Source organism: Heterocephalus glaber, unplaced genomic scaffold (genome assembly GCF_053883595.1).
Source record: "Heterocephalus glaber isolate CG9 unplaced genomic scaffold, H.glaber_assembly_v1.0 deba00001755, whole genome shotgun sequence".
Taxonomy (NCBI): Eukaryota; Metazoa; Chordata; class Mammalia; order Rodentia; family Bathyergidae; genus Heterocephalus; species Heterocephalus glaber.
The window spans coordinates 6,895,403-6,967,491 of NW_028258453.1; the positions used below are offsets into that span (position 1 = coordinate 6,895,403).

At 38.9% G+C, this 72,089-nt stretch overlaps 1 protein-coding gene and 1 pseudogene across 1 annotated transcript; one reads left to right on the plus strand and one right to left on the minus strand.

Annotated features, from left to right (window-relative positions):
* The first annotated feature begins 1,905 nt into the window (after positions 1-1,905).
* On the plus strand, positions 1,906-23,980 carry LOC101714561 (uncharacterized). The gene is given in 5 exon segments (XM_087201117.1): positions 1,906-2,052; positions 19,857-19,983; positions 20,181-20,241; positions 21,829-23,548; positions 23,550-23,980. Coding segments are annotated over 5 exon segments (2,160 nt in total). The 5' UTR covers positions 1,906-2,049; the 3' UTR covers positions 23,799-23,980.
* A 42,220-nt stretch (positions 23,981-66,200) lies between these two features.
* LOC147821272 (large ribosomal subunit protein uL11 pseudogene) lies at positions 66,201-66,745 on the minus strand (annotated as a pseudogene).
* Between the last annotated feature and the right edge of the window lie 5,344 nt (positions 66,746-72,089).

Here is a 72,089-nt window from a genome sequence, read left to right on the forward strand (position 1 = left end):
GGTACCAGGGGAAAAAGTATTTATACTCAGGAATGTTAGACTGATTTCCCACACATATATTCATGTTATTGTGGTTATTCTTCATGTGTTTTTCTAAGTCAATACGTATAAGGCAAATTGGTAGGTAATAATGGAGGCTTCCATCCGCTTGCAAAATACTGTGTAACAGGAGTCAAGTTGTCTGTGGCATCGTGTTTGTTTTAGCATGACTTCATTGCCATATGCCTGTTAGCACTGAGTTAGTTCTGCCTGGATAGAGGAGACTGGGTTAAAGAGGAAATGAGTGGTTTTGATAGGAAAAGAGTTGCTGGAATCAGACTGAAATACGGAAACATAAAAATAAAATTGTAAATATCAGTCATTGAAAAGATGCATTTATATAATTATTTGGAGAATTAATTGAAGCATTTGCAAGATTATTTAGGACAGGCTCCTAACTGAATTGTATTAGGTATTTATTTATATATTTACTTACTTGTTTAATTAGTTACAAGTACAATATACCTGGCATACAAACTTAAAGAAAAATAGGCCTATATTTGTCTCATTGTTTCAGACTACAGTCTGGGTTTGACTATTTCCAATGCAAAAGTATCTTGACAAATAGAAATGAAGGGAAAAAGATACTTTTTGGGGGGGGGGGGTACCGGGGATTGAACTCGGGTCTTTGCGCTTGCGTAGCAGATGGCGAAACCACTGAGCTAAATCCCCAGTCCAAGATACATTTTAAGACATAAGGAGTCAGACAGTGTGGAAGGAGCCAGAGAGGAAGGATCCAGGGATCAGATTAGGTCCCTTAGGTCAACTCACCTTAGGTCAGACACACCTCAAGCCAAGTAAGTTGTTAAGCGTATCACATGGCTCCAGGTAATTCCTTCTAGGAATATTAAAGTCCTGAAGAGGCAGAGATTCAATACGTGAGGAAGGAACTTCAGGGCACGATGAGCTTAGAATCTGAAGTCCTAAGATTCCCTGCCTCATCACCAGGATAGGGTTGAGTGGATGAGAAGTGGGGCTCCAGTTCCCCAATCGTGCTGACCCTCACTCGTGGCAATATGTGTCCTTTCAGAATTCAGTTTGTTAGGGCTGGGGATTTAGCTCAGTGGTTTTGCCACCTGCCTCAAAACCGCAAGCACCCGAGTTCAATCCCTGGAACCAGAAAAATAATTCAGTTTGTTCTATGAGCCTGAATAAGCTTTTCTGGGAGATTGGAAATGTTTGTGTTTCATCTTTGCTCTCTTGCAGATTATTGCTATCGATTAATTCAAATGTCTTCATTTCTGCAATAATAATGCTCCTTTTGGGGGCATGTATTCATTTTCTTGGCTAAAAATGGGGAGAGATAGCGTGAAAATCTTTAAAATAAAGCCTGCTGCCTCACTCCCAAATATATTTCTCAAATGACCTGCCCTCACTCTATTCCATTGTGTCAAGGCCTGGGCTGGACTCAGGAGATTTTCTGACATCCTGGGGTTGATTCTTACCTAGAACATTGACCATAGACCTTCTTTTTCTTTTTCTTTTTCTTTCTTTTTGTACTGGGAATTGAACTCAGGACCTTGCGTTTGCCAAGCCAACTCCCACAACTGAGCTAAATCCGCAGCCCTTGAGCTGGACGTTCTTAATATATCTGTGGTCCATTTTCAGGAAGAGTCTTCTGAATCCTTTAAGAAAACAGGAAAAGCACTGAAAAGACCGGGACAGAGCACTTAAAAGCAAGGGGCCCCCATGCGAAGTGAAGTCAACATTGTAGAAGCCTGCCTGTCCTGAAGTCTCTGCACTGTAATCTTTATTTTGGGACCCACTGGCAGGTAGGGGTTTGTTTCTTTTTCTTGACCCGGAGGGAAGGCAATAGAACAGGAGCCAATCAGTGATGAAGGGGCGGGCTGTGTGAACTGTCCAATCAGGTAGGCCAAGGTAGGAGGGTTCTTCCGGTGTCGTGGCAATAAAGTGTGTGTTCTGAGCACAAAGCTTGCAAGTCCGCCTTCTGTGGATTTTACTGGCAGTGACCTGCGTAGAAAAGACCCTGGGAGACCCTCAAGCCACACAATGGTAATGCTGTGGGATGGGAGCCCTGAAATGGGGTGGAATCAGGGTGCGATCCTGTTAGAAGTGGTCAGAACCCCCTATGGTGGCTAGAGCCTCTGTTCTTAGCTTCAGACACTGAGGTCGTCCTCGACTGGCGGAGAGTCACTCTCTGTCCTTTTTGGCCTTTGCTGGGACAAGACTACTTCTAGATCCCCAGAGCCCTGTCCTCACTGTGACATGGCCAGCTCACAATGCCTTCTTGGCAACTCCCTGCTGCCCACTTCCACCAGCCTGGAGAGAGAAAGGGGCTTGGGGAGACCCTGACTCAGATGTGCATTGGAGCTGGGTGCAGCTGTTGTGAGCTAGGTCCCTGGTCTCGTTCCTGCCAGCAGCAGATGTGGAGGATCTGAAGTTTTGAAAAGCTGTGATGCAGGGTCTCATAGGCTCAACTCCTCTCTTCAGACTTCTGCTTTTTTATATAATTTATAAATTTCCAGTATGTCCTCACATTTCCAAATTCATGGTAGGTGTGGACAAAGGTTTGGAGAATTTATAGAACTATGTTGATGTGCCTCAGGGAGTGGTGGAGCACTTGCCAAACACCTAGTGATGTCCTGGGTTCCATACAGGGCAATGCAAAAGAAATTTATAATCTTAATTATTTAGGTGACACCCCTACTCACAATTAAACTCTTTAAGTGAGAACTGCCACAGATTTTAAAATTCTGAGAAAAATGGTGGGGAATGTTAAGGTATTAGCAAGGACAGGGGAAAGAATACCTGCTTAAGGACAACCTCCCAAAGGGGCTGCCTGTTAAACCCACACTGAGAAAAGCCTTGAATTGGGCCATTTGCATGGACATGTATATGTGATATGTGTATGAGTGGAAAGGCACAGGGGTGTAATCTCTGAATTCATCGCTATAGAGCTTGGCCTGATGGTAGTCACTGTTTAAACACCGAAATGCTGCCTGAGGCAGATGTTAAAAGGAGCACTAGAGTAGAGGGGAATCCCCAAATAGACACTGCAAGCGCTTCAAGGGTTAGGCATAAAGGATTTTCTGCTTAGGGTAGGTCAAAGGAGAGTGGTTAGGAGGGAAGAGATTGGAATGATGAAGCCTGCGAATAGTAGCACCTACAACATAGATCTTCTCTGAAAGTCAGATTGATAATCTCAAAGGAATAATTGTGTGCTTGCCCAGTCTATGTGTGGGCAAAGAGTCACAGGCTTGAAGAAAGGAGGGGAACTTAGTAATAGATAAATTTGCCTAATATTACCACTGATCATTTCACCTAAACATTTATGAGGCACTATTGGAAATTATGACACTGTCTGGTGTTGGTGCATCTTTAAAATTAGGCTGGGCTCCATCCCTGCAGCAGAAAGAAATGTGGATTCTCCAGCATACAGAAGATTTCAAGGTGTGCTTGCTGTCTTTATTGTACAGAAACTGAACACTGGGTTTTGCCCAGAGCTATGTACCCCAACATTTTAAATTTTTAAACAATTTTTGAAATCAGGTCTTAGTGTGTTGCACAGGGTGGTATGATCTTTTGATAGTGTTTGTACCTCAGTGACTGTTGGGATACATGCATGTGCCATTATGCTGGCTTGGGGTTCTTTCTTTATCATGCATGATTTAGCAGGATTTCAGTGCTTGGGTATAGTAAAAATTAGTGAAGCGTGGTGGTTTACATCTTTATTCACTGACTTTAGAGACTGAAGAATATTACAACACCAAGCCCAGCCTGAACAATAGATCAAGACCCTCTTTCAATATGAATTATAAATTTTAGGAGTTATGTCCCCTGAATGGTAACTTGTTTAACATGCCTTAGGCTCTGTGTTAAAAGTCCTGTTCTGAAAGACAACAGAAAAACTACTCAGTGGAAATCTGCCTTTGAGTTTTTAATTTTATTCTTTTTGCACCCTGATGATACATGGTCCAGTATTGCTCAGGATGGTGGACAGCAGTAACGAATCACTGCTCTGTTAGCAACAGGACGCCAATGGTGAACAAGCATGACGTACAATGCACTCCACTCAAAGTGCAAGAGATATTTAGTATTATTATGAATTTTGTACTGTGTTACATATATTTCCCCAAACTCTGGTCAAGCCAGTGTGTTGAGCAGGTTTAAATGATCCAAGGCTAGGCAGTAATGCTTCCTTGATTAGGCATATTCTATAACATTTTCAAAACTTTGTCTTTTCAACATCCTTTCTTTGATTATTTTTCCTTTCTGTTTTTTGTTTTTTGGTACTGGGGATCAAACTCTGGTCCTTGTGCTTATGTGGCAGGTGGCAGAACCACTGAGCTAAACCCCCAGCCCTATTTTTCCTTTCTAATTTAAGTATTGTGTCTGTTTCAACTCTTCAAAAAGTCCTGTGTATGACATGATACTCATCAGATTGTTTCCCTTTTTGAGAGCTGTGTTAATCAGGTTCCCTAATCAAGGAAACAGTATGAATAGTAGTTGAAAAAGGGAACAATACTTTGGATTTTGAAGGTTTTTTCTTTGTTTGATGTAGTTTGGTGGTTGTTATCATTATTACTACTAGTACTACTACTACTATTTTTTTTTTATTATAATCATACTGTCATAATCTGATCATACTGTCCAGCTTGTGTCACCATAACAAAAGGATAGGACAGAAACTTTTCAGACAGAGGCCTGAACAGTTGGAATATAAGACATCAAGTATGTGCAAAGCTGAGGAGAAAACATTTCTACTCCTAGTTCTAATTTATGCTGATTTTGGAAACCCTTTTAACTGTTTTAACCTTGGGTAAACATCTACCTCTGTATGGCAGTTTGCCCATACATTTAATCCTACTTCTCTTTCTCTGACATTGATGAGCTGAAGGCATGTCTGTCCAGAAGTGCTACTTCCAAAGCTCTGTCCCCTTTGCAATGATTTATATCTCTCTGGGAAAAGAGATAACCATGGGCCTTTGTTATTTGGTCCATAAGTTACAATTGCTGAATCCCTCTAAGTTCTCTTGGCTTCTTCCCCCCACACCCTGAGAACAGACCTTCCAGTGGGTATCCTGGAGCCCTGGATACCCTGGGAATGGCCATGACACAGCTGAGATAAAGCACAGAGCTTCAGTTCAAAGAACCTTTTCGTCTGTCTCTATCTCCCTGTGGGTGTCATCAGGCAGCATGAAGTAGTGGAGCCTGTTCTGGCTTTTCACACTGGTGACATCTGAAATGTGGGTGCAGGTGGTGAGGACAAGGAGAGAGTGTGCAAAGACAGAGTACTTTGTGAAGATCCACTGAGCTTGGATGTGGGGTGCAGAGCTAGATTTGGCAGGTTGAGGGGTCTTTGGCCATCTCGTACCTTGTCATTCAGGACCTTAACTTTCAGGCCATGGTGATTGTGCACATCCAAAAATGTGTCTCAAGTTTTTTCCTGGAATTATGACCTAGAGCATAAGAAAGATTTAGTAGCACCTTGGGGAGGGAGGTCAAGGTAGTTGAACAATGTCACATAACAAACGGGATTGCTCTTAATAGAAGGAAATCTTGACCATAAACATCACTAGTGCTGTGCTTGACAAACCTGTTGCAGGTGTGTTTTTGTTCAACATTGTGTCCCTGCTCATCACTGCTAAGAGTATACCTCATGGCTTCATGTACATTTTTATACTGATGACTATTTTAGCTCTCCCACTTAGCTACATCCCAACCTCCTGTACATACATTTTTAGTGCCCAAGTGCTGTGTTAGAGAGTTCATACTGTCTTTTAATGAATTCACTCAATATTATTTTCCAGATTCATTTGAACTGCTGTATGGAGATGTAATTCCTGACAGGATCCCTATTGTTTGTCTGCATAACATTTTATTTGCCTTTCCACAGTTATGGGAGAGCAGGCTTGTCTTAATTCTGTCAGTGATGTAAATGCAACAAGGAACATTCTCTTACTTGCTGTCCCAGAATCAGATTTGAGAAAATCCCATGGATGCTCAGCAACCTCTTTGTTGGTGCACAGAGTGTGTATCATTTAGGCTTTTATTACCGCTGTCCACACTACAGCATTCTAGTTTCTGGTTTCATAACCACGAGCACTGGACTTTTCCTAATTTGACAAGTTTCATGGATACATAGTGAAATTTTATTGCTTCTTTTCATTTTTTCTGTCTTTTTTCCCTCTTTTTAAGCATTCTTTTTCCATTTCCTCTATGAGATCTTTAAATTATCTGCTTATGTCATGTTCTCATATTTCTGATGAGCATTCTTCTTGTCATTGTTTTCCCAGGTATTTCATTATGACTTACAGAGAACCAACATGCTTTCTTGTGATTTTTTTTCCATGTATATTTTTATTGCATTGAGAATTTTCATTGCTGAACAGAAATTCTTAGTATTATCTTTTGTGTCTCTTCAAAGTTGCCTTGAAATTTTGTTTTGTTTTGTTTTTGGTACCAGGGATTGAACTCACGACCTTGTGCTTGCAAGGCAGGCACAGTGCCACTGAGCTAAATCCCTGGCCCCATCACTTTGAAATTTGTGGCTTTGGAATTTTATTTCTAAGGATTTTCTCATTCCTAGGTCAGGAAGTCATTTTCTTCTACTTTCTTCCATATTTTAGGGTCATATTTTATATGTTTTCTTGAATCTTTGGAGAATGTACCTTTGAAAGTTTGTGATACAAAGATAAGCTTCACTTAGCATATAAAATGAGCAATTTAGGGCCAGGGAATTAGCTCAGTGGTTCTGCCACCTGCCTTGCAAGTGCAAGGACCCAAGTTCAATCCCCAGTACCAAAAATAAAATAAAATAAAATAAAATAAAATAAAATGAGCAATTTACTTCCAGAAAGAACTGATAAATTATATCTTAGTTTTGATTTGTTCTGCCAGCCTTATCAAATCTCAGTTTAGTTAAAGCAGATGTATTTGTTGATATTTTTTGTAATGTTAATGTGTACACAATTTGTCTGAATTAAAAAGTGTGATTATAGCATTTGGCAAATTATTTGAGAGAACATCTCTGCTTTATTTTGTTTGGGCTCTCCAAAATATGAGTGTCCTTTGATTTTTAGAAGACTCTCATAGATGTTTTTCAAGTTTATATTGTTTTATTGTTATATACATACAGTTGTATTAAGCATATGATTTAATGAATCCATAGCATATTACATCATCAAATCTACCTCTATACATTTTCTTCCCAATATTCATATCAGCTTCTTCAATTATATTTGTATGTATTAAGTTTTTGGAAGTTTTTCAGACTTTTAAAGATTTGTTAAATGTAATTTACAGTAATGTTTAAAGTTGGTTATATAAATGTTTAGTGTTATGTGAGACCATTTCTGCATGTCAATAATGTCCTTGCATTATAGTGACATGGGAGGAGGCATTTTTTTTTTTTTCAACAAATCTACATGTGATTATAGAGTGAGTGGGGAAATAGATTGGGACATGTAGTTGACAGCTTTCAAGGCAGAGGTTAGAATCATTTGCAAACATTGCTTTTCCTTTTTATTTTGGTACCAGGGATGGAACTCAGGACCTGCACTTGCAAGGCAGGAGCAGTGCCACTGAGCTAAATCCTCAGCCCGAATTTGCAAAAATTTGAAAGATGCTCAAATTTTTAATTACATGTTTGTTTGAAACTGTGGATTCTTCCCTACAAAGTTATCATATTCACACAGTATAGGGACATTCTTTCACTTTTGAAAGAAGGAATTTTTTTCTATTTTTACTGATAATCAGCTAAAAACACCTTTGCATTAAGGTTAGGGTTAGGCACGGTGACTCATGCCTGAAATGCCAGTACTTGGAATGCAGATACAGCAGGATAAGTACCAGCTGGGCTACCTGTGCTACCTAAAGGGTTCTACACCAGCCTGAACTACAAAAATGAAAGAAAGAAAGAAAGAAAGAAAGAAAGAAAGAAAGAAAGAAAGAAAGAAGAAAAACCTCATGAATTATGAATTCTAAATGGCTATTACCAAGCTGCTAACACCTAATAATAATAGTGTATAAATACATCACCTTGGGTCTAACATTATTGAATTTCATAAGAATTTCTGACCAAAAGGCTTACTAGGATACTGTCTTTTTATTCATCAAATATATATTCATTTAAAAAGCAGTCAGTAAATGTCTTTGCTGGAATATCATATAGTCACAATTCTAAGTACTTGCACATAAAAACTGAACCACGCAGCTTGCTCAGTGGTTCCGCCACGTTAAGCTAGGGAAAATGGAAAAAGAAAAAAAGAATGAGCTGATAAACTCAAGCTTCATTCTAGTTGCAAATGAGTACTGAACTTCGATGGAAACAAGGATTTGTATGTGTAGATTGGAATGATATTTAAGTAATCATAACCTTTCCCCAGCGGGAAAGGAAGAGAGAGATACTGACCTTTCTTTATTATAATCTGTATAATATTTATATTTGGCAGATACAATATTTATATTATTTATTTATATTTTGTCATAATATATATAAAGATTTTAATTATCCTAAATGAATTTAATAGTTAGCTACTTTTTCTCTATTTTGTAAATATTCTAAATATATCTTATATAAATTGATATTAAGTGCATTAGTTGAAATAATTTGTAGGATGTATTTTTGAAGCTTGTTAAAATTTGCACCTTTCAGTCATCTACTTATTTTTCTTTGTTTTTTGGCCAGCCACTTGTTTATTAGTGATTGAAATATTTCAACATATACCTCTCTGATATCATGCTTCATACTACATGCATTCCCGAGAAATTTTGATTATATTTACAATTTTATACAGGTTGTTTAGCAATACAAACTCATGTTCAGTTGCCCATTTTGTCACTTTTGTTGTGGTGATCTTGCTTTAGATATTTTAGAAACTATGTTTGCAAATGTGTAGCACCATTCTCAGCTCCTTACATTTCCTATACTATGGGAAGTTTCATGTATGGAGTGAATAATAATAATATAGATATAAAGTAAATGTATATTGCTGCATTCTAAGTTAACAAGTAAAGATGAACTCTGAGGGAATATATTTGTTTGGGGGGATTAGTGGGAACTCAGGACATTGTGCTTGCAATGCAGGCACAGTGCCTCTGAGCTAAATCTCCAGCCCCTACATTTTATAAATATATTCAAACATATGATTTCTAGAATCTGTGCACTGTGTTATTTATCATACCTCTTCATCCATTCCTGTCTACAGTGACTCCAAATGCATGCACTTTCCTGTACTCAGTTAAACCCAACAGGCTCCAAAACTGTAGCTTAAGGTCATAATATACTCTATCAGCATAGTGAATGTGAAGACCTTTATTTCTAAATAGATGTTGTAAAAGCTGTACAATATCTAGCAAGTTGTTCAGTACAGTTAAGAATTGTTAAGTACAATTCCGTACAATTAAGTTTCCATTTGAGCTGTACTAAGGTCAAAATTTTCACCATTGTGTCTTCATTCTGTTTTGGATCCCACCAGGCAAAATAGCCATACTTGTTCAGAACTATTGCACCTGATTTCAATTTATACTTTGTGACTTCTTAGCTTTCCTATAGCAACTCCTGCCAGTGCTTATTGTGCTTGAATTTGTAACTATGAAAAACTTTTCTACAGGGAATGCTTAGAGAAAGAAAGACTCATTTAAGATTTTGTCATCATTAATTGTGATATGTCCCTTAATGGGTAGGAAGCACAATAAGTTAGTAAAGCTTTGGGTTTGTCTGTGGATGATTGGCTTGTAGGCTACAAACTACACAGGGAAAACCCACCCTGCATGGAGTTGCCACCAACCAATAAGCTTTTACCCAAGATGAAATAAAAAGGGAAGAAAGCAAGTCTCTCTTCTTTTCTAGGGAGGAGCTCTGGTTTCTGCCATTGCCCTTGGATGTTGGTCTGTAGTTCCTTGAGTCTTCCCGCACCAACTCTTCCACATTCCAGTGGAAATTCTTGAGTAGGGAAAGACCCTGAGATGACAGGTTATTGGATCTGAGGTAATCTCTGAGGTCATGTCCCTTTTCTTTACTCAGACACACCCCGACAGATATGTGACTTCCTAATATCCTAGGAATCTTTCACACTCATTGATGTGACAGTAAGTCTAACCATCACATGACTCCACCTATGGTTCCTTCCAGTGCATCTCTCCAACTTCATCTAGCTACCTGTAAGGTGGACACAGAATGGGTTTTCTGAAAATGCTTTGGACCTTTACAATTTCTTCATGCAAAGTGTTATCTGGTTTCAGTTCTTTGGAATTTTGAGTAAGTTACTAATTGAGGTTAGTATTCCCATGTTGAATTATGCTGAAAAGATTATTTCTGATTTCTTTCCTTCAAGTTACTGCCCATAGGATTGTAGAAAAATTCATGTTTCAACCGCTTCCCTCCCTTATTCCCCTGTCACTCAGCTTGGGATATGGCTAGATGATTTTTAAAAAGTTTTAAATGTGATTAAAACTATTATTGTTGATTTTTTTCAAGTGATAATGAGTTAGAATTTTTGATAAAATAACAAAAATGCTGATGTGCATAAGATGGAAATACACATTTTTCATAGGATATTTTCATCTAATAATTTATAGATATGTTGGTTTATTGATTTGCCAATGTGTAGAAGAGCTTTATATATATTTGTTCATCTAATACATTTGGTTATATTTGTATAGTTTTATCTTGTGCTTATACCTAGTGTTGAACTACTTTCATATTTGAGCTTTTAGCTTTTGTAAAATTGTGTCGCCGTGAGGGCTATGTATGATGTAAAGTGTATAATTTCCAATCAATTTGTCTAGACCTGATACATAATTACATGACATATTACTATATATTAAGCTAGAGATGTAATCTGTGGTTCAACCCCTTAGTAATCCCATTAGGTTCTTCTTGGTACTTTAATGTTTCAAGCATATACCCTGATGTTATATGCAAGCATAAACATTTTTATGTGTTCCGTATTAATCTCTGCTTACTACTTTTTAATCTTCTTGAATGATTTTAATTTTCATGTTACTGTTTTTTCTGTAAATTTCTTTCTCTTTTTCTGTTTGTTTTTTTGGTAGCAGAGATCGAACTCTCAGTTCCTTGTGCTTGCAAGGCAGGTGGCGGAACCACTGAGCTAAATCCCCAGCCCCATTTCTGTAAATTTCTGATGTTACAGTCTTTGTTCTTTTCCAATATGTATATCTATTCTTTTTCATTTCTTTTGAAGCCCCCATTTGTGGTTCCCTGAAATGATAATTAATATGTTATGCATTCACTTTCATGCTTCTACATCGTCAATTTTTAATGAAGCCTTGCATTTGAAGCATGTGTCTTTTAAAAGTTTATGATTTAATCTCTTAATTTTCTTTTGGTACCAGGAATCGAACTCAGATCCTTGCACTTGCCAGGCAAGTGCTGTATCACTGCACTACATCCCTGGCCCTTAATCTCTAATTCTTAGGATTTTCAATATGTTTCTGCCCTTGGTGTCAGATTTTATTTGAATGGATGTGAAAGCCTGCATGTAATATTTCCAATACTTTGAACATATTATTTTTCCTTTTTTTTTTGGCTTTTATTGCTACGTTTAAAGTACATAATGATTACATTCATTATAGGGTGTTGGTACATGAGCATACAATATTTCAATTATTTTTCCCCGAGAAATCGAATTCTCTATTGTTGTTCTGAACATGATCTATTTGGGTGAATATTTCTTGTAATTTTGAGAAGAGTTTGTACTGTGTAACTGTCCCATTACAGATTTCTCTTCATCCATCAGCTATCAGTTACTGATGGAGTTGTTTTGACATCTTCAGGCATAGTTTGGAATCAGTGATATTTCTCTACATGTTCATGTTTTGCCTAATGTAATTTGATGTTGTCTTCAGTAGACTGTGTATCAATGACTGTTCTTAGTAGAGAACTGCCTCACCTGATAGTATTGTTAATTTTGAGGCATAAATTGAATAATGTCAGATTAATATAGATTCTGCAGAGTTTGTTGAATCATTGATAGAATTGTGTATCATTTTGCATAGCTTTCTATAAAATCTACCCTCACTGACGTTATTGTCAGGAGCATTTCTACATAAATTTTGGGGAAAAATCATTTCAAAATTAAAGCATGGCTGTAGTTGTCTAAGGCCAAACGGTGCCTTGCCAGAGAGTGGGATATGGCATGTGGAAACATAACTCCCTTTTGCCTCTAGTCACGGCTAGGATTCAATGGTCTGTAAAGCTGTGGCTCTCAATGGCAAGAAGACACCCGCTGGAGACATCCTGGTTTCTTGAGAACCAAGTGGAACACAAAAGAGAAAGGTTTCACCTGAGGAGGATGGAGTTGCTCCTCAGCTCAGCTCATCCCACCTACTGAGCTGGGAATGCTCTCCTTTCTGCTCTCACCAGCAGGTGATTTGTACCCACAAAAGGTCAGACATAAGATCACCTCCACCCTCCAAGTCACCCCATACCTCTCCAATTACTGTGTGTACCCAATAAATAGTGGCTAACTCAGAGAGTCTTTGTCTTGGCCAACTCTGAGGGACTGACCTTCAGGCCCCACATATGTGTTAAAATTACACAAGTCTCTATTGTTTTTTCTCTTTAGCCCATGCCCTTGCCCTTCCTAGGTAGTCTGAGGATTGATTGCCCTCCCATATGTCAACATAAAAACCACTCCTGTTCAGGTGGGCACAGCATTGGGACCATAACCCAGATGTGTAGTCATTGATTAGCTTTGATATCTGTTCTCTCTTTCTCTTACAGTCTAACCTGATGTCTCCTGATGGGCAATATAGCTTGACCACTGCTTCCTGGGGGTCTGGGGTCTCCTGTTTGCCACTGTGCTGCTTTGCTTATTGCTGACCAGTGTGTGAATGCTGTCTCATCTTTTCATACATGAATGCAGATATAACTTAATGTGTGCTTTCTTAATGGTAACTTAGTGTTTGAATATTTTTCAATAAATTTTGCTTTCAAAATTGTTTGAGGTTTAAACTAATAACAATATGAATATCCTGAAAATATTCAGAAAGTTTCTTCACTGGGCCTTGGATGGGAGCATCCAAGTGATTTGTACGCGATCTGACTCAATCTCTTGCCCCGTGGATGACCACTGTCCCACTCTGGGGATGTTTTCTAAGTGTCCCATGTGTGAGTTTCTATGAACAATGTTCTTTTAATTTCCTCCCTTGGAATTTTCAACACCTGACTTACAGTGTGGGACTGTGTGATTCAAAAGTTAATTACTCCCCTAGATTCTGTTGTAAATTTGATGGTTGGAGTGTGTTTGCCTCGGGACAATGGACAATCAGTAATAGGGCGAGGTTACTCAGCCATCTGTTTGCCCTAAATCCAAATGTCCCGGGGCCCAGTATCTATAGGACAATCTGTAAACAGGGTGGTCGCAACTGTCAGTCAGGATGTCTGCTGAACATCAGCATGTGACAATGAGCCACTAACCTTTGTTCTTTTTTTTTTTTCTGTGAATCCACATGTTAACCCCCCCCCCTTAACCCCCTATAAAACAACCTCGGACTCTGAGCCAGGTGCCTCTCTGAGCTATTTTGCTTCGGGAGTGCCGTCTGGCCAGACTAATAAAGGTCTGTTTCCCAACATGGCCGGTGTGTTCCTTCCCGGGTGTGCTCCACTCCAGCTCCTTGGAGCGTTTGGTAAGGCCTTTGGTCTTACATTCTGGAGGCACCGCTGGGATCCCCGGGTGTGCTCCACTTCAGCTCCTCGGAGCGTTTGGTAAGGCCTTTGGTCTTACATTCTGGAGGCACCGCTGGGATCCCCGGGTGTGCTCCACTTCAGCTCCTCGGAGCGTTTGGTAAGGCCCTCGATCTTACATTTTGGAGGCCCCAGCGAGATGCCCGGGTAAGGAACCCCGGTTCAGCCGAGACTCTATGGCGGGATCCTGCAGGAGACTCAGGCACAGACCTCAGAAAACCTCCGGAGGTAAGTTTTTGGCCGGTTGCAACCCTTTGTTGTCAGGAGTGAGGTGGCTGACGGGCCGGTAAGCCTCCCCTGACCCCGAGGTTCCTGACGAGGAATAAGGGAAGGTTTAATTTCAGTTTTGTTGTGGCGCCTATTCGTCTTGTCATTCGTGCGTTAGTGTCCTGTCTGTTGTGTGTTTAATTTTGTATTTCTTTCCAGACCATCAGGACCGAGATGGGAGGATCCTGCTCCAAAAATACCCCATTGGATTGTTTTCTCACTAATTTTAAATTGGCTTTTTCCCCCCCCGAACAGGAGAACGAATATAGGGTTAAATTTTCTAGCCAAAAACTTCGCTCCCTGTGTCAATTGGAATGGCCAGCCTTCGGAGTTGGATGGCCAGCTGAGGGCTCTTTTGACCTAGGTCTCTGCAGGGCGGTATGGAAAAGGGTCACTGGGCACCCTAGCCATCCTGATCAGTTTCCATATATAAATATCTGGGTTCGGGCTTGTCAAGAGCCTCCGGCATGTTTGCAGCGTTGTTCCCTGCAAACAAACTCTCACATTCTGGTTATGGCCCCAAGGGAACCCCAAGAGGCCGAAACCCGGGCTCCCAAGCCGGTGCTCTCACAAGATCCTGACCCCTTAGATCTTGTTATAAGACCTCCACCCTATGTGGAGCCATCCTCTCCTCTGATATAGCCGGGCCCAGAGCTCGAAACTCTCTCTCCCCTCCTCTTCCCGAAAAAGGAAAATCTCCAGAAATTGGCTTACAGATAAATGTTATTAAATTAAAGCCATGCCCTCCTTCCCAGGTTGCTAACTTGTCAAAGTGCCACCGAGATTTATTTTATAAAAGTAATATATATTGTCACCTACATGCAATAATCAAATTGCAATAAACAGTTGTAAAATAAAAAGATATATATATTCTTATTCTTTGTTTGTCAAAATAGAGACTGTGGGTATTCTCTTTGGTGAATAAAGAAGTGGCCACCCAGAAAATAATTATCTGGTCTTAATTCACTAAAGGGACCCCCTAGTAATTTTTATAATCTTATGGGAGACACACCACAACAAATATTGTCTCAACGTGTTATTATAAATTGATTACATTGGTTATCATTGAAGTTTAAATTCTAAATATGTTATAAATTGATTACATTGGTTATCATTGAAGTTTAAATTCTAAATATGTTATAAATTGATTACATTGGTTATCATTGATGTTTAAGCGCTAAATGTGTGATTGTAAAATGTTTACATTGGTTACGTTCTGAATATGTTATTGTAATATGTCCACATTGGTCATCTTCAAAAGCTTAATTTCTGTGTCATAAAAAAGAGTGTTATTAGAAAGATGGTTTTGGTACCAAACCACAGTGAAGAACATAAGGTTTTATGTAACTGTGATATTTATTACTGCTCTTTTTCTGGTGTACAAAATGTATTCATGCCATCTAATTGTATGGGTCTTCTAACATTGTTTATGGTAAAAAAAACCTTTTGATTCAGGTATTTGCCCTTCTCTTATGCTCCAGCCACCTATGAAAATAGGCACACTTGTATGCTGATATATTTTCCTTAGATGACATCCTATAAAAAGCTACTCAGGGATTCAACCACAAGAACAACTATCATTGGCAATAATAACAGTTTATATTTTTATTCCAAAATGCTTATATCCTGGTAAAATTATAATAGTTGAGTTCACTACTCCTCTTACAATGCTAATGTTATTGATCTTCTCTTCTGGGTGTTCAACAACCAAAGTTTAGAGACCAAAACTAAAGAGGTATCTGGGCTAAGAAGGCAGCCAATATTTTGGCCCTGGCCCTCCAAGGTCAACTACAACAATAAGATCCAGGACATAAGGGAACCATCTCCAAGTTCCTACATTTTTGGTGAGTCACCCAACCTCCTGAGCAGGGAGGTTGCTGAACACCAAAACAGTAAAAGATCCAACAGAAAGTGTGCCAAAGGAATGTCACCTGGAGAAAAAAAAAATCTCCCATGCTTTCGCGGGAAGCAACATGGTCAAGCAAGGCCGTGACATATCCTGATGGCTGACACTGACAGAGGAGCTAAGAGGCTCTATACATGGTTCCAAGACAGTGCCTACAGAGATTCAATTGACCTTGTTAGAGAGCAAGAGGTTGATTTATTTAATATAGGTCTCACCGTAACTTGGTCTTAAACACCCAGTGGAAAAGTATAACTAAAGACAATAGTTATTTGAGTTCAAAAAAGTTTTAAGTTTTTAAGCCCAATGTTTAAAACAAATTGTTAGATTTTTAATCCTTTTACAGCCCCAATGGAGAGAAATTATGCTTATTATAGACAGCTAAGCCGGGAGATTTGGTTTTTATTCACAAGTTTGGTTCCAAGACCCTGAAACCTCATTGGAAGGGACCGGGTCCTATTGTCCTGTCAACTCCCTTGGCGGTAAAGGTGGCTGGACATTCTGCCTGGATACATCGCAACCATCTAAAACCAGGACCCCCCGCGGACATCAAAAGGGACAAATGGAAGATTATCAGCCAACCGGGTGACCAAAAGCTAAGATTGGAGCGGGTTGGATATGCTTCACCTTCATGATAATATTTTCTAACACATTGACAGTATTGCCCTCAGGAGAGTTAGATCACACAAAAAATATATAGATTCAATTGGCAAACTGGCTTAATCTATCTGAATTCTGTTTAAATGTTGATGTAAATTTCCATTATGTATTAGGAAGTTGTCTTATCCCGGTATGCACCCCTTTAGAGTCAATACGGCCTTATGCTCTGTTTAAAGATATTCCAAAAAAAAAAAAAAAAAAAGAACCTTACTTATATAGATAGTTATAATTGGGGACCTGTCACATGTCGTAAGCCTAAAAATGCTGTAAAATTGTATACACCTAAAGTGATCATGTCAAATAAGACTGAATGTGCTGCATATGAAAATTGTACAACTAAATGTTTAAGGATCAAACAGTTAAAAGAAATGTCCTGCCGTGTAAAACAAAAAAATTGTATATAACAACTGCCATATTTCCTTGCAAATGGGATGGTTCTATACCTGTAAAAGAGATAAAACAATTAGAAGATCTGGCTCAAAAAGTACATAATAAAGATGGCGGGGACTTATTCAAATGGTTGGCTTTGTGGTTACCCAATCTACAATGGTTGAAACAGCTATTTGTTGCCATTATAATCATATGTATTAGCTTATTATTATCATGCTGTTGTATACAATGGATGCCTACATTTATGCGTAAGATTACTTAAATTACAAAAAAATCAGTGGGGAATGTGGGACTGTGTGATTCAAAAGTTAATTACTCCCCTAGATTCTGTTGTAAATTTGATGGTTGGAGTGTGTTTGCCTCGGGACAATGGACAATCAGTAATAGGGCGAGGTTACTCAGCCATCTGTTTGCCCTAAATCCAAATGTCCCGGGGCCCAGTATCTATAGGACAATCTGTAAACAGGGTGGTCGCAACTGTCAGTCAGGATGTCTGCTGAACATCAGCATGTGACAATGAGCCACTAACCTTTGTTCTTTTTTTTTTCTGTGAATCCACATGTTAACCCCCCCCCCTTAACCCCCTATAAAACAACCTCGGACTCTGAGCCAGGTGCCTCTCTGAGCTATTTTGCTTCGGGAGTGCCGTCTGGCCAGACTAATAAAGGTCTGTTTCCCAACATGGCCGGTGTGTTCCTTCCCGGGTGTGCTCCACTCCAGCTCCTTGGAGCGTTTGGTAAGGTCTTTGGTCTTACATTCTGGAGGCACCGCTGGGATCCCCGGGTGTGCTCCACTTCAGCTCCTCGGAGCGTTTGGTAAGGCCCTTGGTCTTACAACAGAAATTGCAAGAGAACTGTTTTTAGAGGGGTTTTGTCCTCTCATTATTGTTCACAAGTGCTGATAGGTGAGTCAAGAGCCAAGTGCTTTCTCACCATTCCATTGGTCTTGTGATTCACAGTTTTTCAAGTTTACTTCAAAAGAATCACATCCATCTCTAGGAGTAGTGGCATAGTGTATTCTCTGGACATTGGAAACAAGTCATTTATCTAGATGTTTTGGTCAACTAAAGTAAAGGAAATGAGTGTAGAGTGTATTGATTGGTTCTCCATTCCTGCATAAATCTACATCCTTATTGTATTCTTCCACACTTCCATTTATTTTCTTCAGTGATTTTTATCAAAAAAGTATGGTCTTTGGTATTTAGTCAGTGTTTTCTCTTGAGTTAGATATGTTGTGTTTTTTCCGATTTGTGTTCATTGGTCTTTAATCCCTATAAATAACTTCATACTGTGTGCACAGCAAATAGTTTCTTTTCTTGTTTATGAGTTTGTCCTTCTAATTCTGATGGTTACTTGATTGTCTTCTGAGGAAAAACTTTTTTCCCATTTAAAAAGTTATTTTACTATGAATTCTCAAGTCATTCAAGGTTATCTTTCCCCTTTCATTTTGTAACTTAATTATTGCACATAGAGTAGAAGACTATACCGTCTAGGTTTCTAAATCCACACTTGTTTTTTCTGGAACATAAATAAAAGAAGTTGTGATTTTTTCAGAGATGTATAACACCTGCTCTATCAAGAATCAATATTGCACATATATGTGGACCTACTGAAGTCTGTCTTCCATTCCTGAGATCCATTTGTCATTTTCTCAACTAATGGTAGAAGGTCATGAAAGGTGGAGTTTCAATGTCATTCATGTATGTTATGGAAACTGTCCACCTTCTTGTTAGAATTTTATTATTGGTGTACAGATATAATTATTTTTAACAAATTAAAAGTGTCATTTGCAGTTGATACTTTTTAAAAAAGAAATATTCCTTTTTTTGTGGGGAATTTGAGTCAGGTCTGTCTTTGTATTTCAGACTTGTCAAACTTACTGTGTAGCTGAGGCTGGCCTTGAACTCAAGCCCATCCTCCTGCACCAGCCTCCCCAGTTCTTAGATCATAGACATGTACCACCACCAATTTCACCTGGTTGAAATTTTCCTCTTATGCCTAAGTATGTTGTGATGTATTGTTTATGAATGCAGACTATATTTTACTCATCTTCCTCCCCTCATACTTCCCTAGAATTTCTTCTATCTGAGGGCAAGGAGACCAGTTGGTGACACTGAGCTGTAAGATACTTTGCTCTCCTTTTTTTGTTTTCATTGTTGATAGACTTGTACCAATAAAACTATTTTTTCATAAACATTTTAATTATTATTCATATGCCATATCTGATGTTCAATTTTTCTTTTTTTTGGTATTGGGGATCAAACTCAGGACCTTGTGCTTGCAAGGCAGGTGGTGGAACCACTGAGCTAAATCCCCGGCCCTGTTCAATTTTTTTATGAAACCAAATTCAAGTTTCAAAATACTACAGTATAATCAAAGAAAGAAGGGCTCAATTCCATACAACGATTTGAAAAGAGATGTTACCAATATCTATCATAGCCATTCATTAGATATTCACCTGCCCCAGTGTTTTGTGGGTGGTGACGTACACTTTCTCTGTGAGCTCCGCTTCAAGAGACAGTGCGCAGATACCCTTGTAGTGACCTACAAAAAGAACCTGTACTTCTTTTCTGCTGTTCCATTTGCTTTGCTGTTTGAAAAAAGTACATATGCTTCCAATTGATGACAAAACATGGAATTAATATTTGATATTAATATTTGAAGGATTCACCCTCCAGCTTATTTTGTTTTGTTTTGTTTTATTTGAGACAGTCTCACTATTTAGTTCAGGCTGGACTTGAACTCACTGTGCAGCCCACACTGGTCTTGAACTCAGAGCAATGCTGCTACCTCTGCCTCCTGAGTGCAGGGGATACACATATGCACCATCACAACTAGGTCTCAATTCAACATTTTATGAGAGGACTTTAAAGTATCCCACACTGAGTCTCAACCTTCCTTTGAGAAATATCTGTACGATGTTTAGGAGACAGTGACCTTTGAGGATGTGGCTGTGAACTTCACCATGGAGGAGTGGACTTTGCTGAATCCATCCCAAAAGAAGCTCTACAGAGATGTGATGAGGGAAACCTTTAGGAACATGACTGCTATAGGTAAGGATGACATTTCTTTCTTATCTATATGATCAGAGAATATTGCTTCTTGCTTATCAGTGCTATCTCATTAGAGAGAAACAAAATATTTTGAAGAATATCTCAGGCCTGGTTACATTATATCATGAATCTAATTAGAATCTTAAATTTTATATAATAATATAATACATAGTTGTATTTCTATGTCTACAACTCAGGAAGAGCATGTGATGACCAGGAAGTCGACGAAGATTGCAGAAATTACTGGAGAAATCTAAGGTAATTTGCATTCACAAGGAACAATGTCCCTCCATACTCAGTGTATGAGCAGAAACATGTCAGTCAAGAAAAGGAGGCCAGCAGTGGTTGTGGTGCCTGCCTCATAAGCACAAGGTCCCGAGTTCGATCTCCGGCACCAAAATTAATAAATAAATAAATAAATAAGTAATAAATAAAATTATTGGGCTGAGGATTTAGCTCAGTGGTTTCATCACCTGCTGTGCAAGCTCATGGACCTGAGTTTGATCCCCGGTTCCAAAAAAAAAGAAAATGAGGCCAAGTTCAATATAATGTCACAAATATTCTCCAAATATATATACACCTTAAGTATGTATAATGTGACAATTTAACCCTAAAAATGTATGAAATTGCATTTAGGTATTATATAGGATTTATTTGTAAAAAAAAAATTGAATTTTGACAGGAACCCATCTTTGAGATATCTATTCATGTATACATGCAAATTTAAGACATTCAGTACCCAAAAATTGCTAACCTTGAAGCAATATTCAAAGTACAAATGAATGCTAGTGTTGCAGTAGGTATTTTGCTGATGTTCTGCAGAGAAATGAGTCCATTCATGATTTTTTTAAAATTAGAAGGCACCCTCCAGAATTGCTGGTGGAATGTTAAATACAGCCCCTGTAATAATCAGTGCACAGATGTCTCAGAAGCTGAAATAGAACTTCCTTTTTTTCCAATGGGATCATGAATCTCCTGGGTATACTCTCAAAAGAGTTAAAAATCATCATATTGTACTGATATATGCATACCCATACTCAAAACAGGCCATTTTATACCAGCTAAGCCCTGGAATCAGTTTGATGTCCATCACTGGATCGATGCACACATGAGAAATATGGTTGATAGGCTCAGTATGATGGTGCACTCTTGTCAGCCCAGCACTCTGGGAAGCAGATTCTGCAGGCCGACAAGTTGAAGCTCAGCCTAAACCACTTAATCACCAAGGAGTATCTCTCAAAATAAGAAATAAAAAAGCTGGAGATTTTTTTACTAAGACCTGTGTTTAATTCCCAGCTCTGAAAAGAAAAAGAAAGTATAATAACAAATGTATAATTAGCCAAAAAAGATGAATAATATCATGTCATTTGTCAAAAGAAATAGGTGGATCTTCATCCCATTATGTTGAGTGAAATAACTCAGGCATAAAATGTGAAATATCACATGGTTTCTCTTCTATAAGAAACCCTAAAATATAAATTAGTGAGTAAAATAAAGGAGAGGTGATAGGAAAAGGAAAAACTGGTAGTTTGGAGATGGGAGATGGGAAAGACAAAAAGGGTAAGGAGAGAAGGGGAAAGTGATGGGGAAAAGGTATTGAAATGATCAGTAATGTGATATTCCTATGAGCAAGTTGCCCATTATCCAGCTAAACTTTCTTGTTTGGGAAATATGCCAAGTTAAAAATTCCTACATGAATACCACTCTTGTGGGAATGGGTATTTTGAAGATTTCTTTCAAGACATCCTGTTAATTCACTGTCTAAATTTGTTATCAGGCATGAAAATGAACTTCTGGTACATCATTAATATGGAGACCCATTGTATTGTGACTTTTTCTTTACAGCAATGAAGAAGTAGAGAAATGCTATCAATACAAAGGTTGGAATCAATATGAAAAAATATTCCTTTGGACTCCAGTTGCTAATGTGCATAGGAAAGAAGCTGGTTCAACACCAGCTGACAGCCTTGCTTGTAGGGAGCCTCTGATTGGTCATTTGTCACAAAATGTGCCCCTCATAGCTCACACTGCACTGAAGCCATACAAATACTTGGGATCTGAAGAGAGTCATTATAAATGTGATCAACGTGGAAGAAACTGCAGTGATTTCCATTCTTTTCAGAAGCATGCAAGGACAAAGGCTGGAGAGAAACCCTGTGAATGTGATCAATGTGGGAATATCTCCTGTGATCTTAGTGAAAGAACTCATCTTAGAGAAAACGCCTTTGTATGTAAGAAAAATTTGACAGCTTCCAGCACAGACAGTGATGTTCAGATCCATGAGAGAAATCACAGTGAGGGGAAACCCTATGTCTGTAAACAATGTGGCAAAGCTTTCAGAACATATAAATATGTTCAGATCCATGAAAGAAATCACAGTGGAGAGAAACCATATGTATGTAAGCAGTGTGGGAAAGCTTTCAGCACATATGGATATGTTCAAATACATGAAAGACTTCACACTGGGGAGAAACCCTATGTTTGTAAGCAATGTGGGAAAGCTTTCAGCACAAGTAGCAATTGTCGAACACATGAAAAAGGTCACACTGGGGATAAACCTTATAAATGTAAGCAGTGTGGAAAAGCTTTCAGCACACGTGGTGCTTGTCAAACACATGAAAGTATTCATACTGGGGGAAAAGCCTGTGTGTGTAAGCAGTGTGGGAAAGCTTTTACCACACGTAGATTTTGTCAAATACATGAACGAGCTCACACTGGGGACAAACCCTATGTATGTAAGCAATGTGGGAAAGCTTTCACTGCACATATATATTGTCAAAGACATGAAAGAGTTCACAGTGGGGAGAAACCCTATGTTTGTAAGCAGTGTGGAAAAGCGTTCACCACAAGTGGTTATTGTCGAATACATGAAAGAGTTCACACTGGGGAGAAGCCCTATGTGTGTAAGCAATGTGGCAAAGCTTTCAGCTCATATCGTACATGCTATTCACATGAAAGATTTCACAGTGGGGAGAAAGCATATGAATGTAAGCAATGTGGGAAAACTTTCAGCACATATGGATATGTTCAAATACATGAAAGAGCTCACACTGGATACAAACCCTATGAATGTAAGCAATGTGGCAAAGCTTTCAGCACAAAAAGTGCTTGTCAAAGACATGAAAAAGCTCACAGTGGGGAGAAACCATATCCATGTAAGCAATGTGGGAAAGCTTTTACCACACGTAGATGTTGTCAAAGACATGAAAGAGTTCACACTGGAGACAAACCCTATGCATGTAAGCAATGTGGGAAAGCTTTCAGCACAAAGAGTGCTTGTAGAACACATGAAAGATTTCACAGTGGGGAAAAACCCTATGTATGTAAGCAATGTGGGAAAGCTTTCAGCACCTATAGATGTTGTCAAAGACATGAAAGAGTTCACAATGGGGAGAAACCTTACATATGTAACCAATGTGGGAATGGTTTTACCACAAAAAGTGCTTGTCAAACTCACGAAAGAGTTCACACTGGAGAAAAACCCTATGTATGTAAGCAATGTGGGAAAGCATTCAGCTCATATGGTACTTGCAAAACACATGAAAGATTTCACACTGGGGAGAAACCTTATGTATGTAAGCAGTGTGGGAAAGCTTTCAGCACAAGCAGTCATTGTCGAACACATGAAAGAGTTCACACTGGGGAGAAACCCTATGAATGTAAGCAGTGTGGGAAAGCTTTCAGCACACGTAGATGTTGTCAAAGACATGAAAGAATTCATACTGGGGAGAAACCCTATGTATGTAAGCAATGTGGAAAAGCTTTCACCACACACATATATTCCCAAATACATGAAAGAGTTCACAGTGGCGTGAAACCTTATGTATGTAAGCAATGTGGGAAAGCTTTTAGCACAAAAAGTGCTCATCGAACACATGAAAGAGTTCACACTGGGGAGAAACCATATGTATGTAAGCAATGTGGGAAAGCATTCAGCACAAGCAGTCATTTTCGAACACATGAAAGGATTCACACTGGGGAGAAACCCTATGAATGTAAGCAGTGTGGGAAAGGTTTCAGCACACATAGTGCTTGTCAAAGACATAGGAGGACTCACAGTGTGGGAAAGCTTTCAGCAAAAGCAGTTGTTGCCTAAAACATGAAAGAGCTCACACTAGGGCAATGCCTTCTGTATATAAGTAAACTGGGAAAGCTTTCATCACTCATGGTGATTATGAAAGATACATACAAAAGACCTCTTACTGGGTTTTGATCATACATAAGCAATGTGAAAACTTTCACACATGATTGTCAAATATGAAAAAAGCTGGGTTGAAACCATGAGTATGTAAAATGGGATAGGTGTCAGTTCACAAATTGTTCAAGTCATGAGGGAATTCTCACTTGGGAGAAGCTCTCTATATATGAGCCCATTTTTAAAATCTTGTAAAAAATTCCCATGTAGTGGAGACCTTTAGAAATAATGCAAACAAATTTGATGTCAATATTTCTTTGCACAGGAGCATGGCCACAAATTTGAGGCTGAGCACCCTTACACAGTTAAAGGCCAGCCTGAATTACAAAGGGAGACCCTGCCTCAAATGAAAAGCTTCTTTGCAAATTTCTCAGAAAGTACAAATCCCAGATAGAGATATCCTAAAGTACATACATTGTGTGGTTTTCAGTAAATCACTTACAAATATCTACATTCTGTATCTTAGGGTTTAACATAAAAATATTGAGTTGACATAAATTTGTGCTTTTGTATATCTTTGTGCTTAGTCCATGGTGTCTTAATTGTACATGGTAAATTGAAATGTAGTTTTTACTTTCCAGTGCAATTACTATGTAGGTTTTCTTTTGGCTTTCAAGTAGGAGGTATAGATCACAAAAAACCTTAATTTTTAAATGGTTCTTTGTTAATTGTGATTTTACCGCTGCATTTGTTTTAACTTTGTAATGCATATTCCATATTCTGTGTAGGAAAAGATGTTTTTGAATTTGATACTATATATTGAAATATATATTTTCAGAGATTTGTGAACATGTGTTTTTGAGAAAGTTGAGTTTTCAAACAACTTGCACTTTATCAAATGTGATGTTTTCCGTATTGTGACAACTACTTCAGATATCATGTATGTAATATTGCATGTTTTTCTTATACCAACCAATATTATCATTTACAAAAATTTTTGTTTTCTTCCCATCAGAATTTTACTTTTCATGTTTATATTGCAATGACTTTTAATTTGGTGTTAATTTTTTCACCACGTGTACCCAAAATAAACCGTACTGCTGTGTTTTTGATTGCCACAGACCAGAAGGACCATAACTTCTCTCCTAAAGGATATCATGAAGTATAGTAATCTGTCCAGAAGGTATAAATGATGGTAGGGTTTATGTGTAACAAGACTTTCAAAGGAATTTTTGTCAGCTGTGGAGCAGTTGTAAGGAGAGTAGTTGCTATTGAATGAACAAGTGTCATTGCCTTTGTACTTGTACAAGTACAGTGTACAAATGCCTTTATTCTATTCCTTGATGCTATGGTGCCATCCTACCTTTGGTCATCATTATTGTTTTTACCTAGTAAGCTGATCTAATGGTATGAAGGAAAAAGTAATGTGAGGTGTCAGTTTGGTAAAGGGCCGGGAATTTAGCTCAGTGGCACTGTACGTGCCTCACAAGTGCAAGGTTGTGATTTCTATCCCCAGTCCTGGAAAAAAGAATGAAAAGAATCTGTCAGTTTGCTAAAAAGTGAATTTACTAAGTTATAATTCAGGTTGTGTTTACCAGGTTTTGAGAAATGTTTACAATACCATTTATCATTGTTCCTAAGAACCACTGTCTTATGCTTGAAGTCTGTGACAGTTGCCTTCAAACACACATACTGGGCCAAGTTGTGTGCATGAGTCCCAGTTGGTCCCCTTTGCCCTGTATTTTGTTCCTATCTTTTTTAGCATTGACATAGTTTGCAAAATGTTTTATATAGTGTTCTTGAATATAAAAGCTGCTGGATTTCTGATGGGATTGCACTGTTACAAACCTATGGTATCATGAAAACATTAGTGAGCAATGCATTAAATACCCAAAATTGAGGGAGTATATCTTCCCCTAGCATTAATTATGCTTAGGCACATACATTACTTACCAGTTGTATAATGTCATTTAAAACTATGTCTATTTTGTACCTGAAATATCTGATGTAATTTGAGGAATACAATGTACTGCAGAATACAGTGTCAATGTTTACACCCTACAACATGTGGCCAACTTCCCTGTAGCACAGTTCTGCTGCTTACCATCACCAGGAGGATATGTAGTGTGTATTGCTGTTACAGTGAGTGACAAAATATCAAAACTCCAACATGTTTTATCTTGAGCACATTTACTTTCTGATTATTTAATCATGAAAAAAATCTTTCTGACCCTGCTGATGCATGCTTGTAATCCCAGAAACTCAACAGGCAGAAGTGGGAGAAAAAGTTGAGTCTAGCCTATTCAACAGTGAGACCCTGTCTCAAAATATACATGAAAGTCAGAGCTGGGGATCTAGCTCAGTGGCATGGGACCTGCCTCAAAAGCTCAAGGTCCTATATTTGATCCGAGTACTGGAAAAAAACCAAAGATAGATATATATATATATATTTGCATTTTATATACTTATATAATTTATACCTATATATATAGATACATATCTCTATATATGAAAATTCTGCAGAGGTATCTCTGCTTTAATACTTGTAGTTTACTACTCCATGTCATAATTATTTTAATAGTAACAATTACACATCAGTGTTTGTCCTTTTCTCATTTCACTACTTAATAGTTTACCCCAAGCATCATTCTGGCAGCACATTTCTTTATTTACTGAATATCTTGAACTTTGTTCAGGCAGGTATCAGTTTAACCAGTCAATTCTTGTATTCAATAAATTTGATAAAATTGTCATTTTTTGCATTTCCTGTTATAAAAACTAATGGAAAATAGGAAAGTTTTGGTCATCCTGTGTATAAAGAATTGGACTGGTGAGTTGTTTATGTGTAAAGGTTTAAGTCAAATGTGATTCCTTTAATCCTAGCTTCAGGAGAGGCTGAGACAGGATCATTGTGGCTTTGAAGCTAACTTTGGGGGATCACTTAGCTAGATGCCTTAGCAAACTGAACAGTTGTCTTTATACTGGCATTTGAAGTTTAAGAAAAGAAATTTAGGACAAGAACATAAACCTAGGATAGGGTACAAAAAAATCAATAATGCAAATCATGATTTTGTTGCTCAGGAAATACTCTTTTCATGGAAATAACTGTACAGCAGTAATATATATGCCTGTCAGAATAAAGGATAAAAATAGATGATGAAAGAGCCAAGCATTCCATGTTCTGAATGTAGAGAACATAGAGAGATATACTAAAATTTTCTTTTCTCAATGTTTTTGCTGGTGTGTTTGGTAGAAAAGAAGGTAGGATGATACAGTAAACAAAAAGCTTTATATAAACATTACAGCTCTAGCACAGACATGGAAGCAAATACAAAAGCATGAAAAAATAACCACCAGAATGGGAAACGTTTTACCTGATACACCTCAGAGAACTAATATCTGAAAAAAACAGGCAAATTAAATGAATAAACACTTCTCAGATTAAGTACAAATTCCCAATAAATACCTAAAAGAACGTTGAGCATTTTTGCCCAATAATGAAATGCAAATTGGAACATCAACTCATTCCAGAAAGAAAACATCACTAAGGACTCAAAAAAATATTCATGAGCCTACAGGGAAAAAGGAACCATTCAGTATCCTTGGTTGGATTTTAAGTTGTTCAAACCCTTCAGAAGTCAGTGTATAAAGTATTCAAAAAAGTAAAGGTAGTCATTCCATTCAGTGTAGTGCTTCCTTTGGTGGATGCCTTACTCAAAGAGTTAAAAACATCGTATTTCAGTGTCCAATGCATATTCCTGCTTTCAGCAGCAATACTCACTTTTTCAGTTGGGCTGTAGTAGTGAGTCCTGCTCTGTCAGCCACCAGATATCACGGATAAGCAACAAGTACCTTCAGTGTCCTCTATTTAATAAATTATATGTGATATTTTATTATGAAATGGGCTCTATGTTATTCATTCTGACTACAGGTCAATATAAGCATGATAAGCATGTTAATGTAGCAAGGGGGTCACTTACATTCATTAGATTTGGTATATTAAATGCACATTCAATATATTTTATTTCAACTTTTTTCTGTTTTTCAAATATTTCCACTTTGCACCTCAAGGAACAGCTGTAACGACCAAGTTTATAGGTGGTGATGTGCACAACAGCAGCCTCATTACGTTCTCTCTTGGTTCAGTGCTGTTCATGTACTTTAGTGAAACATGTATACATGTGTGTATAACAGTTTTTTTCTAATTTTCTCAAAAATTTTTAACTTTTCTTTGTCCTATGTTCTTGAGTAATGATAGCACCAAACATCACACCTGTTTGAAAATTCAAATATGCAGAAGCTTCTATTTTCAACTTTGTTTTTTGTTGTTGATCATGTATCGTTTCTTTTTTGTGGTTCATCACTACCCAGTCCTCTTAGATGACACCAACTTTTCTCATGACAATTATTTTCCATTCAGCTCAAGAGACCTCATATCAATTATTTTCTCTAAAAAGACATAAACAGACACACAGGTTCTATGGCATATTTTCATCAAGTCATGGTGATGACATGATTAACAATCCAAAAGCCAGAAAAAACTTAGTAAAATTTTACTAATACATGCCTCTGATATATAATGTTTACATTCAATGAGAGTAAGTTGCACATATATAAAATATTTGAACTTCTTTATTTTACCTTTCCATCCCCTTTCTCTCACTTCCAAAACTTCCTCATCTTGTTTTCATTTGTAAAATCTCTCATTTTTCAATTACTGATCTTTTCTTTTTTCTTATTGAAGTTAATTTAAACAGAATGCCTCCTATTGTAAAGTCAATCATCTATAAATAGCATCCTGAATATAGAAGTGTGTAAGGATTTCAGCTTCTTTCCTATGTTTGTACAGAAAATCCACAGAATATAATTTCAATAAAGATAATCCCAAATGATGGATATGAGTTTCACATTACACCCCTGGAAATGGAGGGCCACATGTGTGCAGCACAAGCATGTGATGATCACAAGCATATGAGTTCAATGCCTGAAAACTGAAGCCTCAGAATGACTTATGGAGACCTTTGATGCAGTGCTGCCTGGGTTTGAGGCAAAAGTTTTCGCCTGTATCTCTAATAGATGTGTCCAGGGGTGTGGCAGCATCTAAAGTAATTACAGTCCCTCTTTATCCACATGTTAATTTTGCTACTTTAGGAGGGTCTAATAATATTAAATATTTCAACAATAAAAAATGACAAGGTTCATATCATGTACTAGGGTCAATAGCGTGATTAAATCTCATGCCACTGTGATCCATCATTTATCTCAATTTATCTCATCATACAGCTGTTGTGTGCTGTCACATCATGACAGGAAGGATGAGTACAATAATAGCAGCAGCATTCAGAGAAAGGCAGCACATACACATGGCACTGATAACATCATGTTTTGTTGTTGTTGTTGTTGTTGTTGTTTGGTACCAGGGATCAAACTCAGGTCCTTGCACTTACTCAGCAGGCGGTGAAACCACTGAGCTAAATCCCCAGCCCAAAATCATGTTTTTAAATAAGTTTTGTAGTATTAATAGTATTAATCTCTACCTGTGTATAATTTATCAATTAAATTTTATACATATATATGAATATAATATTCTATATGTGTGTGTATGTTTTTGTGTGTTTCATTATTATCTACTGTTGAGACCTTATATTGGGCAGATGGTATCATATCCCCCATCAGATAAGGGTGCTCTACTTTTCTTCTTTTAGTATAGCAGTACACAATTCCTATCTGTCTGGCTTATCACAACAGGAAAAAAGACTAGACAAAAGTTGTCTGGAAGACATATGACTGCCTAACTGGCCAAGTGACAAACAGCGTATGCATTGCTCAAGAACAACCACTCTTCCACTCCCATGTCTAACTCACACACATTTTTGAAAACTTCCTATCTTTGCCCCAGGGTAATACCTTGGTTTCACTTGGAGTGTGATTGAACTTCAGAAGGAATAAACCTGGAGCAGGTATTAATTTGTGGAAGGAAAGTGCTTTATTTAGGAAGTTTAGGATTGACTCTAGGAAAGACTGGGTAGGTGAGTTGTAATAAAGGTGAGGTAAAGAGACAGATTCAAATGGCAAAGAGAACACAAACATCACCAGGCAGGCAGCACCAGGAGACAAGAATCACTTGGGACCATGAGAGAATTACTGAGGCTGAGGGAAGAGGGGAGAATTCATGTTTGATAAGTTCTTACCCAAAACAGTTTAATTACATATAAGTATTTATTTGTAGACTTCTTCATATTCTCAAAGTTATTTTTCTCTTTTCTTTTTCCCCTCTTCCATTAAGTTTATCGGAACATTTTAGGTATAAAATACAGTTACATTCATCATTAGGATCTTGTAACTTTACATGATGTATCTTGGTTCTTATTTTTTCCCCATTCCCCTGCCCTCCCTTCACCCCTTCCACCCTTCCCCATTTACAAAGGCCTTGTTTCTGTTTTTTCCTTTTCTTGTATTTTTCTCTTTTCCCTTCTTTCCTTTTCCGTATTCTTCCCACTTCCCCTACTCCCTTAGACCTTTTCTTCCTGTTACTCAATATCAATTATACATTTTGATCCTTATTTACACTTTTAGTTTTTCACACTAGAGAAACTATTCGGTATTTACACATGTGTGTCCCATTTATTTCACTTAAGAGTATGACCTCAGGGCCGGGGATTTAGCCCAGTGGTTTCACTGCCTGCTGCACAAGCACAAGGACCTGAGTTCAATCCCCCACACCAAAAAAAAAGAATAAAATGTAATTAAAAAAAAAAGTATGACCTCAATGTGTAGCCACTTAGCTCTAAATGTGTCTAGTTTGTCATTCTTTATGGCAGAGTAGTACTCAATTAAAAAAATATCACATCTTCATCCAGTCTCCAGTTGATGCACAATTGGCCTGTTTCCAAGTTTTATCTATTACAAATTGTGCTGCTATAAACATGGGTGAGCATATATCACTGTGGTATGATTCTTTTAATTCTTTTGGGAAGATACCCAGCAGAAGAATAGCTGGGTCAAATGGGACTTCTAATCCTCGTTGTTTGAGGTATTTCCATACTGATTTCCACAGTGGGTGCACCAGTCTGCACTCCCACCAACAATGAAGAAGGGTTCCTTTCTCCCCACACCCCTGCCAGTATTTGTTATTGGTTGATTTCTTGATAGCAGCCATTCTTTCTGGGGTGAGGTGGAATCTCAGTGTTGTTTTCATCTTCATCTCTCAAATGACCAGTGATGTTGAACATTTTTTCATATCTTTATTTGCTGCTTTTACTTTGCCTGAGAAATGTCTGTTCATTTCAGATGCCCATTTTTGTATTGGGTCTTTATATTTGGGGGGTCTGATTTTTTTGAGTTCTTTATATATTCTAAATAGTAGACCTTTGTCTGAGGAACAGCTGGTAAAATTTTTTTTCCCACATTGTAGGTTGTCTCAGCTCTGTTGGTGGTTTCTCTTGCAGTGCAGAAGCTTTTTAAAAAGATGAGATCCCAGTTGTTGATTCTTTGTGCTAGTTCCCATGCTACTGAGGATTTGATCATAAATTCTTTTCCTATGCCAATGTCTTCAAGAGTTCTACCTAACTTAGCTTCCAGCAAGATTAGTGTTTCTGTTTTAATATTTAGATCTTTTGTGTTTTTTTGTACTGGGGATTGAACTCAGGACCTTGCACTTGCAAGGCAGGTGGTGGAACCACTGAGCTAAATCCTCAGCCCTTAATATTTAGATCTTTAATCCACTTGGATTTTAATTTATTGCATGGTGAGAGGTAGGGTTCCAGTTTTAATCTTTGGCAACTTGAAATCCAGTTTCACCAACACCATTTATTAAAGAGGTTATCTTTCCTCCAGTGAGGATGGTTGGCTCCTTTGTCAGAGATGGGATAGCTGAGTATGTCTGGAGTTGTTTTTCCATCTTCTAATTGGTTCCCCTGATCCTGAGGTCTGTTTCTTTGCCAGTACTATGCTGTTTTCATCACAGTGGCTTTGTAGTATACTTTTAAATTGGGGATTGTGATACCCCTTACCATATCTCTGTTGCCTAGAATTGCTTTTGCTATTCTATGTCTCTTCTGGTTCCAAATGAATTTTTGGATTATTTTCTTTAGTTCTGTGAAATATACTGTTGGGATTTCAATTGGGATTGAACTGAATCTGTATAGCAGTTTTGGAAGTGTGACCATTTTCACTATATTCATTCTTCCTACCCAAGAACAAGGGATATTTTTATTTGTCCATTTCAAAATCCACCTAAAGTGTCTTAGCATTTCACTTTTCAACATCACCATGAAACATAATATGAATCATGGATTGTCACAAAGACACATTAAAAGATTTGGATTCCACATTTCTGTCATTTAATCTATAAATGTGATGTGGATGAATCATATCTTCAAGATGAGGGCAATCTTAGGCCTGCTTTGAAAGGGCAATGAATTTCCGTTCGTGCTTTCCAGGTAGCAGTCTTCCCTGTAGGTGGCCTCCAGCTACAGAGAACACCAACAATGAGTATGAACAGTGAAAAGCTGGAGGAGAGTGGTGGAAGCCTAGAGATTCATATGCAGAAGCCATGCAGAAGGTAGAAGCCACAGCCAGTGAGTGCTTGGCTTCTTTCTGACCAAATTTTCTTTGGGGATTTTTACACACAGTTTTGATTTTGGCATGCATAGATATGATGAGAACAGCTTATAATTTGTATCCATGAAACTTTTTGGTCAGGTTCAGAGATAGATTTCTTTATGTAGTTTGTAGGAGGAAGGGGTGATGATTTGACACATTCAGTGAGAACCTTAAAGTGACTCCAGGTAAGGGTGTTCCTCTAGTAAATATTAAGGTGAAGAATTTGCATTTTCAGAAAAGGGTAAATGGAACAGCAGGCTATGGTCTCCTACCAAACTTAATATTTTTACTTGTTGCTGCCTCATCATCAGGATCCCATTCACTGTGGCACACCATTTCTGCAGTCAATCTTGCCCTCTACATTGGAAACTTGTTCAACTGTCTGAATGTGGCTGTTTCTTTTGGCCATGGGTGAAGCAGGTGGCTTATGTTCACTCTTGACTGTTCTGTAGATATTGTTGATGAATAAGTGTAATGCATGTGTTATTTAATAATTATATTTCCTTGTTTTTACGTTTTCTCTTTTTGAATACAATGCATCAAAGCCAGGTGTGGTTCTGGACTCCTATAACCTCAGCACTTAGGTAAGCTGGCCCAAAATGATGTCAAGTTTACAAATTTGAGGCCATGCTGGGCAACTTAGCAACATACCAAAACACTGTCTTATAAAAAAAATGTACCTGAGGATGTGGTAAGTAAAAATGCCTTGGATCCAACCCCAACTTAGAGGAAGTAAAATAGGTTTATTTCACTGAAAAGGTGAGAGAAAGTCTTGGGAATTAATCCATTCCACACTGCTCAAGGGTGATATCCCACACTCTATCCCCTGCTAAGGGTCTTAGTTTCTCTAGGCAGCCCTCCTACTCTGAGTTATGTTGTCTCCACAGAACACAGCCTAGAAACATGTGCACACTTATTGCTCTATTTCCAGGAGAGAGAAGCAATAATGGCCCACTAAATACACTTAGAAAGCAGGTGCCTGCTCTGGAAAGACAGGAGCAAGTTCAGCTTAAAAGCAGTCATTCCCAGATGGACCAGTTCATCATTCAGGAGTAACCCTGGACATGGAAGAGTCTTGCATGGCATGTGTCACTTAGCTCATCACAGCCAGTTATGGGATCACTTCTCCTGTCCCTCAGATTTCAGTGTGTGTCTTTGATCACCAGCCATTGGGAGATGCAGGTTGGTTGTATGAGATGCATAGGAGAGCAGGAGAGGGAGATCAGGCTGATCCATAAAGTGGAGCCTTCCTTCAGTTTTTGCTGCTATACATTAGACCCAGTGTCACCTGCTGAGAAATACCCCAATAGTCTCAGACTCCCTTGCTATGATAGGGAAAACTTTTAGATAACTTAGTAGATTGAATATTAAGGTTGTTGTAGATGCAAAATAAATAATGTGTTCCTTTCAGATTTGCTTTTCCCATAACTCTTGTTTAAGGTGATGGTTATCTGACTCTTTAACCAGTAACTTCTGTAACCTAACAAAATTACTATACCTTGGTGAATTTACAATGTATATGTGCTTACTTTGTGTCTGTGACTTCAAAATATGAACTGGAATTGTATTTACCCATCAAAAACCACTAGGGATGAAATAATGGCTAAAAAGGATATGAAAAGTAAACCCTGAACAAAGGGGCACATGGATACTAACCAGACCGGTTTCTGGTGGTCCTACCTGCTGGCAAGTAGAACTTTTATTATTTTAGCTGAATTCTGTGTCTCCGTGTATTTCTTTCCGAGATTTCTGGAACAGCTATGTGACTTCCTTGAGCTTTGGAAAATGTTTGAACACAGGAGCAAGCTAGAATCCTGAAATACCAGTGTTGTGCTGAGTGCTCTGAGATGGATACAGATGAACTAGTTTGGATCTGCTGAACACGATGGCTTTTCAGGAAATATTAGAAGTTTGTGACCTGTCCTCTTTCTTGCCCTAACCTCATATCTCCTGGGCTGTGGAATGGGGCTGGGCCAACAAGTGGGAGGCCAACATCCTGCCTGTTTCTGGTTCAACTTCTGTGTCATGTAAACCCTCATCTTGTCAGCAATACACCTTTAGATCTGTGTCTTTCTGTACTCTGTGGTACTTCAGGATATCATGGGGGAATTCCCAGGCTCATGTGTAGGGTTTGTGCATGGGAAAAGTTATAGTTCCTGTGTTGTCAGTCCCTCCTTTGTCTCAGGGACAATCCTGAGTGATCTGAATTTTTCAGATATTTGGGAAGCAGAGTGTCAAGTCCATGACCTGTGTTCAGATCCAGGGGTTTCTGAATGCCAGCATGAAATCTCTATTTTCCAGATCAGGTCCAATTTTCAAAGTCACTGTAAAGGGACATACAGAAGTACATGTGACTGGGCTTCCAGAAGGAGTGATTTGTTGCCATGTGTAATGTGATAATTATCATCCTTGGACTATTTGTTGACATTGCTTTAAAAATTTGATGCTGCATGAGGAAGGACATGAACTTATTTGAAAGGAATATCATCATTTTGGGAAAGCCCAAGTAGAAGTTCTACAAACATCTCAATCATTAGACAAAAAAGGGAGAAGAGCTGAGACATTGAGATCCTGAGAATGAGGAAGGGTGGCAAATTTGGCTCCTAGACCAGATAATGGCTTCCCCTAAGTGAGCTGACTCAGGGTGAGAATGGGTCAAAGACCACTGTCCTAGAGGAAGAAGAGAAACTTATGTGCACTTTGTTAATATCTGCTTTTTGCTGGACTGACTTTGGCTAACTGTGCTGAAGGCAAATTGTGGAAATTTGGGGAGTGCCTGGTCTCCTCTTTGTAGAATTTTTGAGTGTGCGTGGAGTGTGTGTGTGTGATCATCTAAGTCTGATGAGCTCAATTATTGTTTGCCCTGGGCTGTTTTTCCAGACCAAAAAACGATTGGGTGTGGGGTTCTATAATGTTTTTGTGTGTAGATTGTTGAATGACAGTATTAAACTAATTAACAGATATTTTTATATACATAACATTGCAAAACATTTTTATTCATTCACATATGCTTCACAAAAAATAGATGTCAATTTGGCATGTTTTAACACACAAATAATGTACTTTGATTGTATTCATTGTCCCTCCCTTTCAATATCCTCTTCCCCTGGTCTTCTTTCTCTTCTGAAACAGTCTTGTTACTAGACTGGGTCTGAGATGAAGTTACCCAACCCTAAACATGGACTGTTTGGAGTTATGCTGACCTCCTTTACACAAAAAGGATTTTCAGGATGTATCAATAAGAGGCCCAAGAGAGACTGAGCAGAGCACTCTCAGATGTGCAATGAAAATTTGTGTGGGAGCTGAGGATTTAGCTCAGTGGCACTGGGGCTGCCTCACAAGCACAAGGTCCTGAGTTCAATTCCCATTACCCCACCCCCAAAAAAAGAAAATCTGTGAAGTTTGACAATTTACCCTTTCCTTTTGGCAGGTAGCAGAGAAAGGCTCAGCCACAGCATGATGTTGGTGTATTCAAAGCTGAATGCCCAATTTACAGGTTAAAAATGTGATTTATTCACAAGTGAGAGGAATTGTCCAAGATTCTTGTGTTGGTCAAGAAGAGAAAATTTTAAACTGGACTTGTGTCTTGAAGATGCATTTGTCATTTTAAAAATTATAATTTTTTACTTGTCTCTTTTTAACCTATCTTTATTTCTTCTAACATATCCCCTAAGACTTTTATTCTTTATTTCTAAATTTGTAGAAGGGCAGCTGATCTGTCTTCCATAACTGCTTCAGAAAGAGCATTTATACTGTCTAGCCAGTGATCAAAAGTCTCAATCTGAGTGATGTAATAAGGAGACAAAGATGAGTTTTTTGTTTCTTTTTTTGTGTTTTTCTTTTCTTTTTTTTTTGGTACCCGGGATCAAACCCGGGACCTTGTCCTTGTGGACCAAGTGGTGGAACCACTGAGCTAAATCCCTGGCCCATTTTTTTTTTAAAGATGAACTTTTATGATGAACAATGCTCCTTTGTTCATCAGGCAATTGCCCAAGAACATTAGCAAGTAAGTTATTGACAAATAAGTTTTATTTTATAGCTACAGAAAATAACCAGGAGTCAGAAGTTGTAAGTAGAACTTTATTGAATACTGGCTCTGAAAACATGGCAGAAGTTAGCATTTGGCCTAATCCATTTATCTTTAATGTTGACCTCTATTTAAAGATATTTATCCAAACATAACAACTGGAGTTTCCATGCATGTAGACTTTTTCATTTTTGCTTGTAAGAAATTTAAAGTCTTCATAGTTTAGTTATAACTGTGGCAAATGAAAATATTTAATAAAGTTATGTGTGTTTTTATGACCTCTGAATCTTGCCAAACCATATGGATTTCCTTGGATGGAGATATTGTGGGAGATATTTCTCTCTTTAGTGATCCTCCTTTTAGTGCAATGTAATCTGTTTGAATCTTGTCCTCTGGGTTCCAACGATCTCCCTGTTCAGGAGGTTGGGTGACTCTTCAGAGTAGTAGGATCTTTTGGGGGGCCCTATCATGTCATGGGTCCTGGCTGCCCTTGGAGTGCAAGGGCCAAAATAATGCCTGTCCTGTTATCCCAGTTACTTTGGGTATTCTAAGGGCTTCCAGGCCTCCATTCCACAGCTCCCAGCCAAGAGGAGGTGAGGCGTGCAGGCACCAACAGCAACCCCCCCCCAATCAAAATGAGAAGACACATAAACGAGTCTCAAAACCAGGCTTCCAGATCACCTACAGCAACCCCAAAGGGAAATGAGATGGAACACTCTGATACACAACCACCTAGATTCCCTGAACTGGCAACAAAAGAGGATCTGGAAAAAATGAAATCAGAAATAATTTCTCTGAAAACACCAGAGATTGTGCCCATAGTACAAGACATGATTAATAAATCTAGAGAGGACACAGATTAAAAAAATAGAGGAGCTGAGGAACATATGGAATCCCAACATAGGAAACAAATGGAATCCATAAAACAGATGCAAACAGATTTCCATGAGATTAAAAACTCCACTGAAAGTCTGCACAGCAGAATGAGCCAATGTGAGGACAGAATTTCAGATACAGAAGATAACATTGCACTTAGTGACTAGGAAAAGAAAAATTGCTTCAAAATTGTAAGGGACCACAAGAAATCAATCCAGCAGCTGCTAGATGATACAAAGAAGAATAACATAAGACTGATTCAATGAAGAAACAGAAAAGAGTGCAAATGACATAAAAAAGCTATTCACAGAAGTGATGGCAGAAAACTTCTCAAGCAGTGGAAAAGAACTTGACATACAGATAAGTGAGGCATATAGGTCTCCAAATAGCCTTGATCAAAAACAATGTACACATAGGCATATAATTGTTAAGATTCCAGAAACCGAACAGAAGAACAAAGTTCTACAAGCAGTTAGAGAAAAGAAACAAATCACATACAAAGGAAAGCCCATCAGAATCACAGCATAGACTTCTCAACACAAATCCTCAAGGCAAAAAGAACTTGGAGTGACATATTCCAGGCCCTAAAGGAAAACAGCCTCCAGTCCAGATTGATGTATCCTGCAAAACTGTCTTGCAAAATTGATGGAGAAATAAGATACTTTCATGACAAAGTGCACCTTAGGAACTTCATGAACACCAAACCAGCACTCCCAAAATTTTAGATAATATCCTAGGAACAGACAATGAGGATCACAACCCCAGGAAGCACAGCAGAATGAATCCATGGTTAAACAAAGGGGGAGAATCCAACAAAAAGAAAAAGTCATGAACTTCATCCCCCTAATGAGTCTATAATTCAGTCTTGTTATTGCACTGATTAGTATTTTTCTGATTCTAGTGTTGCACACCTTTCCTTGTGCTGTACTGGCTATTTATCATCTTCTTGTGTCTACTTTTTATTTGGGTTGTTTATTAATGAGCTGTAACAGTTCTTTATATATTCTGGTCATAGATTATGTGCATTATAAATACGGTCTCTTTAAGGACTACTTTTCATTTTCTTTTTTTTTTTTTTTTTTTTTTTTGGTACCGGGGATTGAACTCAGGTCCTTAGCTTGCGAGGCAGGCAGTGGAACCACTGAGCTAAATCCCCAGCCCAACTTTTCATTTTCTTAATGATGTCATTTAAAGTTCTAAATTTTGATGGAATCTCATTTATTAATTATTTTTTATACATCATGTTTTTATATCCTAGGAAATTCTTGCCTACCCTAAATTTATAAACGTTTTCCCTTATAATTTCTTCTTAAAGTTTTACAGTTTTAGTATTTCATATTTAGGTTCATAGATCCTTTCAAGTTATTTTTATGTATGGAAATAAAGGGTTGAGGTTAATTTTTTATATAAGGATACCAGGTGTTCTAGTGCCATTTGCTGAAAACACTATCTTTTCCTCTGCTCTTGAATTGAGTTTATATTCTACCAAATATTAATGTTAAATAATCTTTCAAAACTCAGTGGACCATATATGTGTAGTTCTATTTCTAGATTCTCTGTTTTATTCCAACGATCTATACAGCTTTCCTTACACCAACACTGCCTTAACTACTGTAGCTTTAGAGCAAGTCTTAAAATTAGGTACTAAATGTCTTCCAACACTGTTTTCTTTTTCTTTTTACTTTTCTAGGTCCTTTGTACCCCTGCATTACTTTTAAATTTCAATATCTATTTCTTCATTTATAGCAAGTATACATAGACTTGAATTTTTGCATATACTTTCCGTTTCCTAATCCTGCTAAATTCAAATACAAGTTGTAGGGGCTCCTCAAGATTTCTTAGTATTTTCTCTGTAGATGATCATTTCATCTACATATAAAGATTTTACTTCTGCCTTGCCAATCTTATCCTAATTGTGTCATTTTATTGCCAGACTATTATGGTTTGGGCCTATGATTCAAAGTTTAATGGACAGATGAAGAGTAGGCATATCTGCCCTTGTTACCCACCTTAGGGAGAAACCATTGTATCTTCTCCATTCATATAATGCAGTTTTCCTGGAAGTAGGGAGTACATGTCTTTTATTTGGTGAGAAGGTTTTGTTCTACTTCTAGTCTCCTGAAAGCTTTTATCATAAACAGCTGTAGAATTTAGTCCAATACTTTTTCTCCAACTACTAACAGAATCATATGGCTTTTTCTTTCTGCTTTAAATGTTTGATATAATTTATCAGTTAAAATGTATATGAGCGTGTTGTTGTCATATAGGTAGGTTTTCAAGCTAGGAATATACTTTCTTTAATGGGTGCCATTCAAATTTTATATTTCCTCCAGAGTTTGTTTCACTAATTTGTCTTCCAAGGTACTTCTTAGAAGTTGTCCAATTTATTTCAAAAAAGATTTTTGTGATATGCTTTCTATATCCTTTTAAATTCTGTAAAGTCTGTGGTAAAGTCTTTTAGATCTTGATATTGTAATTTTAAAAATGTATAATAGATATTGTGTAATAGGAAGAAAAAGTCCAAAGAGGTAGGGGAATTGGGAGGGGTAGGGGAAAGGAAAGAAGGAAAAAGAAAAAAATATGAGAAAATGAAAAAAATAGAAACAAAGTCTTTGGAAGTAGGAAAGGGTGGAGGGGGTGAAGGGAGGGCAGGGGAATGGGGAAAAAATAAGAAGCAAGATACTCATGTAAAGGTACAAGATCCCAATGATGAATGTAACTGTACTTTATACCTAAAATGTACCATAAACTTAATGGAAAAAAATAAGCATACAGAAACCTTTTCCTATAGGCTAACTTAGATTTTACTCTTGCAGTGAAATTAATATTTCTTTTCTTTTCTTTTTTTTTTCTTTTGGTACCAGGGATCAAACTCAGAAACTTGTGCTTGCAAGGCAGGCGATGGAACCGCTGAGCTAAATCCCCAGCTGGAATTAATATTTCTTAAAAAGTTGTACATGATATAGCCTCACTGACAATAATCATAGGATATCTTAGAAGTTGAAGAAGCAGTGTAAATTACCCCAAATAGAATTATTAGCCAATATACAAATGTATCTCATATAATAACAAAATACTTGTTCAATTAAAGCCAATAGAAATACTTTGTTTCCAAAGGTAGGAAGAAAGTTAAAGAAGAAATGTGATCAATTTTACGTGTAATGTCTAGATGCAATGTCTATTATATAAAAGAGCCCACTTAGTTACTTTGCATATAAAGTTAACTTTAAAGCTTATATGTAAGAAACAGGGAAGGGATGTTACCAGAAGCCCTGCAGTAGGTTCTGGTCTCCTGTGAGCAATGACAGCACAAGGTGAATTGAAGAATGAGACAGGAGATGGGACTTAAGAGAAGAAGCTGGGCCTGATCAATGCTCTGGGCAGCAAAGCCAAAGGCATCCTGAGCTTGCCCCTATTTATTGGGTTCATAGGGAGTAATAGATGACTCAGAAGGCAGTGATAATTCTAATTGAGAAGGATCTTATAGTCAGAAGAAGTATCAGATGTCTCAGAGTGTGGTGTTAATCCTAGGACCACAAGCATCTTATGCTAATGAGGATCTCATGTTGATTAGGATGCTAAGATAAGCAAAGATGTTCCTAAAACAGCAAGTAGAATGAGTTAAGCTGATAAGGACTTTGTGCTTCCCCAGCTGAAACCTTTTTACTCAATTCTCAAAGACCCAGGATGTCTTCAGTTTATGTAAACTTGCCCTTGAGCATTACAGCATCAGGGGACCATTGAGGAGCCACCTGTGACCAGAGGCAAAAATGGGGTAGTTATGTTTTTGCGTGTCATAGCTGGCCTGCAGGCAAGAAGACTAGGCCTAATCATAATGTAATTGTGAAATGATTTTTCCCCAAATTTATGTAGAATGGTTCCTGACACATACAGCATATTTTGTCCTCTAGTGTATGTGTATTTGGAGTACCAGATATAGGGTGTGTTATAAACTAGATATTACGTGTACGTATAACCAGTTATAAATTGATTAATAAAAGTATTTTGCCTTCAATAATTAAATAATCTTTAACACTTAAGGTTAACACTTATCCATAATGTTATGTGAAATGAATCAATCAAGATAATATCACATGGTTTTTATTTTATTAGAAGCCAAAACTATAAACAAAGTGTAAAAAGAGACAAACAGTAGGAAATAGCAAGATAGATATTTAGTACATGGGAAGACCACCCATAGATGAAGGGAGTAGAAAGTAAAAGATGAAAGAGGAATAAAGGAGAGTCCGGTGTATGTAACAACTCCCCACAATGAATGTCATCATCATGTACTATAAAAATGTACCAAATTAAAAAATTAATTTTTAAACTTCAGTAATGTTTAAGTAATCAAAAAGCTGGAAATCAGAGTAAATTATCCTGGTAAAACATAAGACATTTTTTAATCTAATTGTTGTAAGTTTTTCTGACTTTTTTTTATCCATTAAGTTTACAAGTACATTTTAGGTATATAATAGGATGACATTCATCACTGGGAATTTGTACCTTTACTTGATATATCTTGGTTCTTATTTAATCTATTTTTATATCATAAAAAAACCTTATTACTTTAGACATAGAATATTTAACTTTTTAATTATTGCCAATGCATGCATATATAAAGATGTGTAATTTTAATATATATTATATATACATATTAAAATTTTTTTAACATGTTGGATGAGACTCTATTAAACTCTCCCATAAAACATGAGAAGCCATTCATTAGTGAAAAATTGAACCAAATTGATATAGGCAGCTACTTCTTCAGTCTTTGGTAGGAGGTGAGTGTTTTAAGTAATTCCTTAGGCATAATTACTTATAATGAGGGAAATAGTTTTCTTTTAAATATTACTTTAGGGCCAGGGATTTAGCTCAGTGGTTTTGCCACCTGCTGTGCAAGTGCAAGGAACCCCCCAAAATAAATAAATAAATGAATAAATAAATAAATATTACTTTAATGTGAAATTTAAGCTTAGAAATTTAACTCTTAGCTAAGATAGCAATCTTAAAATATATTAATAATTTATAACTATGTATTTATGAAACCAAATATATTACCTGTTATAAGTCTTAAGCCAAAACACTTGAATCTTTATTTAGTCATTATTTAAATGTTGTTATGAAGAATATGTGAGCATTAGACCCTATATATATATATATATATATATATATATATATATATATTTTTTTTTTTTTGGTATGGGGCATTGAACTCGGGACCTTGTACTTGGCAATCCCAGGGATCTAATCCGACTGTTGGAGACTGTTTTGTTCACCCACCAGCCCACCTGGGATGACTGTCAGCAGCTCCTCCAGATCCTGTTCACGATGGAGGAATGTGAAAGGATTCAGAACGAGGCCAGGAAATTGGTTCCTGGTGACAGTGGTCAACCCACCCTCAATGTTGACACTATCAACACTTCTTTTCCTTTGTCCCAGCCCAACTGGGACTTCAACATGACAGAAGGTAAGAGAGACTCCGGGTCCATTGCCAGACTCTGTTGGGAGGTCTAAAAGCAGTGGCTTGTAAGCCCACTAATTTGGCCAAAGTAGGAGATGTTCAACAGGGTAAAGATGAAAGTCCAGTGGCTTTTTTGGAAAGAATCCTAGAGGCCTTCCGTAGATATACTCCCATGGATCCAGAGGCCGCCGAGACTAAGGCGGTGGTTATTATCCATTTTGTCAACCAGGTGGCACCAGATATTAGGAGAAAGTTACAGAAAGTAGACAGGTTAGGAGAAAAGAGTATTCAGGACTTAGTGGCAGTGGCAGAAAGAGTATATAACAATAAGGAGACTGCAGAAGAAAGACAGGCAAAGGCTAGTGATCAGCAAACTAGGAACCTATCTTGGATCCTTCTTGCCACCACTGTGGGAGAGCCAAAGGAACGTGAATGTTGTCTGAGAAAGATTGCAACAGAAGGACAAGGTAAGGGGGAATGCAGGAATCACCCCTGATTGAGAAAAAATTCGTGTGCTTATTGTAAAGAGGAAGGCCATTGGGCCAGAGAATGCCCTAAAAAGCCAGAAAGCCACCCCAAGGCCTCCATCCTGGCTATGGACGAACTGAGTCGCTAGAGGAGATGGGGTTCAGCACCCCTCCCCAAGCCCAGGGTAACCCTAAAAGTGGAGGGGAAACCTGTCAAGTTCCTAGTGGATACAGGAGCTCAACATTCGGTTCTACTTGAACCTCATGGCCATGTCTCTGACAAAACTTCCTGGGTGCAAGGAGCCACAGGTATGAAAAAATATTCATGGACGACCCGAAGAACAGTAGACTTGGGAGTGGGCCGGGTAACCCACTCGTTCATGATAATTCCCGATTGTCTGTATCCATTACTCAGGAGAGATTTGCTCACTAAGTTGGGAGCCCAAATTCACTTCCAACCAGGGGGTACAGAGGTCCTTAATCAAAAAGGCAAACCAATCCAAGTGCTGACTGTAAACATAGAAGATGAATACCGGTTACACCAAGGGCCATCTCCACCAAACCCTGAGATGGACAAATGGCTTGCAATGTTCCCGCAAGCCTGGGCTGAAACTGGGGGCACGGGGCTGGCTGTACGCAGATCAACCATATATATAGAACTAAAGCCAGGAGCAGACCCTGTCTGTGTCCACCAGTACCCTATGTCCCTAGAAGCCCAACAGCGAATAACTCTGCACATCAGGAGATGACTTGCTCAGGGTATTCTAAGGCCCTGTCAATCGGCCTGGAACACTCCTTTGCTGCCAGTGCGGAAACCACACTCAAATCACTATCGACCAGTGCAGGATCTCCATGAGGTAAACAGGAGGGTCATAGATATCCACCCTACGGTGCCTAATCCATACACCCTTCTGAGCTCACATCCCCTGAGCCATCAGTGGTACACAGTCTTAGACCTTAAAGATGCCTTCTTTAGTCTTCCACTGGCACCCAAAAGCCAGCATATCTTTGCATTTGAATGGAGTGACCCAGATCAAGGCCTCAATGGACAATTGACCTGGACCCGATTACCTCAGGGGTTCAAAAATTCTCCCACCATCTTTGACGAGGCCCTGCATGAAGACCTGGGTGAGTTCCGCCTCCAAAGCCCCCAATTGACTCTGTTACAATATGTAGATGATCTCCTTATAGCAGCTGAGACACAGGAGGACTGCCTAGATGGAACCAAGAAACTCTTAACGGTTATAGGGGAACTGGGATACCAGGCATCTGCCAAAAAGGCCCAAATCTGCAAACCCGAGGTAAGCTACCTGGGGTACATACTTAAAAAGGGGCAAAGATGGCTATCCGATGCTAGAAAAGAGACAGTTCTTAATATACCTACACCAGACTCTCCTCAAAAAGTTAGAGAATTGCTAGGATCGGCTGGCTTCTGCCGCTTATGGATACTGGGGTTCGCGGAACTTGCGAGGCCCCTTTATGAGATAACTAAAAACAATCAGGCCTTTCGATGGACAGAGAAACTACAGAAGTCCTTTGATCAAGTTAAGGCTGCTTCATTGTCAGCGCCAGCCTTAGGCTTGCCTGATGTCACTAAGCCCTTCTACCTTTACATTGATGAAAACAAAGGAGTCGCCAAGGGCGTCCTGGTCCAGTATCTGGGCCTATGGTGCCCACCAGTAGCATACCTGTCCAAGAAACTTGATCCTGTTGCAGCTGGATGGCCCCCATGCTTGAGCATCACTGCCATAGCCTTGATGGTCAAAGATGCTGATAATTTGACCTTGGGCCAGGAACAACATGTGACCACCCCCCATGCCATTGAAGGGGTTCTAAAGCAGCCTCCAGATAGATGGCTCAACAATGCCTGCCTTACCCACTATCAGGGCCTGCTCTTAAACCCAACCCGAGTTGTCTTCCAGACCGTGGCCACCCAAAGCCCGGCTACTTTATTGCCTGACCCAGACCTAGAGGCCCCACTGCATGACTGTGCTGACATCTTGGCTCAAGTACACGGGGCCTGAGAGGATCTGAAAGATCAACCATGGCCAGATGCTGAAGATACCTGGTACACCAATGGGAGCAGTTTTGTTCAAGATGGCCAAAGGTATGCCGGGGCAACTGTGGTCACTGAGACTGAGGTCGTTTGGGCTGAACCCTTGCCCACTGGAATGTCAGCACAGTGAGTAGAGCTCATAGAATTGACCAAGGCACTGACTCTGGGAAAGGGCCAAAAGCTAAACATATACACAGACAGCAGGTATGCTTTTGCCATCACTCACATACATGGGGCCATCTACAGAAAAAGAAGACTGTTGACAGCTGAAGGGAAGACTATAAAAACAAAGAAATTCTTGCCCTACTGGTGTCCCTATGGCTACCAAAAAAATTGGCTATTATCCACTGTCCCGGGCACCAAAAGAATGATACTCCAATTGCCTGAGGAAATAATTTAGCCAACCAGACAGCTCGAAAAACAGCCTTAGAGGCTGATCTGACACTGACCATTCAGCTGCCTGATCCAGGGGACACTGCTTTACCAGAAAAACCTCAGTACACTGAGGCAGACTTAAAATGGATGAAACAATTACCCATGCCCCAATGCCTCAATGGATGGTGGAAATCCTCTGATTGTAAAATCATCCTGCCTGAAGCACTAGGAGAAAAAGTTCTCTCCAAAATACACCGAGCCACCGACATGGGCACCCAAAAGATGCAGGACCTCCTGAGACATGCAGAGATAAAGATTCGAGATGCCAACTCCAAAGTTGAATGTATTGTTACCACCTGTAAACCTGTCAATTGACAAATGCTACCCACAACAAAGCCAACGCAGGCAATAGGCTGAAGGGAAATCGACCTGGAACATATTGGGAAGTGGACTTTACCGAGGTAAAGCCTGAAAGGTATGGCTATAAATATCTGCTAGTGTTTGTAGATACTTTTTCAGGATGGACAGAGGCTTTCCCCACCAAACATGAGACGGCACAGGTTGTGGCCAAAAAGCTGGTAGAAGACATCTTGCCAAGGTATGGTTTCCCAGTAATGTTAGGGTCAGACAATGGACCCGCCTTCATTTCCAAGGTGAGTCAAAAGTTAGCACAGATACTGGGGGCAAATTGGAAATTACATTGTGCATACAGACCCCAGAGTTCAGGACAGATAGAAAGAATAAATAGAACCCTAAAAGAGACCTTGACTAAATTAACCTTAGAGACTGGTGGTGGCTGGGTGACTCTCCTACCCTATGCTCTCTATAGGGCATGCAATGCACCCTATAAAATGGGACTAACTCCTTTTGAGATCATGTTCGGGATACCTCCTCCCATCATCCCTAACCTTCAATCTGCGGTACTTGCTGAATTTCATGATCAAAAACTGTTATTTTCCTTAAAGAGCCTCCAGCTTGTTCATGAAGATGTCTGGCCTAAATTAAAAGCCCTGTACGAGTCCAGACCACCACCTGAGCCCCATCGCAATTGACCAGGGGACTGGATTTTTGTCCAAAGATATTGACAGGGAAACCTTGAGCCTCACTGAAAGGGACCCTATGTTATTGTTTTAACCACGCCCATCGCTCTCAAAGTCGATGGGATCGCCTCATGGATACATTACACTCACGCCCGCACCGCAGATCCACACGCTGTTCTATAAGACTTCATCCCATCATGGCAGGTGTCCAAAGATGGAGACAACCCACTCAAACTCAAACTGCACCGTCGTCAGTCATAATAATGGTAACTGTACTTTTAACATCGGTAATGGGAGGACAAAACCCACATGCTCCTCTAAACTTAACCTGGGTTATCATTAGTACCTCCACAGGTGACATTGTTAACAGTTCATTTAAAATGGCACTGCTGGTGACCTGGTGGCCTGCTATAGACTTTGACCTGTGCCTGCTAGCAGCAGGAACATGGGATATTAGAGACCGGGAAATAAAATCAAAAGGAAAGCCTGAATGTGGACAAAATATCAATGATTGTGAGATGAAAATGCCGACCTCTTCTGCCCCCAGGTGTAGTCACCCAGTCCGGAGAGCCGTTTTACAAGTCACCCCATTCTATGTCTGCCCAGGGGGAGGACGCAAACGAGCTCAAGCCAATAGATGCAGAGGTCCTGATAAGTTCTACTGTGCAGAATGGGGATGTGAATCCATGGGCACTGTCTCATGGACTCTGCCTATCAAAGATGATTTAATCTCATTAATAGAGTCCCCAGGCCCACTGGCCTTCAAACGTGCCATGGTAACGGTAAATTTAAAGTTGTTAATGATACATGCTCAAGGTTCCTCTGTAACCCAGTTAGACTTTCATTCACCGATCATGGAAAAAAATACACCAGATGGGAATCGGGCAGAACATGGGGACTCTGCCTGTATCAAGATGGTCATGACAATGGGTTACTATTCACTGTAAAACTAAAAATAGAACCGTATGTTGCGGGGCCTCCCCAACCAGTAGGGCCAAATTCTGCACTGGTTCCACTGGACCCCATAATTCCTCCTAGACCCACCAAGCCCCCTCAAATAACCCCACCAACATCCCCTCAGCTCCCCACTCAGGCTGGCACTAGGAAAACTAGCCAGGACCCCCTATGGGGACTAATAGTTCACACCTTCAAAGCCCTAAATGCCTCTAGGCCTGATCTCACTCAGTCCTGCTGGTTGTGTTATGATATCAAGCCCCCTTACTATGAAGGAATAGCTTACCTAGGCAACTTCTCTGAGTCTGATAGCCCAACCTGGTATAGATGGCAACAAAAGGGGACAGCCAGACTAACCCTACAATCTGTGACTGGGCATGGAATTTGTGTTGGCAGTGTTCCGGCCACTCACCAACACCTTTGCAACCAAATCTATCAGTCTAGTCCAGAAAGACACCTTGTACCCCCTTCTGATGGATGGTGGGCTTGCTCCACTGGACTCACCCCTTGTGCACATGGAAAGGTACTCAACCAGACTGGGGACTTTTGTGTACTAGTACAATTGATTCCTAGGCTATTATATCATTCAGAAGAAGATATTCTTAGTCATCTGACTGAGACCCCAGATAGAGTCAAATGAGAACCTATAACAGCTGTCAGTTTAACAGTTCTCCTAGGTTTAGGATTAGCTGGGGCAGGAACAGGAGTCTCATCATTAGTGTTGCAAAACAAACATTACAATGATTTGAGAACAGCCATAGATATAGACATCGAGAGACTAGAAAGCTCCATCTCCCACCTGCAAGAGTCACTAACCTCCCTGGCGGAAGTAGTTCTCCAGAGCCAAAGAGGCCTAGATTTAATCTTCCTACAACAAGGGGGGCTCTGTGCTGCCTTAGGTGAAGAATGCTGCTTTTATGTAGACCACTCGGGAGTGGTCAAAGAATCTATGGCCAAAGTCAGAGAAGGTCTAGCTAAGCGAAAATGAGAACGAGAGCAAAATCAAGGTTGGTTTGAATGTTGGTTCAATTCCTCCACATGGTTGACCACTGTGATCTCTACCCTGCTGGACCATTACTCATTTTGTTACTCCTGTTAACATTTGGACCTTACATACTTAACAGGCTGATATCTTTCATCAGAGAATGCATTAGTGCAGTACAGCTGATGGTACTTAGGTCCCAGTAACAACCAGTTTCTGAAGACCTATTAAAATTGGCCCCCAGAGGCCCATGATTGGTCCTCTATAGCTTCATGAGAAGGGGAGAATGTGAGACCTAACTAACTCCATTTTAAAGTTTGACTCCATCTTAAATATAAGACAGTAAAGTGGCCTTGACATAAATTCCACTTCACTGAAGTCAACTATTCCCCTAGTCTCCTTTGTGCCCATAAACTAATGATAAAATGTCCTTGCTGTAGGATAACAGATAAAAAAAAGAGACACAGCTCCTAACTCAATCCTCTGTCTGCCCAGAAAACAGATGCTCCCGGGCCCATTATCTATAGAACATTCTGTCAATGTGCTGATTGTTCCTTTTTCCCATAAACTCTACATGTAGCCACCCCTCAACCCCCCATGCTTGCTAAATAGCAACCAATCATGTAACTGCTAAATGGAACATCCCCAAACCTTGCGGTAGTCACAATAAAAGCCCTGCTGATTTGGAATTCGGGGCTCTCAATCCTGATCCGCTGCATTGGTGACGGTTGAGTGCCCCTGCTCGAGCTTGAATAAGTGACCCTCGTCTGTTTACATCAGAAACGGCTCCTTGGTGGTCTTTGGGGACTTTGCGATCTGGGCACAACATGTTGACCAATGGAAAAGTATTGAGGATATACAGACTACCTTGCCAGGACTCTTCATTTACATCGTATACCTGACTGCTATCAAACCCACTCCACTAGTGACTTTTACATTCCTAAAATAATAGACCGTGGTCTTATCATTTTCCACCTATACCTAACACTGCACCCTTTAGTGTAGTTCTGTCCTCACCAATCTCCTCCTCTGTCAAAAATTAAAATAACTCATGAGATCTTATGGGACATTTTCACTTCTGTGGCCCTTCCATGTGTTTGTGACCTGCTTTCGGAGATGTGTGCCATCAACTAGAATTCTCCCTATAGCAACAATGTCAAAGTTCCAAGCCTGAAGTGAATGGTTTGTAATGAAGAGAAAGTGAGTGCTTCCAACGTGCAGCTCCCTGTCTGCACACTAAATTCCTGAATTATCAGGAGGACCTTTCAAGGTGCAATCTGATTGGCCTTGCTTTTCCTGGAGATGCACGTGGAGCTAAAGAAATTTACTACTGTCCCAGGTTCTCATAGCTGGGGATAGACTGACATGCATGTGTGTCTCTAGAGAGGGTTTGCAGACTCTTCAGGGGGTGGTCTACTCTACGTGGAAGATTTGATTCTTTAATATATTATCCTTTCCTAAAGGGTTTCTGTGCACTGAGCCTCAGCCTGCTGTCGCATTCCCACTCAGAAGACCATTGCTTTCTTGGACATCTTGAATGGGAATGACTGCTTTCTTATTCCAATGAAGATGAGTGCTGCAGTCTATTATCCATTCCTATGTCAGAATGTCACACATAGGTTAATTAATAAAGAGTTGAAATGTGCCCTCCACAAATTTTGAGGCTTCAAAGTCTAAGACAATGGAATACAAGTGTAGTGAGAACTTTTGTGAAATATACTTGTTTTGGTTTTGATTTTTGAATCCGGGTCTCACTATGTAATTCATGCTGTCCTGGAACTCAAGATGTAGCCTGCAGGGGCTTTGAACTGTTGGTGAACCTCCTGCCTCAGTCTTCTGAGTGATGAGATTACAGATGTTTGCTTCCACCCTGAGCTTGTATGATGTGTTCTTGAATGCCATAACCATGTGTGTCATAGAAAGAAGTGAGTGTTGTTTTTAGAAATCCACTCTAGTCATATGTCACCAACTTTCTTGTGAAAAACATCTTTCCATTCATGAGAGAAAATGTACCCATCACCTACTAGAGGTCTCATATCTTAACTCTGTATATTAAGTACCCAATTCCCAAAATATGTAATTTAGAGGCCATATAAATCACAATGAGTTACTGATTTGAAATCTGTGACTTGAATGAAGAAAAATTTCATGGTACATGGATGTATACATTTACCTTTGAATCTCCGTACCCCTGAATACAGAAACCTCAGTACCAGTCAGCCTCCATGAATTGCTTTATTGTTGATGGTCTGGAGAAGATCCAATCTTTGCCTATGTAGCACTTTTACTTATTTAAAATAAAGGTTTTTGTTATACAGCACAAAATCATGCTTCATAACAATAATAAAGTGGCTGAGTGAAAGTTCCAAGGTAGATGGGGTATCAGTGTTTCACTCATTCTCAAAAGGTCTTGTCCAGTGAGTGACGGTGCAGCACTGGAAACATTCTGAAGTGCACTGTCACAGAAAGTGAATAGAATGCGATTTCAACTTTGTTTATTGTGGCATTTTATTAAGACTTTGGTAGATATAAAACATTTTATAGACTATTTCAGAAAGTGTGGTATCACATAAAGCATACTTGGGAAGACAAGGACTGGACTCAATTCTATGACCCTTAACATGGCTCTCGGTCCTCTTTTTATGGAAGTGCTTGTCTGTAATTCTACTTCCCTCTGCCCCTGGTTGGTCTTGTCAGGCTGAGGTCTCATTACTCTTGAATCTCTTCTCTGTACTCTGGTCTTTCTCTCTGGCTCCACTTCTCCCCAAACAGATTGCCATTTGACTTTCTCATGTCCACAGTCTACTTCTACCTTTACTGCGGCCCCTCATTATGAAGTGACTTGGTCTATGTCACCTGCTTTAGATTGAAATATTAAAATGTAAGGAAAGGATCTGGCTCATGTCTCTCACCCATGAAAGCTCTTCAAGATCCAAGCACAGTGAAGCTTTTGAATGAATACTTGAGTGCTGTATCAAAGGTGCTAATAATGGACAAGTTAGGGAAGAAAATGGCTTAACTTGATAGACCAAAACATGGTACATGCCTGTATACATATCCTTGATGTGTTCATATCCTGAATATCTCATAATGTGAAAACTGAGGCACAGCAAAAATATCACTGCCCAACTGCACACAGCTGTCTTGAGACTTATGTGTATGGCCACAGTTAAGGAGACTGTGGCACATAGATAGACTACAAAGTTCTGCTCAGGCAGGAGTCTGTCAAGGGGGAGGTGAAGACTGCTTTATGAAGGTGCCTCTTTCTGATCATTTCCTCTTAATGGCTGAGATTGTTTTTACTTGTGGTTATGTGAGATTGACCAAATAACTACTCCAACATATGAGAGGATACAGCGTTTCTTTTTTGGATTTTAAGTTTCCAAAGAAACAAATCCTGTATTGGCGGGAAATGATAAATTGTGTCATCACTGGGAAAGTTTTTTCATCACAAATGTTGCATGTGTCTTTTAACAGAGAAAGAATCCTAGGCAAACCAACAATAGCCTGGTTTTGAAGATTGTGTATAGCTTCTCCACCAATATCTAGTCATCATATTCTGTATAGCAGGAACAATGAGTAGGTGTGTTATGGGTCGGGGACTTAACTCAGTGGTGCCACACCTGCCTCTTTTTTTTTTTTGTACTGGAGATCGAACTCCTGCCTCTTAAGCACAAGGTCCTGAGTTCATTCCCCGGTACCAAAAAAAAAAAAAGTAGGTGTGTTAGGAGCTTCCATGATGCTGCCTTTTACTGGAACCTGAGCCCTTGGAGCTTATGATGTCTGGTCTCTGTGGACCTGGATTATCAATAAAGGATGTACTCATAGAGGCAGACAATTTTTAGTTTTAGGTATTTTTCTTGGTTTTTGTTTTTTTTTTACCAGGGATTGAACTCAGGACCTTGCACTCGTGAGGCAGGAGCCAGAACCACTGAGCTAAATCCCAGCCCTAAGGCAGACAATTTTAATTGAGAATTAATTTGCAACTCTGTCAGGTCTTCCACAGTTTGATGTGAGGAAATATATATGAGGTACATTTTGATTTGTCAAATATCCATTAGCACACCAGTATAGACCTACCTGAACCTCATGGAAATTTAAGCAAAGTTCCCCCTTATTTCACCTAGAATCTTCCTTCAACCTAGATAGTGCTGGAACATTTTGCTAAACTTCTAAAGGCACAAGAGGGACAAATTTCTTTGAGCCTGTCCCCTCCTTTGTGGTCTGCATTCAGTGTTTAATAATTGCCTCTCCACATGCTCAGCACACCCACGTGCCTTTGCTTCCAACTACTTTGTCTGCCATCAATGCTATGTTAACATTGCCTGGGAAAATCCTTTTTGTCACTATAAACACTTCAGGTGAAATGCCACCTCTTTCATTGAGCTAGTGAGCTCACACTGCCTTCTTTCATGTTCTAACAGCATCGTGTACTTTTAATTTTCTTTTATCATCAACGCTATAAGTTTAGTATTAAAATATACACATGGTTAGAAACAAAAACTGGAAACAAAGCTCTTCTCTATCCTGAGCTTCTCTTGCCTCAGATTAGAAATTGTTTTCTATTGAGCATGGAAGCTTGGAATAAAGTGTGATGATGTAGGCCAAGAGTCTATTGGTCTTCAGTAATGTGGAAAAACTATGTCAGGGAGTAAGAGAAGAATTCTGAAAGTGGCAATGTTTAAATGAAACCTGAAGCATGTGAACTTGTGATTCAGGTAATGATATGGAGAGCTAAATTCCAGATAGAAAAGCAGCATGTAAATTTTTGAATGCCCTAATTGTTATATCACCCCGTTTCAACATACTCAGGGTTATTACAGTGATTTCCCAGAAAGCATTGTCATTCACATATTCACATTATTGTGGATATTCTTCATGGGTTCTTCTAAGTCAACACTTACAAGGGAAATTGGTAGTTAATAAAGGAGTCCCCCATCAGCTTGCCAAATACTGTGTAACACAAGTCCAGTTGTCTGTAGCAGTGGGTTTGTTTTAAGCATGAGTTCATTGCCAAAAGTCTGTTAGCATCAAGATAGTTCTGCCTGCATGGAGGAGTGTGGATTGAAGAAGAAATAAGTGCTTTTCATAGGCAAAGAGTTCCTGGGGTCAGACTGAAACATGTACACATAAAAAAACTTGTGACTAGAGCTGGGGATTTAGCTCAGTGGTGCCGCACCTGCCTTGCAAGCACAAGGACATGAGTTGTATCCCTGGTACAAAAAAAAACAAAAAAAAACAAACAAAAAAACCATGAAGCACAGTCTTTGAGGAGGCTCATTTATATAATTATTTGAACAATGAATTGATGCATTTGGAAGTTCATTTAGGACATGCACCTAATTGAATTGCATTAGGTGTTTATATACTTACTTAGTTAGCTAGTTAGTTAGTGGAGGTAAAATATACCTGACAAACACAACTTCAGAAAAATAGGGTTGGGCTCCCAGCCTGAAGGAGGCTTCTGGGTAAGCGTGCCACAGCTCCCAGTGTGGAGGATGCCTCCAGGTCTGCATGCCAAAGCTCCCAGCCCAGAGGAGACTTCCACGTCAGTGTGCCAAAGCTCCCACCCAGGAGAAGGCTTCAAGGTAGGTGTGTCAAAGCTGCCAGCATGGAGAAGACCTCCAGGTCAGTGTGCCATGGCTCCCAGCCTAGAGGAGGCTTCTGGGTAGGCATGCCATGGCTCCAAGCACAGAGGAGGCCTCCAGGTTGGTGTGCCATGGCTCCCAGCTCAGAGGAGACTTCCAGGTCAGCATGCCACAGCTCCCAGCACAGAGGAGGGGAGCTCCCCCAGCCCCATTGAAATGAGAAGACAGGTAAACAAGCCTCAGAACCAGACTTCCAGATCACCTACAGAAACCCAAAAGGGAAACAAGATGGAACTCTCTGATACTCAACCACCTGGACCCCCTGAACTAGCAACGAAAGAGGATCTGGAAAAAATGAAATCAGAAATAATTTCTCACATAAGAGCAAGATTGTGCCAATAGTGTAAGACATGATTAACAAACCTAGAGAGGATACAGAAAAAAAAATAGAGGAGCTGCGGAACATGATGGAATGCCAACATAGGAAACAAATTCAATCCATAAAACATACAAACAGATTTCCAGGAGATTAAAAATTCCATTGAAGGGCCAGGGATTTAGCTCAGTGGTTTTGCCAACTGCTGCAAAAGCACAAGGACCCAAGTTTGATCCCTGGTACCAAAAAAAAAAAAAAAAAAATTCAATTGAAAGTCTATGCAGCAGGATGAACGAATGTGAAGACAGAATTTCTGATATGGAAGATAAGATTGCAATTAGTGACCAGGAAAAGAAAAAATGCTTTAAAATTGTAAGGGACCACAAGAAATCAATCCAGTGACTGCTAAATGATGCAAAGTAAAATAACATAAGACTGATTGGATTCAATGAAGAAACAGGAGAGAGTGCAGATGACATAAAAAAACTGTCCACATAAGTGATGGCAGAAAACTTCCCAAGCAGGGGAAAATAATTTGACATACAGATAAGCAAGGCATATAGAACTCCAACTAGCCTTGATAAAAAAAAAATCAACAATAGGCGTATAATTGTTAAGATTCCAGAAACACAACAGAACAAAATTCTATAAGCACTTAGAGAAAAGAAACAAATCACATACAAAGGAAAGCCCATCAGAATCACAACAGACTTCTCAATGCAAACCCTCAAGGCAAGAAGAGCTTGGAGTGATGTGTTTCAAGACCTAAAGGAAAACAGCCTGCAACCCAGATTGATGTACCCTGCAAAGCTACCTTTCAAAATTGATGGAGAAATAAGATACTTTCATGACAAAGAGCACCTTAGAAAATTCATGAATACCAAACCAGTACTCCAAAAAATATTAGACAAAATCCTAGGCAAATACAATGAGGATTACAACCCAGGAAGCCCAGCAGAATGAATCCACTGGGCACAACAAGAAATTAAAAGAAAAGGGGGAGGATCAAACAAAAAGAAAAAGTCATGACAATGATAACTCAATATGTATCAGCTATAACCATCAATGTTAATTGTCTCAACTCACCAATCAAAAGAAATACATTGGCAGAATGGGTCAAGAAGCACGATCTAACAATATGCTGCATACAAGAAACTCACTTAATTCAAAGAAACTCATAGACTGAAAGTTAAAGGGTGGAAAACAATACTCCATGTGACAGGAACCAAAAAAAAGCAGGAGTAGCTATCCTCTTTGCAGATCAAGTGGATTTCAAAACAACACTGATTAAGAGAGATGAAGAAGGACACTACATCCTTGTAAAGGGAAGAATCCAACAGGAAGACATGACAATCATAAATATCTATGCACCAAACACTAGTGCACCCAACCATATAAAACAAATACTAACGGACATCAAAAACCATATAAGCACTAATACAATAGTAGTGAAGGACCTCAATACCCCACTGTCACAAATAGATCAACTAGAAAAACAGCAAGCAACAAAATACTAGAACTCAATCAAACTCTTCAACATATGAACTTAACAGATGTTTACAGAATATTCCACCCCACAAAATCAGAATACACATTCTTCTCAGGTGCACATGGATTGTTCTCCAAAATAGACCACATACTCCGGCATAGAACATGTCTAAGTGAGTGCAAAGGAACTAAAGTTATTCCCTGTTTATTATCAGACCATAGTGTGATGAAATTGGAGAACCATAGCAAAAGAAGCTGCAAAAACTTCATAAGCACATAGAAATTGAACAACACACTTCTGAATAACCAATGGGTCACAGAGGAAATTAAGAAGAAATCAGGCATTTCCTTCAAATAAATGACAATGACAATACAACATATCAGAATCTATGGGACACAATGAAAGCAGTCTTACGAGGGAAATTCATAGCAGTGAATACTCATATTAGGAAAACAGAGCAAGCCCAATTAAACAACCTGATGCTGAACCTCAAGCTTCTAGAAAGAGAAGAGCAGGACAAACCCAAAGCTCATACAAGTGAGGAAATTATAAAGATCAGGGCAGAAATCAATGCAATGGAGACTAAGAAAATGATACAAAAAAAATCAATGAAGCCAAGAGTTGGTTCTTCGAAAGAAACAGCAAAATTGAGAAACCCAAAGCCAACCTTATCAGAAAAAGGAAAGAAAAGGCCCAAATGCATGCAATTAGGAATGAAAAGGGTGAAGTTGCAACAGACCCAGCAGAAATCCAGAGGATCATCAATACCTACTTCCAGAACCTATATGCCAATAAGATGGAAAACAGAAGAAATGGACAGATTCTTAGATACATATGAATGACCAAAGTTGAATGAAGAAGACCTAAAAATTCTAAACAACCCAATATCTATCAATGAAATGGAAAACATAATTAAAAACTTACCAACTAAGAAAAGCACAGGCCCTGATAGCTTTACCGCTCAGCTACTGCCATTGCTGTTTATAAACTGTTCAATGAAATTGAAAGGGAATCAATACTCCCAAAATCATTCCTGGAAGCAAGCATCACCTCGATCCCCAAAGCAGAGAAAGACCCAAGTGAAAAAGAGAACTATAGACCAATCTCACTAATGAACGTAGATGCAAAAATCCTTACTAAGATACTGGCAAATAGAATGCAGAAGATCATCAAGAAGATCATACACCCTGATCAAGTGGGATTCATCCCAGGGATGCAGGGATGGTTCAACATATGCAAACCAATCAATGTATTACACTATATCAATAGAGCCAAAGACAAAAACCATATGATCATCACAATAGATGCAGAAAAAGCATTTGAGAAAATCCAACTTGCATTTAGGATAAAAACCCTACAAAAAAATTGGAATAGATGATCTCTGCCTCAATCTGATAAGAGCCATCTATGAAAAACCAACAGCCAATATTATACTAAGCGGTCAAAACCTGAAATCCTTCACACTAAAGTCAGGAACAAGACAAGGATGTCCACTATCACCACGCCTGTTCAATGTAGTTTTGGAACCATTAGCCACAGCCATTAGACAAGAGAAAGAAATGAAAGGAATAAAGACAGGAAATGAAGAAGTCAAATTGTCATTATTTGCAGATGACATGATACTCTATATAGAAGTCTCCAAGAATGCCACCAAATGTCTACTAGAGTTAATAATCAAATTCAGTAAAGTAGCTGGATACAAGGCAAACACAAAAATCAATAGCTTTCCTCTACATGAACAACAGACTCACTGAGAGAGAAATACAGCAAACAATTCCTTTCACAATCACATCCAAAAATCTGAAATACCTAGGAATCAACCTAACAAAAGAAATCAAAGACCTCTTCTCTGAAAACTATAGCACTTTGAAAAAAGAGATTGAAGGGGATATCAGAAAATGGAAAGATATCCCTTGCTCCTGGGTAGGAAGGATTAACATAGTGAACATGGCCATACTTCCAAAATTGCTATATAGATCCAAAGCAATTCCAATTGAAATCCCAGCAGCATACTTCATGGACCTTGGGAAAACAATCCAAAAATTCATTTGGAACAAGAAGAGACCCAGAATAGCAAAAGCAATTCTAGGTAACAGAGACGTGGCAGGGGGTATTACAACCCCCAACTTGAAACTATACTACAAAGCTACTGTGATAAAAACAGCATGATACTAGCAAAAAAACAGACCTGAGGACCAGTGGAACAGATTAGAAGATGCAGAAAGAACTCCAGACACACTAAGCCATCTCATCTTCGAAAAAGGAGCCAAACACCCTCACTGGAGCAGTGATAGCCTCTTTAATAAATGGTGCTGGAAAAATTGGATTTCAACTTGCCAAAGATTAAAACTAGACCTATTTCTCTCACCATGTACTCACCTAAAATCTAAATAGATTAAAGTTCAAAATATTAAAGCAGAATTGGTGAACTGGCTGGAACAGAGGTTAGGTAGAACTCTTGAAGACATTTGTATAGCAAAAGATTTTATGAACAAACCCTCAGTTGCCCGTGAACTAACACAATCAACAAGTGGGATCTCTTCTTATTAAAAAGCTTCTGCACTGCAAGAGAAACCACCAACAGTGTGAAGAGACAACCCACAATTTGGGAAAAAAATCTTCACCTGCTGTTCCTCAGACAAAGGCCTACCATCTAGAATCTATAAAGAACTTTAAAATATCAGACCTCCCAAATTTAGAGACCCAATCCATAAATGGTCATCTGTAATGAACAGACATTCCTCAGACAGAGAAGTAGAAAAGGCAAAGAAACATATGAAAAAATGTTCAACATCACTGGTCATTCAAGAGTTGCAAATGAAAACAAGGCTGAGATTACGCCTCATTCCAGGAAGAATGCCTGCTATCATGAAATCAACCAATAACAAATACTGGTGGGGCTGTGGGGAAAGAGGAACCCTGCTCCACTGCTGGTGGGAGTGTAGACTGGTGCAAGCACTGTGGAAATCAGTATGGAGATACGTCAAAGAACTAGGACTGCAAGTCCCATTGGACCCAGCTATTCTCCTGCTGGGGATCTTCCCCAAAGAATTAAAAGAATCATACCACAGTGATATATGTGCACCCATGTTCATAGCAGTGCAGTTTGTAACAGCTAAAACTTGGGAACAGCCCAAATGCCCATCAACTGGAGACTGGATAAAGAAAATGTGGTTTTTAAAAAAATAAAATAGAGTACTACTCATCCATAAAAAATGAGAAATTAGAGACATTTATAGCTAAATGGATGTACATTGAGGCAATACTCTTAAGTGAAATAAATAGGACACACATGTGTAAATGCTCAATAGTTTCTCTAGTGTGAGAAACTGAAAGTGTAAATAAGGACTAAAATGTACAATAGATAATGTGAAATATTAAGAAAAGGGGCAAAGGGGAAGGGGAAATTGGATGGGTAGGGGAAAAGAAAGAAGGGAATGGAATTAATATGAGAAAATGAAAAGAAGGAAAGAAAGACTTTGTAAATAGGGAAGGATGGAGGGATCGAAGGGATTTCAGGGAAAGGGGGAAAAATAAGAACCAAGAGAGTATGTAAAGGTGCATATCTGCAATGATTAATGTCATTATATTGTACACCTAAAATGTACCAATAAAAGGAAATACAAAAAAAAAAAAAGAAAAATAGGCTTATTTTTTCTCATTCTTTTTTTTTTTTTTGGTACCAGGAATCGAACTCGGGTCCTTGCACTTGCAAGGCAGGTGGTGGAACCACTGAGCTAAATCCCTAGCCCTATTTTGTCTCATTCTTTCAGAGATGCAATCTGCATTTGACTTCTGATGCAGAAATATCTTGGCAAATGAAAATGAAGAAAAAAAACATACTTTTTTTTTTGTACTGGGGATCAAACTCAGGACTTTGCACTTGTGAGGCAAACAGGAGAACCACTGAGCTACATCCCCAGCCCAAAAAGATAACTTCTTTATGAGGTAAGGAGCCAGACGGTAGGGAAGTAGCTTGAGAGGAAGGATTCAGGGATCGGATTAGGTCCCTGTGACTCCACAAGACACATCTAGAAGTGTTCTTTACTAACATCCTCAAGCCAAGCAAGTTGTTAACAAATGCCACAAGGCTGCTGGTAATTCCATTGAGAAACACTGTCCTGAAGAGGCTGAGTTTCAAGCTGTGATGAAAGAACTACAGGGAATGGTGAGTTTCGAGTCTGAAGTCCTTAGGTTTCCCTTCCTCATCACAAGGAAATCGTTGAGTGGATGAGAAGTGGGGCTCCCTTTCAGCAATCATTCTGACCCTCATGGGTGGCAATATGCTTACTTTCAGAATTCAGGGGTTTTTTTCCTGACCCTAGGCAAGTAGTAAGCATGTCTGGGAGAGTCAAAATGTTTGCTTTTCTTTCATCTTTTCTCCTTTGCAGATTATTGCTATCATTTAGCTCAAATGTCTTCATTTGAACAATAATTGTGCTCCTTTTGGGGGCATATATTAATTTTATTGGGTGAAAGTGAATAGATGGAAAGAGACAGTGTGAAAATCTTGACAATACAGCCTGCTGCCTCACTCCCAATTCTACTTTTTCTTCTTTTTTTTTCTTTGTATCGGGGATCCAACTCAGGACCTTGTGCTTGCCAGGCAGGTGGTGGTACCACTGAACTAAATCCCCTGCCCCCAGTTATACTTCTTCAACAGCCTGCCCTCCCTCTATTCTATTGTGTCCAGGCCTGGGCCCAACTCAGGGGGGTTTCTGACATCGTAGGATTGATTCTTCCATAAAATAGTGATGACTCATTTTCAGGAAGAGTCCACTGAATCTTTAAGAAAACAGTAACAGCACTGAAAAGCAAGGGGTAAAGCTCTTAAAAGTAAGTATCCCTCAAGAGAAGTGAGGTCAACATTGCATAAGCCTGCCTGATCCGGAAGTCTCAGCACTACAGTCTTTCATTTGGGATCCACTCCTGCAGGTAGGGGTTTCTGTCCTTATTCAAGACCCGAAGGGAAGGCAATAGAGCAGGAGTCAATAAGTGATGAAGCGGTGGGCTGTGTGAACTGTGCAATCAGGTGGGCCAAGATAGGAGGGTACTTCCGGTATTCGGGTGCCAAAGTGTCTGTCCGGAGCACAATGCTTGCAAGTCCTCCTTCTGTGGATTTTACTGGATACGACCTGAGTAGGAAAGACCCTGAGAGACCCTCAAGCCATCCAAAGGTAATGTTGTGGGATGGGAGCCCTCAAATGGGGTGAAATCGGAGTGAGATCCTGTTAGAGGTGGTCAGAAGCGCCGAGGATATAGCTCAGTGGTACTGCCTCCCGCCTCGCAAGTGCAAGGTCCCGAGTTCAATACCCGTACCAAAAAACAAAACAAAACAACAACAAAACAAAACAAGAAGTGATCAGAACCTGCTGTGATGTCTAGAGCCTCCATGCTTACTTTCGGACCATTAGGTCCTCCTGGACTGTCAATGAGTCACTCTCTGTCCTTTTTGGCCTTTGCTGGGGCAAGACTACTTCTAGATTCCCAGAGCTCTGTCCTCACTGTGACACCACCAGCCCACAATGCCATCTTGGGAAACCCCATGCTGCGCTCGGACTGCTACAAGTCTGGGGAGAGGAAGGGGGTTGGGGAGACCCTGACTCAGAAGTGCACTGCAGCTGGGTGCAGCTGTTGTGAGCTGGGTCCCTGGTCTCATTCCTGCCAGCAGCAGATCTGGAGGATCTGAAGTTTTTAAAAAATCTGTGATGCAGGGTCTCATAGGCTCCACTCCATTCCTCAGACTTCTGCTTTTTTATATTTATAGCAGTCTCTTAAATTTCTAATGTGTCCTCACATTTCCAAACTCATGGTAGGTGTTGACAAAGGTTTGGAGAATTTATAGAAATGTGTTGATGTGCCTCAGGGAGGAAGCACTTGCCAAACACCTAGTGAACTCCTGGATTCCATACAGAGCTATGCAAAAGAAATTTATAATCTTACTTAATTATTTAGGTGACACCCCTACTCACAATTAGACTATTTAAGTGAGAATTGCCACAGATTTTAGAATTCTGAGAAAAATGGTGGGGAAGTTAAAGTATTAGCAAGGATAGGGGAAAGTGTACCTGCTAAGGACAACTTCCAGAAGGGGCTGCTCGGTTTAACAAGGCTTCCCTTGAATTGGGGCATTTGGATAGACATATATTTGTGATACGTGTATGAGCAGAAAGGGACAGGGGTGTTAACTCTGAATTCATGCCTACCTGATGGTAGTCATTGTTTCAATACTGAAATGCTGTCTGAGGCAGACTTCAAAAGGACCACTGGAGTAGAGGAGAAGCCCCAAATAGAATTTGTACAAGGATATCAATGGTTAGGTATAAAGGGTTTTTTGCTTTGGGTGGATCAGAGGAGAGTGGAAAGGAAATGGAAGAGAATGGTATGAAAAAGTGTGCCAATAGTAGCACCTACAACATAGAAGATCTCTGAAAGTCAGATTGTTCTTATGTTAATCACAAAGGAAGAATTGTGTGCTTGCTTGGTCAGTGCATTGGTGAAAAGTCATAGGCTTGAAGAAAGGGGGAGAACTTAATAATAGATAAATTTGTCTTCGCGTATCACCAATCAGTTCATCTAAACATTTCTGAAGCAAAATTGGAAATTAGGACACTGTCTGGTCTTGGTGTAGGTTTAAAAATAGAATGGACATCATCACTGGAAAGGAGGTTCTTCCAGAATACAGAAATTTTCAAGGTGTGCTTAACATTTTTATTGTACATGAGCTGAACTGTGTAATTTTGCTCACAGCTATGTACCCCAAAATGTTTAAATTTATTTTTTGGCCAATTTTTGAGATCAGGTTTTACTAAGTTGCCCATGGTGGTATGATATTTTGGTAGTGTTTTTATCTCACTTTTATCACACGTATGTGCCACTAGGCTAGTTTCAGATTGGGGATGTTTATTCACCGTGATTTACTAACATTGCAGTGCTTGGGTATAGTAATAATCAGTGAGGAATGAGGGTTTACACCTTTACTCTCAGCTGCTTGGAAGACTGAGACAGGAGTAGTACAGCACCATGCCCAGCCTGGATAATGGAGCAAGACCCTCTTTCAATATGAATTATAAATTCTAGGATTTGTCTCCCCTTAATGGTAATTTGTTTAACATGCCTTAGGCTCAGTGATAAACCTCCAGTACTGAAGAATAAAAGAAAAATTATTCAGTGGAAATCTTCCTTTGAGTTTTTTATTTTATTCTTTTTGCACCCTAGGGATACATGGTCCAGTATTGCTCAGGATGGTGGACAGCAGTAATGAATCACCACTCTGCTAGCAAGAGGAAGCCAGTGGTGAACAAGCAACGATGTACAGTGCACTGCATTCAATAAAGTGCATGAGATATTTAGTATTTTATTATGAATTTTGTATTTTATTACATATATTTCCCCAAGCACAGATGAAGGAAGTATGTTGAGCAGATAAAAAGGATGCAAGGCTTAGCAGTAATGTTTACTTGATGAGGCATATTTTGTACATTTTCAACATATTTTGTTTTCAGCTACCTTTGGTTTGATCATTATCGTTTTCTTTCTCACTTAAGTGCTGTGTCTATTTCAGGTTTTCAAAAAGTCCTGTGTAGAACATAATATTCATCAGATTGTTTTCTTTTTTGAGATCCATATTTATCAAGTTCTTCAGAATTTGAATCAAGAAAACAAATGAGTAGTATTTGGAAAAGAGAACACTGATTTGGACTTTGGGTTTGTTTTTTTTTTCTTTGTTTGCTTTTATTTGGTTTGGTTGTTATTACTATTATTATAAAGAAGTGCCCTATTGTAATCATACTGTATGGCTTGCATCACCATAACAAGGAAATAGGAGAGAGCTTTTCAGTGATCAGAGGCCACAGCAGTTTGTACACAAGCCACCAAGCATGTGCAAGGCTGAAAACAATACACTTCCATGCTTAGTTCTAACTTATGCTGATGTTGGAAACTCTTCTGTTTTAACCTTGGGGAATCATCTGTTTTTCTATGCCAGTTTGCCTATTCATGCAATCCCACTTCTGTTTCCATGGCAATGAGCTGAAGGCATGTCTTTCCAGTAGTGGTAGTTTCAAGGCTCTTACCATTTTTGTAGTGAATTATCTCTCTCTCTCTCTCTCTCTCTCTCTCTCTCTCTCTCTCTGTGCGAAAAGAGATAACCGTAGGCCTGTGTTATTTTGTCCATAAGTTACAATTGACTGCAATTGCTGAATCCACCTAAGTTCTCTTGACTTCCCCACATGCTGAGGACAGACCTTCCATGTGAGTGTCCTAGAGATGCCCCTGGGAATGGCCTATGACACAGCTGTGGTAAAGCACAGAGCTCCTGTTCAAAGCACCTTTTAGTCTGTCTATGTCTCTCTGTGTCATCATACAATGTAAAATAGTGGAGTCTGTTCTGGCTTTTCACACTGATGACATATGAAATGTAGTGTAAGTGGCGAGGATAAGCTGAGAGTGTGCAGGGAGAGACAGTACTTTGTGGAGAGTCACTGAGCTTGTATTTTGGGTGTAGACCTGGAGATTTGGCAGATCTTCAGGTCTTTGCCTATTCTCATACCTTGTCATTTGGGATATTATGTGTCCACTACTTTGGCTAAGTAAGTGGTTTTCAGGTGTTGGTGATGGTGCACATCGGAAAATATGTGAATGTGTCTCAACTTTTTTCTTGTAATGGTGACACAGAGCATAAGAAAGATTTAGTAGCATCTTGGGGATGGAAGTCAAGAATGTTGATCAATGTCGCATAAACAGGATGGCCCTTACTAGAAGGAAATCTTGGCCCCAAACATCACTAGTGCTGTGCTTGACAAACCTGTTGCAGATGTGGTTTTTTTCCACCTTGTGCCCTGCTTATCACTTATAGATTGTACCTCAGGGCTTCATGTACATTTTTTTATCCTGGCTAAAATCTCTAGATACGGATGAGCACTGTACATGTGCTATGACTGAGCTATACCCCAAAGTCATGTACATCCTTTTTTAGTGCCCAGACACTGTGTTAGAGAGTTCCTAATGTATTTGAATTCATTCACTCAATATTATTTTCCAGATTCTTTTGCAGTGCTGTATGTAGATGTAATTCCTGACTGGTTCCCTATTGTTTGTCTGCATCACACTTTATTTACCTTTCCACAGTTATGGGGGTGAGGTTTATCTAATTCTGTCACTGATACAAATGCAACAAGGATCATGCTCTTACTTGCTGTCGCAGAAGCAGATCTGAGAAAATCCCATGGATGCTCAGGAGCCTCTTTGTTGGTGCACAGAGTGTGTATCATTTAGACTCTTATTACCCACTGTCCACACTACAGCTCTCTACTTTCTGTTTTCATAACCATCAGCACCGGACTTTTTCTAATTGGATAACTTTCATGGATTCATAGTGAAATTTGGTTGCTTCTTTTCATTTTTTTTCTGTCTTTTGTGCCTCATTTTAGGCATTCTTTTTCCATTTCCTGCAAGGTCTTCTGTAAATTATCTGCTTATGTCATGTTCTCATATTTCTGGTGAGTATTCTTTTTGTCATTGTTTTTCCAGGTATTTCATTATCACTTGTAGAGAACCCACATAGCTTCTTGTGATTTTTTTCCATCTGCAGTTTGATTTCATTGAGAATTTTCTTTACTAAACAGAAATCTTTGCTATTAGTTTTTGTACCTTTTCAAAGTCACCTTAAGATTTGTGACTTTGGAATTTTATTTCTGAGGATTTTCTCATTCCTAGATCAGCAAGTCATTTTTTTTTTTTTGTCAGATCGTCTTTTTATTTAAATATTTTCTTTCTTAGTCTTCTTACTCTTAGCTAGCTGGGCACTCCACAGTACCGGTGTTGATGTCGTCTATGATATCATGAGGGTGCCAGCCATCCACACTGCAGCCCACAGACTGGGTGGTCCCCCAGGATCTCTTTAATGGTTCCAGAAAGTTCTCTGGCTAATGACTGGTGCCGCATCTGTTGGGCAATGTTGACAATCTCATCAAAAGTGCTATTTCCACTGTGTTTAATGTTTTTCTGCTTCTTTCTGTCTCTTGGTGGCTCCTTGAGGGCTTTGATGATCAGGGCAGAGGCAGAAGGCACCACCTCAGTCTGGGCCTGTCTGTTCTGACTTGTCAACTTCACTATAATCCTCAGAACCTTCCAGTCACCAGTTGCCTTGGCGATATCATCACCCACCTTTTTCGGAGACAGACCCAGTGGACCAATCTTTGGAGCCAGGGCAGACGTAGCGCCAACTTCGCCACCGGTGGACCTCAGATACATGACTTTGACCTCGTTGGGGTCGAACTTGGGCGGCATGGTGGAGGCGGCTGGTGTCGGATGAAGCCGGATTCGAGATGATCGAAGAAAGTTGCACCATAGCCTCCTCCTAGCCAAAAGCCGAAAGGAGCAAGTCTTTTTTCATACGTTGTTCCATATTTTAGGTTCGTATTTTATATGTTTTCTTGAATCTGCGAGAATGTACCTTTGAAAGTTTGTGATACAAAGATGTTTCACTTAGCATATAAAATGAGCAATTTACTTCCAGAAAGAACTGACAAATCATATCTTACTCTTTTCTTTCTTTACTTTCCTTTTTTTTTTTTTTTTTGGTACCAGGAATCGAACTCGGGACCTTGCACTTGTGAGGCAGGCATTGGAACCACTGAGCTAAACCCCCGGCTTTTTTTCCATCTTTTTTTGGTACCAGGGATTGAACTCAGAACCTTGTGCTTCCAAAGCAGGTGGCAGGACCACTGAGCTAAATCCCTGGTCCCATATCTTACTCTTGATTTATACTGCCAGACTTATCAATCTCAGTTTGGTTAAAGCAGATGTATTTCTTGATATTTCTTTTTAAGGTTTGTGTATATACGTGTTGTCTGAATTAGAGACTGTAACTGTATAGCATTTGGCAAATAATGTGAGAGAACATCTCTCTGTTGTTTTCTTTGGGATTTCAAAAATGTGAGTGTCCTTTGTTTCTTAGAAGAGGGTCTCATAGGTGTTTTTCAAGTTTATTTTGTTTTATTGGTATTATAGATGCATTTGTATTAAGCATATTATTTAATGAATCCAGAGCATATTACCTCATGAAATCTAAGTGTACATTTTCTTCCCTATATTCATATCATCTTCAGTTTTATTTCTATGTATTATTTTTCTGGAAGTTTTTCAGACTTTGAAAGATTTTTAAAATGTAATTTGCAATAATGTTTAAAGTTGGTTATATAAATGTTCAGGGTTACGTGAGATCATTTCTGCATGTCTATAATGTCCTTGCATTACAGTGATATGGGAGGAGGCATTTTCTTCAACAAATCTACATATGGGCACAGGGTGAGTGGGGAAATAGATTGGGACATGTAGTTGACTGCTTTCAAGGCAGAGGTTAGAATTATTTGCAAAAAGGAAAATTTTTTTTTGGCACTGGGGATGGAACCAACTTGCACTTGCAAGGCAGGAGCAGTGCCACTGAGCTAAATCCCTGGCCCCAATTTGCAAAACTTTTAAAGATGCTTAAACTTCTAATTAAATGTATGTTTGAAAAATGTAGATTCTTTCCTACAATGCTATTATATTCATATAATATAGGGACATTCTTTCACTTTTGATAGAATGATTTTTTTGTTTTTACTGATAATCAGGTAAAAACTCCTTTGCATTAAGGTTAGGGTTAGGCATGGTGACTCGTGCCTGAAATGCCAGTACTTGGAATGCAGATACAGCAGGATAAGTACCAGTTGGGCTACCTGTGCTACCTGGTGAGTTCTACACCAGCCTGAACTACATTAAACAAAGAAAAACCTCATGAAATCTGAACGTCTGTGTTACAAAGCTGGGAACAAGTAATAACAATAGTGTATAAACACATGAGCTTTTCATTTTAAGTATATTCTGGTATATTTTGTCACATGTTCATGACCAAGGAAAAAGCAAGCAATATCCCTCTTCTATCATTTATAAGCATATATTAATAATTAGGAATATGACAATCATTTTACAGCAAACAATCCATAACTAAAGTAAGTTAAATCTTATGTCTGTTACTGTTGCTGAAATGTGGCTCTGGCATTCTTCCATTTTATAAGAATTTCTGACCAAAAGGCTTACTAGGATACTCTGTCTTTTTAATCATCAAATTTGGATTCATTTATAAACCAGTCAGTAAACATCTTTTGCTCGGATGTCAAATAGTCACACTTCTAAGTAGTTGTAACTAAAAACTGAAGCACTTAGGGCTGGGGATTTAGCTCAGTGGCACTTCACCTGCCTTGCAAGTACAAGGTCCTGAATTCAATCCCTGGTACAAAAAATACCCAAACAAACCCTGAAGCATGTTAACATATGGAAAATGGAAAAACAGATGTTCTGATAAGTTCAGTGCTCATTCTAGTTGCCAATGAGTATCTACTGAACTTAGATGACAACAACAATTTTGTATGTGTAGATTGGAAGGTTATTCAATAATTCAAGCCTTTCCCCAAGGGAAAGGAAGACAATGATAAAGAACCTTATCTATTATAATCCATGTAATACTTACATTTGGTAAATACAACATTTATATTTTGTCATATGATACATAAAGATTTTATATGCCTATCTGAATTTAAGACTTACCTACTTGTTCTCTATTTTGTAAATGTTGTAAATATCACATATATACTGTCAGAATACTAAGTGCATTAGAAGAAATAATTTCTACAGTGCATTTTTGAAGTTTGTTAAACTTTGGAACTTCTGTCATCTATTTATTTAGTAGTAATTTAAATATATCAACTTATGGCTCTCTGACATTATGCTTTCTAGAACTCAGATTTCTGAGAAATTTTAAACATATTTACAATATTACACTGGTGGTCCAAAAATGTAAACTCATGTTAAGTTGTCCATTTTGCCATTAAAGTTGTGATTATCTTTCTTTAGATATTTTTTCCCTTAAATTCTTTTATTGGTACATTATAGGTATACAATACATTTACATTTATCATTGGGAACTTGTGCCTTTACATGACGTATCTTGGTTCTTATTTTTTCCCCATCCCCTGCCCTCTCTTCACCCCCTTCACCCTTCCCTGTTTACAAAGACTTTGTTTCCATTATTCCATTTTCTCATATTAATTCCACTCCCTTCTTTCCTTTCCTCTACCCCTCCCACTTCCCCTTCCCCTTTGCCCCTTTTCTTCCTTTCACATTATCTATTATACATTTTAGTCCTTATTTACACTTTCTGTTTCACACACTAGAGAAACTATTTGGTATTTACACATGTGTGTCCTGTTTATTTCATTTAAGAGTATCACCTCAATGTGAATCCATTTAGCAATAAATGTCTCTAATTTCTCATATTTTAAGGCTGAGTAAATTTGGTACATTTGGTAAGAAAAAAACAAAACAAAACCCACATTTCCTTTATCCAGTCTCCAGGTGATGGGCATCTGGGCTGCTTCCAAGTTTTAGCTATTACGGATTGTGCTGCTATGAACATGGGTGCACATGTATCACTATGGTATGATTCTTTCAATTGTTTGTGAAGATACCCAGTAGTGGAATAGCAGGGTCAAACGGGACTTCCAGTCCTAGTTCTTTGAGGTATCTCCATACTGATTTCCATAGTGGTTATACCAGTCTACACTCCCACCAGGGGTGGAGCAGTGTTTCTCTTTCCCCAAAGCCCCACCAGCATTTGTTATTGGTTGGTTTCAAGATAGCAGCTATTCTTTCTGGAGTGAGGTGGAATCTCAGCCTTGTTTTCATTTACATTTCTTGAATGACCTGTGATGAACATTTTTTCTTATGCTTATTTGCTATTTCTCCTTCTTTGTCTGAGAAATATCTGTTCATTTCAGATGCCCATTTTCAGATTGAGTCTTAAAATTTGAGGGAGTCTGATCTTTTTAAGTTCTTTTTTTTCCCCATTAACTTCATTGGTACATTTTAGGTATATTTTCAGTTATATTCATCATTGGGATCTTGTACCATTACATGAGTATCTTGGTTCTTATTTTTTTCCCCCTTCCCTTGCCCTCCCTTCACCCCCTCCACCCTTCCCTATTTGCAAAGACCTTGTTTCCATTTTTTTTCTCTTCTCATATATTTCCTTTCCCTTTTTTCCCTTCCCCTATCCCTTGCAATTCCCCTGCTCTTTTAGACCTTTTCTTCCTGTTACACAATATCAGTTATACATTTTTTAAATTACAATATCAACATCTAGGAGACATTACCACAGATTTTACAGAATTTAAAAGGATATAGAAAGCATATTACAAAAATCTTTATTGAAATAAATTTGACAACTTCTAAGAAGTACTTTGGAGGACAAATTAAAGAAACTAACTCTGGAGGAAATATCAAATTTGAATAGCACCTATTAAAGAAAGTATATTCCTAGCTTGAAAATCTACCTATATGGCAACAGCAGGCTCATAAACATTTTAACTGATAAATTATATCAAACAATTAAAGCAGAAAAAAGAAGGAATACTTCTCCCCTCATTTTAGGAACTCAACATTGTGCTAATCCTAAAACTGGATAAAGATAATAGAAGAAAAAAGGATGAACCTAGATAGAAATTTGTTTAACAAAGCAAACTCTTAGAAGTCAGATCTGGCTGTATGTAGAAAGTGATTTTGTTATAGGGATGGCAGTGTTGGTTCAGCATTGGAAGATCCACCCCCATAAGTCATCATTTTAACAGAAGAAAGGAAAAAGCCATATGATCCTGTCACTAGTTGGAGAAAGAGTATTGGACTAAATTCTACAGCTGTTCATGATAAAAGCTATCAGGAGACTAGGAGTAGAACAGAACCATCTCAACAGAGCAAAGATATGTACTCCATACTTCCAACAAAAACTCCTTCTATGAATGGAGATGATACAATGCTCTCTCCCTAAAGTGGGGAACAAGGGCTTATATGCCTACTCTTCATCTGTCCATTATACTTTGAAACATAGGTCTAAAACAAAATAGTGTGGCAATAAAATGACACAACTAGGATAGGATTGGCATGGCAGAAGATCATCTACAGAGAAAACACTAAGAAATCTCTAGGAGCCCCTACAACTGGTGCTTTAATTTAGCAGGATTAGAAAACACAAGGTATATATAAAAATTCAGGTCTGTGTATACTTGCTATAAATGCAGAACTGGATATTGAAATTTTAAAGTTTTATTGGAGTACAAAGGACCCAGAAAAGCCAAAAACCAAAATAAAAACATTGTTGGAAGAGGCTTAGCACCCAACTTTAAGACTTCTTCTAAAGCTACAGTAATCAAGGCAGTGTTGGTGTAAGGAAAGACATATAGATCATTTGAATAAAACAGAGAATCTAGAAATAGAACCACACATATATGGTCCACTGAGTTTTGAGAAATTATTCAACATTAGAATTTTATAGAATATAAACTCGATTCAAGAGCCAAGGAAGAGATAGTGTCTTCAGCAAATGGCACTACAACACCTGGTATCCGTATATAAAAAAATTACCTCAACCTTATTTTTTCCATATGTGAAAATAACTTGAAGGGATCTATGAATCTAAATAAGAAAGCCTAAAAGTATAAAACTTTAAGAAGAAATTATAAGGGAAAATATTTATGAATTCAGGGTAGGCAAGAACTACCTAGGATACAAAAACCATGATGTATAAAAGAAAAAAATTGATCAGATTCCATCAAAATTTAGAACTTTAAATGACATC